The 60,948-nt window shown below is 43.7% G+C and overlaps 2 protein-coding genes across 30 annotated transcripts in view; both read left to right on the forward strand.

Moving 5' to 3' along the window:
• FCRL2 (Fc receptor like 2) overlaps window positions 1-12,998 on the forward strand; it is an 18,286-nt gene extending 5,288 nt beyond the window's left edge. For 3 of the 7 annotated variants that reach the window (XM_082703169.1, XM_082703170.1, XM_082703173.1), the window contains 9 exons: window positions 19-303; window positions 1,557-1,844; window positions 2,218-2,496; window positions 2,788-2,904; window positions 8,411-8,438; window positions 9,168-9,268; window positions 9,524-9,589; window positions 10,786-10,817; window positions 10,906-12,998. In XM_082703169.1, coding sequence (XP_082559295.1) covers window positions 19-303; window positions 1,557-1,844; window positions 2,218-2,496; window positions 2,788-2,904; window positions 8,411-8,438; window positions 9,168-9,268; window positions 9,524-9,589; window positions 10,786-10,817; window positions 10,906-10,944 — 1,235 coding nt within the window. In that variant the 3' untranslated portion in view covers window positions 10,945-12,998. Of the gene's footprint in view, window positions 1-18; window positions 304-1,556; window positions 1,845-2,217; window positions 2,497-2,787; window positions 2,905-8,410; window positions 8,439-9,167; window positions 9,329-9,523; window positions 9,590-10,785; window positions 10,818-10,905 lie in introns of all 7 variants that reach the window. The other 4 variants (XM_082703171.1, XM_082703172.1, XM_082703174.1 and 1 more) reach the window with 2 other exon arrangements.
• Window positions 12,999-36,233: 23,235 nt separating this feature from the next.
• FCRL3 (Fc receptor like 3) lies at window positions 36,234-59,487 on the forward strand. Of its 23 annotated transcripts, none has more exons than XR_014304022.1 (16): window positions 36,234-36,530; window positions 36,819-36,913; window positions 37,848-37,868; window positions 38,869-39,111; window positions 39,583-39,840; window positions 40,068-40,352; window positions 41,137-41,424; window positions 41,605-41,883; window positions 42,004-42,282; window positions 42,586-42,753; window positions 53,971-53,998; window positions 55,101-55,219; window positions 55,423-55,491; window positions 56,890-56,921; window positions 57,008-58,833; window positions 58,873-59,487. XR_014304022.1 is itself a non-coding variant. In XM_082703156.1 (15 exons), the coding sequence occupies exons 1-15, from the start codon at window positions 36,520-36,522 to the stop codon at window positions 57,131-57,133; spliced, it is 2,301 nt and encodes a 766-aa protein (XP_082559282.1). In that variant the 5' UTR covers window positions 36,234-36,519; the 3' UTR covers window positions 57,134-59,487. The 23 variants fall into 23 exon arrangements, 9 of the variants coding, with proteins under 9 accessions (XP_082559282.1, XP_082559277.1, XP_082559278.1 ...); XR_014304023.1 differs by having other exon boundaries at window positions 42,634-42,753; window positions 57,008-58,944; window positions 59,092-59,487; XR_014304024.1 differs by having other exon boundaries at window positions 42,634-42,753.
• The last annotated feature ends 1,461 nt before the right edge of the window (window positions 59,488-60,948 follow it).

Below are 60,948 nucleotides of genomic sequence, written 5' to 3' on the forward strand. Positions count from 1 at the left end.
TGTGATCCTTCCCTCCAGAGCTGTTTCCACGCCCTGTGCTCACTGTCAGCTCCTACCGGCCCGCCGAGGGGAGCCCCGTGACCCTGACCTGTGAGACCCGGCCTTCTCCACAGAGGTCAAACGTTCAGCTCCAATTTTGCTTCTTCAGAGATGGCAAAGCCCTGGGGTCTGGCTGGAGCAGCTCCCCAGAGCTCCGGGTCCCCGCCATGTGGATGGAGGACTCAGGGTCCTACTGGTGCCAGGCAGAGACAGCAGCTCTCACGGTCAGAAAACAGAGCCTCCAATCTCAGGTTCACGTGCAGAGTAAGTACCCCCGTGGGTCTCAGCGTGGGGAGTCAGGCAGCTTCACTCCTGGACCCTCGTCTTTTGGGTTCTCTTGCAATTCCTGTCCTTGTGGAAAGTGGGATGTGAGCTAGAGAATGGGCGTTTCGTAAAAATAACAAATGGGCAAGCTCCTGTTAAAAAACCGAACCCAGTGGAGTGAAAGTGAAGATGGGATTGACTTTATCAGGCATCCGTGAGTCAGCAGGATCCCAGCTAGCAGGCAGAGAGATGCTCAGGGGAGTTGTAGGAAATGGGAGTGTTTATAGGCACGAGTGGGGGAAGGCGTTCTTAGCAAAATAAAAAAGGATTTCCCCAGGCCAGGACAGCTTTGCGGGATGAGGAAACTGCCCAGTTTTTGTTGTTTTTTTTTTTTCCTTTTTCTTGGTTTTTTATTTTTTGTGTATCACACAGATAACCTCTTTAGTGCAGAACAGGAAATTTCAGACTGACTTTTAGGAGGTCGCGTTCCCAGGATGGGCTGAAACTGATTAAGTCTTGGTGTGCTGTCTATGAGCACCGGTACTGCATTTACAGCTTTTTTCCTTCTGTTATAAACACTCCTTATAACCTTCCTCTTCTTTATTGAAGTGATGTGCACCAGCCATAGCTACCCTTCCTGCCAGGCCGGTGTTTCGGAGTGAGCTGGGACTTCACCCAGCAAGGCACGGGCTCCCCAGGGGCTCTGCACACTCCCCCCCCCCCCCGGCTTGCAACACAAGTTGGTTTGTTAGAAGGCACCACAGTGCTCCAGAGTCGGGGGACACATGAGGCCTCGGAGAAAAGCAGAAAAGCCAGAGGAGGCATTGTAATTCGTGTGGACCCCTTGAAACTGAGGATAATGCAGGAATGGTCACCGATGTTGTTAGTGGGAACAGTGCCTTTCCTGAGGTAGGACTGATGCTACCAGAGACCCCTTTACTCTGTGCAGAAGGCCCCACTCGGCACAGCAACTCCTCCCTGCAGAAATGCTCTCCTGTCCTTGGAGCAGGTGACCCATCGCACATTCGTTAGTGATCCCATGGTATTAGGCAGGATGGGGGGTGGGACGTGCAGTATAAACACCCATATTCTTCAAGAGTCATCACTGTGGGTTCCCTTCCTGTGGGCACTTCGAATGGATTGCATGAGCCCTGCCCTTATTCCCACTTCAAGCGTCAGCGTGAAGAAATTCACGGCCTGGCTCCAGAGTCCTCCCTAGTCCAGCTCCTCACCTGCCATCTTCGTCTGTCTAGGAGTGCCCGTCTCTAATGTAAGCTTAGAGATCTGGGCCCCCAGGGGCCCGGTGATCGAAGGAGGGAGCCTGGTCCTCCTCTGCTCTGTGGCCAAAGGCACGGGAAACATCACGTTCTCCTGGCACAGAGAGGCCACAAGAGCCAGTGTGGGAAGGAAGACCCAGCGTTCCCTGTCAGCGGAGCTGGAGGTCCCGGCTGTGCAGGAGGGCGATGCTGGCCGCTATTACTGCAGAGCTGACAACGGCCATGACCCCGTCCAGAGCCGGCTGCTGAGCGTCCATGTGAGAAGTGAGTTGCACTCTGAGTCAGCCCAGACAGAAACCCCAGACCAAGGCCGCGGTACCAGGAGTCACATGCCAGGGGTCAGCGGCAACCGGAGGCTGGGTCACCCCTGCAAGTTAGACAGCAGCATCCTTCTTTCCGTGCGAGAGAACATGAAGGGGCTGGACCGGCTTAGAAAAAGGCTGATAATGACAAGGGACCGTGTCTTTAGACAATAGCCCTGACTCGATAGCCCCCCCAATACTAAAGACATTGTTAAGAATCTTGGAGACACACAATGACCAAGGGGCCAGGCCCTTCACTGACGTCCTAGTCTGGGGGGTCTGTGTGTCTGCTATGGCCTCACGAATCCTCTCCACCGGCCCCTTGTCTCCCTCAGGTCCAGTGTCCCACCCCGTCCTCACCCTCAGGGAGCTGGGACCCCAGGCCATGGTGGGGGACGTGGTGGAGCTTCACTGTGAGGCCCAGAGCGGCTCTCCCCCAATCCTGTACCAGTTTTACCATGAGAATGTCACCCTGGCGAACATTTCGGTCCCCTCTGGAGGAGGAGCGTCCTTCAACCTCTCTCTGACCGCAGAACATTCTGGAAACTACTCCTGTGAGGCCGATAATGGCCTGGGGGCCCAGCGCAGTGAGGTGGTACCACTCAACGTCACAGGTGGGTTGATGGTCCCTGGATACAGGAGTGTTATGAATAATGGTTCTGCTCCAGTAGTCGGCACTGGTACCATATCGGGCTTTTGGAAGGTAGGCAGAGGTCCAAGTGATGTATTGGAGTAGGTGATCTCAGTGCCTGGCTGCTTCTCTTCTCTCCACAGCAACCTGGAAAGTACACATCATACTCAGATAACGTGTGAAATTATATTAACCATTCCTACAGAGTACTGCACAAGGATTCCAGGATGCAAGACTTGACCCTCTAAACCTGATGTACTGTGTCTTCCTGTAGGGACCGTTGGCTGCAGAAGAGACCATGTCACAGCCAGAGTTCTCGGGACGCTGTGTGGTGGCCTCGGTTTTATAGCTGCTGCTCTGCTCTGTTATTACGGGTCCCACAAGATAGCAGGTTGGTTATTTACCATTTGTTTTGATTCCCTTTCATTGTTGTGAACTTTTCTATTACTGAGACAGATTGGATTTGAAAAAAGGAAGAAAGAAAATCTCCCCAAATCTGATGAATTATTTTACACTTCACGATTTTCTAAGGTTTCATGTGGTGGGCAATGCTGCCATATTACTCATTTTAGAATATGTCATGTTCCCCTGTGTGGAGATTAAAACCGTTAATTCAGTCCTTCATGCTTGCCTTTTAAATAAAAATGTCCAATTGTTAAATTCTTTAATAATTAATTATTTAATAATCTTCAATAGACATATTCAGTTTATATGCAGTGGAGTAAAACATAAGTAACTGGATTTAAAGAAAGGAAAACAATTTAGTACACTTTTCTCCTTTATTTATTGATTTTCTTATGTTATGTCACCATATAGTACATCATTAGCTTTTGATGTAGTGTTCCATGATTCGTTGTTTGCATATAACATACAGTGCTCCGTGCCATATGCGCCCTCCTTAATACCCACCACCGGGCTCACCCGTCCCCCACCGTCACCCCTCTAAAACTCTCAGTTCATTTCTCAGAGTCCACAGTCTCTCATGGTTCGTCTCCCCTCCAACTTCCCCCAATTCACTTTTCCTTTCCTTCTCCTACTGTCCTCTGTGTTATTCCGTATGCTCCACAAGTAAGTGAGACCATATGATAATTGACTCTCTCTGCTTGACTTATTTCACTCAGCAGGATCTCCTCCAGGCCCACACATGTTGATGCAAATGTTGGGTATTTATCCTTTCTGACGGCTGATTAATACTGCATTGAGTATATGGACCACATCTTCCTTATCCATTCATTTGTCGAAGGGCATCTTCAACAACTCTTTCCACAAACTCTTTCCACAGTTTGGTTATTATGGCCATTGCTGCTATGAACACTGGGGTACAGATGGACTTTCTTTTCACTATATCTGTATCTTTGGGATAAATACCCAGTAGTGAAATTGATGGGTTGTAGGGTAGCTCTATTTTTATTTTTTTGAGGAACCTCCCTACGGTTTTCCAAAATGGTTTTACCGACCTGCATTCCTACCAATAGTGTAAGAGGGTTCCCTTTTCTCCACAACTTCTCCAACATTCGCTGTTTCTTCCCCTGTCAATTTTTGCCATTCTAACTGATGTAAGGAGATACCACAATGTGGTTTTGATTTGAATTTCCCTAATGGCTAATGATGAGGAACATTTTTTCATATGTTTGTTAGCCATTTGTATGTCTTCTTTGGAGTAGTGTCTGTTCATGTCTTCTGCCATTTCTTGACTTGATTATTTGTTTTTGGGATGTTGAGTTTGAGAAGTTCTTTATAGGTCTCGGATAGATCTTGGATATTTATCGATTTCTTGTTAGTTACTCATGGCAAGAGCAGTGACTCCTCTTTCAATTCTTGGATGTCTCATATGAGTCACATAGGACATCTTCATGCACATGCTGTGACTGGTGATGGCTGGAGGGTGGGGCCTCGACTGGGACTCTCAGCTAGAACACAGACACAACCTCTCAGTGTGGCCTGGACCCTTCACAGCATGATGCTGCAGGGCAGTCAAACATGTTACATGCTGGCTTCCCTTTCAAAAGCAAGTGTAATAGCGAATCTGCAATGTGTTTTTCCACCTAATTTCAGATGACTTGGTTTCACTGGGTCCCTAATAAACTTGCTGGGATGCAAGGAGAGGGATCACAGCTTCTACCTCCAAATGGAGATCTCAGTGTCAAAGAATTTGCAGCCATATTTTTAAAATTTCCAAACCTCTACACATTCCAGTCCATGCCTCCCCACCCCACCAGACACCCTGAAGCTACAGCCCCTGGGCCGCCCTGTCTGGCCTTAATAAATCCCCCACAGGACCAGCGGTTCCAGAGCTAGCCCTCTTTCCCAGAGCCTCATAGTTCTTCTCTATTCTATCGCCTCTTCAACCCTATAAATAGACTTCCACCAGTATTTTGTCAAATATTTCCAGTTCTCAGAAGAAAGGTCTGTTCAATTTCTTCTTCTGTCCTCATTGGAAGCATCAAAGCACCAGCTTCACTAACCAACACTTCCACGAAGCTGCTGTGTTCTCCTCATGACTATGTCTCTGCTTCATTTGTAGGACCAGGAATTTTGAGGACTCCTCTAAAGTGACATCCCATTCTGACCCCTACTAATATTCTGCTAGCCAAGACATGTTACCTATGACCAATTACTGCCTCTGTTGTGTATGGCAAGCTTACACATATTATCTATAACTCTAGGAAATAATTTTTAAGTGTGTTTTATGGTCCAGGTTTAATAATCTTGTGGAAGTTAAGTGGGCAGCCTTGTTCACACAGCCACGAGAAGGCAGAGCTAAGACTGGGTCCACGCTGGCCTGGGCACAAAGCCTCAACCCTGCCGTAGAGCCTCATGAACCTAACGATCCTCCTCTTGCCTGTTTCCTTGATTTCCCCCAGCTCCCCCTCTTCAGTGAGTGTCATTTACTAATCTCTAAGATACAGGACAAGCATGGGGCACAAAAGAAATGCAAGATAAACTTTTAAACTTGCAAAATGCTTCCTTAGACCTATCAGCTACCACAGGATGAAGGAAATTTTGGAAACTCATCAGATAGTACAAATGTAATTCAGTTTTTTCAAGTCCAACGGAAACTATATTTTTTTAAACAGACCATTCAAGACTCAGGAACTGTGATACTGTTTTTTTTTTTTCTTTCATTATAATTTTTAATTGATAAAAATATGAGGCTATGGAGAGGTTGTTTGTTAACAGAAAATGATTTCTCATTCATCCATACTGATGAATTCTCTCACTTTTCATCTACATACCAATATACTATTGATTCTTTCAAATATAGAAACAATCTACAAAACAAAAAAAATTTATCTTCTCCTTTTCAATTTTTATGTAAATTAAATTTTCATGTCTAATTATATGCTCAAGGACCAAGGACCTCTGGTATCTTATGTGGAGAAGCTTGTCAGGTTCCTGTTTTTGAGGGAAATTTTCTAGTATTTTGCTGCTATGTAGTGTAAATACCTCTTTTAATTAAGTTCCAGTTTTTTTAATTAAAATGCCTCTTTTAATTAAGTTCCAGCATTCTTATTTTATTAAGACAATTTCTCAGAAACTACTATAAATTTTTGCTAATACTTCATTGGTATCTGTGATGATCATCATATATTTCTCTTTTTCAGGTATTAAATCAACTAATTATATTATACCAGAATACCTAATATTGACTGATCTTTGCGTTCTTCATAAAAATCCAATTATAGTGATGCAGTTTTAATATAAATTAGCAATCTTTTGAAGGTCTTTTTTTCCCCCCATTAATAGTAATGTTGACACTTGCCAGATTTGTTGTTATTGTGATCTTTTCTGGGTTTTGTCTCACCGTCACAAAGGAAGCTCAACATTTTCCTTCTTTTTGTGTGTCTTACGTGTTCTGGAGTAGTTTACATGTAATATAATGATCTGTTTTCTCAAGATTTTGTGGGGCTTCCTTGTGGAAGCTGTGCCTGGTGGGTTTGGGGGAGCAGGTCTTTGACAGCTATTGCCGTCTCTGCTCTGGTAACTAATCTTGTGAGAGGTGCTGCTAGTGCTTACTGACACCCAGCCCTCCCGTACCTCTGGGCGCATGGACAGCTGCATTTCTCTGTTTTCTCGAAGTGAGATGTGGCCAGAGGATTGCAGGCAGAAGCCGCTTGCACTGTTTCCTGTCAGAAGCATTTACCAGCGAGGTGCTGATGTCCCGTTGTCCTTCCCATGCGCTGGTGCTCATGCAAACGCATGCAAGGTTAACAGTGTCTCTAGATGGTCTGGTCTCCAGCAGCCTAGGTCCCTGAGGGACTCCGTCCCCGAGTGACAGAACCCCCAGCAGATTTCTGACAGGTCTGCAACACGAGTGGGAAATTTACAAACCTTCGCTGCTCTAAACCCTGCAAACCGAGGTTGGTTTGTTCAGGTAGCAGAGCGCACTCCATCCTGACCGACCACCACCCTCTGCTCACATTTTCTTTATCTTCTGGGGAATTTCCCTAGAACATTGTCTGTTTTATCTAGGGTCACCAATTTGCTTCCTTAGCATTGAGTGAAGTGCTGTCCTAGGGTTCTTCTAGGTTCCCCACGGCTGCACTCGCCCTCTGTGTCTTCTCCTTTCACATTCTCGACTGGCCTAGAAAAAGGAATATCCACCCCTTTTGATTAAAAAATGAAGCTGCTAGAATGATTTATTTGATTTGTCCATTTGCTTTCTAATTCTGAAATTGCTGCTTTTATCTTTGTTAAGTGGCTGCATTCTGTTCTTGTTAGTCTCATTCTTTGGAACAAATGAGACATTTAAAAGATTTGCTTTCCCTTGTCTTATATATTTATATATGTATTTAGTAGCTTAAGACTTAATTCCCTAAAATGTATATGTTACAGATATATCCAGATTTCTTCACAGTTCTATTAAGAATTTCCAGTTACACTAAGATCAGAGAAGATCGTTTTATACCATATTCATTTTTTAGAATATTTTTGAAGTTTCCTTTGGGAGCCAAGATATCACCGAGTCCACTTCAAAAATAATTTACTCAGGAAGGAGGTGTTAGAATCACACACATATACCGATTTCATACTGTTTGAAGATGCCATTCCTCGCCTTATGGTGGAATGACTTTTGGCTTGGTAGAAAATCCTGAGATCTTTCTTCCTTTCCTTGAAGAAAATAAGTTAGTTCTTCCTTCTCTAACACTGTATCCAAAAACTCTGATCAAGCTGGAGAGCTGGCTGTATTACTAGGCAACGTTTTCCGTGATTGCTGAGCCGTCTCTAAACTAGAAGGGCTCCGAGTAGGGTGATGCTGGGTGAGAAGCACAAATGAGCACACCCCCAAATGCAGCAGGACTCTTGAGACCGATTATGTCCCTCGTAGTGGCCTCCGCTCCAGCCATGTGCACTTGTCCCCTGAGCTGTTAGTTGAAGGACCAGGAAAGAGTTCCTTGGCCACTGGTGACACAGCTGACACGTCCACGTTGCTCTGCTGTGTTTCTTGTTCTGCATCTCTCTGTAAAGCTAGGTGGTATGAAGGAGATCCCAATGGGTCTTATGAAGGTCAACATCAAGCCCTACCCCAAGACAACGCTTTAGAGTGGGGGTTGCAGTACCAAAACGTTTAGAAAGTGAGAGGGTTCCACCTGAATAAGGAGGCCAGTAAAGTCATCAGCAGTCAACATATATTTTGCAATAATTGAAAGAGCAATAAAAATTCCAGAAAGAGTGACCTATGCCTGTGAGGTTTGCCATTGGGAGTGGCATGTTACACCAGTAGGATTATCCAGCCAACGGTGCTGGAGAAAATAAGGAGTCCTCAGGATGCAATGCAACCGGATCCCTACTCTGAATCTTATACCCACCAAGACCACATGTGGTTAAGTCGGGGAAAAGTTTCAAGAGATAAAGGCGTCTCCCCTAAAACGAATGTTCCTTCATCTGCTTTTCAGGAGGACGCTCTGCCCCACAGGCACCCAGGTGAGAACTTTCCTATTCAAAATGGGAACTCTAGAGAACATCTCCCTTCATGATTTTCCATTGTGAATCATGCCCTTACTACTAGCACAGGTCACACAGTATCTTTCTGTGACACTCAGCCATGTCTGTGTTCATTACATTTGTGGATCAGGGTGCTATCTCGTGGTGGCCCATGTGATGAGGTGCTATCTTGTGTAGGAGTCAAGATTTCTAAATTAGTTTACTAATTGACATTCTCAAGATTATTTATGGAGTACTTACGATGTATGAGTAAGTTCTTGTCAGACTTTGAAAGGTGTGAAAACATGCATAAAATGGAGTTTATTTCCACAGGGGACATATTGTCTTATGAAGAATATATGATACATACAGTATACAAAGGAGAGAGATAAACTGATGAAAAAGAAGCAGATGAAGTTCTAGGAGACCTTGTGAGAGAAGAGATTAAAGCTGAGGCAATATTGTTCTCTTGTTTATTACTTTTGAAAAAGCTAAAGATGAGGAATCGAACATTTTTGCCAGATCAGAGGGGCCATCCTATAAAAAAGTACTCTGTGATTCTGTGGCCTGTCTCTGGCTGCCCACCTAAAAGACCACACCCTGAGAGGCTAGACTAAGAGCCATCAAATCACATGAGCCAAGTGCCAGTCTGCCAGGCTTCTCCCACATTCTCCCCAGCCTGCCTTCTCTGTGTTCTCGCTCTTGCCCTGGAGACTATCATGTAGTTAGTTTGCTTTTTCTCAGAGACGCTTCCAGTGCAAACCCTCAAGAGTCCACCCATGCCAGCTCACTCCCCGACATAGAGGAGCTGCAGCCAGACTATGTCAATGGTGAGTCTCCCTGACTGGAAGGGGCTCCAGGGCTGCAGCATGGAGGGAAGAGGAAAGCAGGTAAGAAAACATGACGAGGTCTGCACGCCCTGGTACCCTGAGTCCCAATCTCAATCAATAAATGACCCTCAATCAATAAATGACCCTCAGGTTGAGGTTGGGAGGACAGTCACAAAGCAGGAGTCTGGGACAGCACATATAAAGTTTGAACCTCATGTCCATGGATGTCTTTGAACCAATGTCTTTTCCCTGCAGTGGGCCCTATAGATGTGGATGTGGTTTATTCCCAGGTCTGGAGCATTCAGCCACCAGTAGACTCAGGTGAGAAACTACAAAATGGTTCTTGTTAGATGCGTCTTCCCAGTAAGGGGCACCATGTGCACAAGTGAGGCTTGCTCACATCATTTGACCTTCATATGCAATCTGTGAATCCAAGAAGGAGCAAGAGGTATTTGCAGGCACGTTCTCAGGGAGGAGCTGAATTACAAAACAAAACAAAACAAACAAACAAACAAAAAAAACAAAAAAACAGATGGTCAGTTGAGAACCGACAATTAGCGAGAATCTGGGATACAAGGCAAAGGAATAAAACAAGTCAGGAAAGAATGAGAATATCTGAAGTATGGTATGTGAAGTCCAGTCTGAAGACGCCATAGAAGGGGTCACTGAACACATCAGCCTAATCTGGAGACTTGCGCTTTGATGTGTAGTCTTCCAAGAGTTGAGTCAGTAGTTCTTTAGAACTGCAGAGTCATGTCCTTCAAGCTACTGCTCCACTGCCCTTAAAGCTGCAACCTTCAGCCGTGTCCTTTGCTCTGTACTCCTGGCTGCTTCTGTTGAAGCCAGAGGCTGCTGGCAGCCTGGCAGGTGTCCCAGGAAAGGGTCAGCCAGCTGTACTCCTCTGAACCACAGGCCCTTGGCCAGCCTTGCTTACAGTTGTACCACAGCAGCCTACAGAGAGCCCATGACCCTGTCATTCTCCTTCCCTGCCTGGGACCAACCCAGCAAACCTGAAAAGGCACAGTCTTGCCCACTGCATGCTTATCCTGCAGGCCCTCCCGGGGCTGATGTGTTGCCAAGGGCAGGAGGGGGATTGGTTTCTATTCTGCCCACCTGAGATGAAGGGAGAAGGAAGCAGGCCCCACACCCTCAAGTGGGAGTGTGATTCAGGCCTCCCATCCTTCATCTCTGTGTCCCATTTCCCTCTGTGTAGCGCATGAACACCTGTGGTTTTATCTGAAGGACATAAAGAGAGAACAGGAGAATGAGCTCTGACAGAATATTGTCAATGATCTACAGAAATTGTATCAAAGAGAGGAAAGGTTTTGTTTAACAAGGGTTGGCAGAAGGCTTAGAGCTTGGGTGGTCTTCAAAGGACTGCAGAGTGGACAATATTAAGGCATGGGTTTTACAGAAGAACAAGAGAAGCTGGAAACCACACAATAAGCATTGCCATCCTGTACCCTGGAGCACTGTCTGAGAATGAAGTCTTAGTAATGTTTTTTTTTTCTCCACAGCAAACACCAGAAGGATGGTTCTGGAGAACAAGGTGAGCCGGCCTTCTGGAGAGTTCCTTCCCCATCTAGTCCCCCACCGGCCAGAGTCCTTTTCTTCCTTCACCTGCGCATCTCTTCTAGGACTCTCATGTCATCTACTCTGATGTGAAGGAGACATAACACTCGGAGACACTGGGGGGCAGAACCCCAACAAAGATGGAACAGCACTAAGGGCTGAAAAAAAGTTTATAAAAGTGCCAAACTTCATGACGTCTCACAGACAGAATGTGCGGCAAGTGCTGAGAAGGCCAGCTGGGTCATCGTTTTGGTTCTCATCACGTTCTCTCCCAATGTCCTCTTCCATTTAGTCAATATTTACCGAACCGCTCCTGAGTCCCAGAAGCTGTGTGGGATGATTATCTTTGTTACGTTCTCTCTTTTTAAAATTTTTAATTTAAATTCAATTTAGTTAACATATAGAGCCTTACTAGTTTCAGAAGTATAGGGATTCATCAGCTGCATAGAACACCCGGCGCTCATTACATCAAGTGGCCTCCCTAATGCCCATCCCCCAGTCACTCCCTCCCCCCGCCACCCTTCCTTCCAGCAGCCCTCCATTTGTTCCTAGAGTTAAGAGTCTCTATGGTTTGTCTCCCTGACTGTTTTTATCTTATTTTATTTTTCCTTCCCTTCCCCATGTTCATCTATTTTGTTTCTTAAATTCCACGTATGAGTGAAATCATACGGTATTTGCTTCAAAGTTCGAAGAGTTGAGGAAGAACAAGGAGCACAAGAGACAAGCCTTCATCTACATCTGCTCTGAGGTGATGTGAACAGAATCTACTTCTGGGGCTTCTCTTCATCTTCCAAGCTGGGAATTCATTGCCTTTTGTCTCCACAGGCAGACATCTCAAGTTTTCAATAAATCCTCTCTTGCTCTTGTGAGAACTTTAGGGTTGAGTTTGTGTGAAGGAACAGCAGCTTGAGCTGGCTTGCCATATTTGTCCATTTTTGAATGCTTGTTTTGTACATTGACTCACATTGATTTAAAAGTAACAACTGTATTTATGTCTTCTTGAAATGCTGAATATTTTACATCCATTGGTACAATCATGCAAGGAGTAAGATCATAACCTCTGGGAACCCCTGTCTAGGGTGGGGTCCCAATCCCATCCCCCACTAATTGTGTAGTCTTCAACAAACTACTTAACCTCCTGTGCCTCAGTTTCTTCACCTTTAAATGGGGGAAAACCATTTGTTAAATATTCGTAATTCACATAGAACAATGTCTGGCATTAAGTAGCACCAAATAAGTTTTCATTAAATAAAATATGCATAATTATCACTTAACCTCAAACTTAGTACAAAAATGTTTAAAAAGTTGGGTAACGAGAATCTCAAACAAAGTGACTATCAAATGCAAATGCAACTATCAGATTTTTAACGCTTTGATTAATATCTTCTATAATCCACTCCCTTGCTAAAGATAGGTCCCCAATGGGAAGGACAGAGGTGACTGGGGCTTGGGTTTGGTCGTTAATCTACAGAGAGATAATCTGGAATATTTTAGAAACTATGCACAACAAATTTGATGTTTATCAGAAAAAAATAATTTAAAATGGTTATAATTCTGATGGCTAAGTAGCCAGTGGCTCCTCTCATCCATAGAGGCGGACCGTCTAAGAGCTGCCACGGAACGCTCCTCCTGTCCACACACTTCACATGCACGAGTATGACCCCACTACTCTGCAGTCTGAGGGCTACCACCTGGACGTGACTGAAGTCACAAAACCCAGGGGTTTTAATCTATAAAATACTGTATCTTCACGGTAGAAAATTTAGAAATACAGACAGTGAAAGAGACTATTAACTCACTCATACTTTCATCACTCTGATAATTGTTATTATTTCAGTAGCCATCAGCCAGAGTAGTATTTTCCATGAATGTGCTCTCGTGCTCATAAATATGTGATTTTAAAGGAATAATAACTGTAACCTGTTTTTATTTCTTAAAAAATTTTGATGTTTTCATGCCTTTAAATGTTCAAAGATCTTTGTAGTTTGCTTGGTATGTTTGGATACATAGTAACTTGTTTTGTAAATTACTTATTGGGGGACCATTATCATATTGACAATTACTCACCATGATGAGCAGTGTTGGAGTGAATATCTTTGCTTCTGAGTCAATATTTTGGGTAGTATTACAGTTTGGAGAGATTAAACGTATTATTTTATTCAGAGTCAGACAATAACTTTGGCAGGATTTCTCCCGAGGCACCTGGGTAGTTGTGGGGAATCCCTCAGTTTACGTTACTGGCACAACTCCGAGGTGAAGGAGAGAGCAACAGTTTCCATTGCTCCTGCCTTCTGCGTGAGCAAACAGACCAAACCCTGGAGGGGATCTCTTGCTTCCTGGCTTTCTTTTCATACAAAACATCGTGGAGAGCAGCTTCCAGCTCCTGCCTCCTGTGACTCTTGCAGGAATCCCCTGGGCCAGCCGCTGGGAGTCTCTTCTCCAAAGGCAGCGTGAAGAGGACTTCGTGCGGATGTAGGGGGCTGGGTGCTGCAGGCATGTGGGGAGCGGGACAAGACGAATGAGACAGGGAAGCAAGAGGATGGAGTCCCAGCAGGAGGGCATCCCTGGGGCTCTCGTGGGGTCCAAACCTCTGGCCAATGCCTAGAAGCCGTCTGAGCCCACAGCCAGTCCAGTATCCGGAGATCATCGGGAAGAGCCTAGTTTCCAAGCGTGCGTAGACATGGTGCCTCTCCATTTCTATCAGGGAAAATGATAGTCCCTCTTTGTCATACATTTCTGTTCTGTTTATTCGGGAAACTTTGTATGTGATGTAATTGGGATTTTTTTTCCAGTACTAGACCCTCCTTTCTTCCTTTGTGGGTGTGGAGAAGGAGATGCCGAGCAGTGGGGAAGGTGCGGTCTGTGGGGAGACGCGGAGAGCAGGAGGTCAGAGAGGACAGGGAGGGGGAAGAGAGGCAGAGCGGATGGGGCAGAGGCCTGGGCGTCACACAGGAGCCGAGCCCGGGCCCCGGGCCCCTGGGCCGCGCACCTGCTGCTCTGGGCCATGAGCTCCCGGGTGGTTTCCCCGCGGCTGCATCTCGTGGGTGCTCAGAAATGCTGTCCTCTGGCCAGTTCAGGAAACACACGGACTCCGCCCCAGACACCGGAGGTTGAGGCCTGCTCCCCGTGCAGGCCCCAGGCCGCTGCTGGCTTATGGCCTCTGTGACGTGGACAGATGCCAATCGGCTATCTGAAGCTCTCCGGTTACTGACCCTTTCTCTTAGGGACTCATCACTGGTGCTCTCTGGCCTGGCTCTAGCTCACACATCTCTTTGTTTCACTAGCATTTGGGGTTTTTTCCCCCATTAAAAACTTTCCATTTGTGGACAAGATGGCTTCAGGCTGTTCCACATATTCTGCACCTTGGAAATTCATGAACAACAGGAAGTTGGGTGTCTATCAAAACCTTACACGAAGTGTCCCCAGCATGGGACACACCGATGCACGGAAGCAGGAGGTGCTCAGAGAGGAAGAGGCAGGTGGAGGACGGAGTGCTCTCTGGATGAGACCTTTGCTCCCCAACATTGTTCGAAAGGGGTTCCCTGCTGGACCCTCCAGGGCCCTTATCCCACCAGCAGCGTCTGGGATCCACAGGGCCCCAGCTATTGTGGGCCCCAAATTTAACAGCAGGTTGAGGTGAGCTTCTGGGCCCCTGAGAATTCCCGTCTCCCACTTCCACCCACGGCGCAAGGGCTGTGGCCATCACTGAGAGGGACAGAGACGTGCTTGGGACAGAACAGTGACCACGGCAGAAGCACAGAGACATGAGCCAGAAGTGGGTGAGCAGGGAAGGACATGGTGGACGTCCTCCCCTCCACGCCACCTGAACACACCAAACCGTGCACAGCTTAAGAATAGCCAAGTCAAGACCTTAAACATGGAACTTACAAAAGTCAGAATAAGTAACTGGCAGGTGGACGTGTTCACACGTGGATTAATACTGAGGAACCAGGGAGTAACCTGGAAGGTCAGAAAATCTCCCCCGGAAATACCAAAATGGGGTAGAGAAACCGAAAGTCAAAGGAAGGCAGTCTGTGCGCTGGCTGTGCGGGCATCCCTGTGTGTTATGTCCGTGCTATCGGCACAAGAAAAAGAGAAGGAGAGTCTAGGGGGAAATCACCCAGGATCTTACATGAGCAGAGAAAAGAAAGCTCTCATGTTGGAAGGGTCCTAATTTGCTGAGCTGAGTAGATCGTGAGAGCCGAACATCACAGTTCAGCAGGTGAGTGTCAGAGACCAAGGGACAATTCCGAAATATCAAGAGAGTAAAACACTGTAAGTCACAGCAATTAGGTGGATTTCCAGCTTCCTACAATAACAGACAACACGAGACGTCAATGGAAAATAGCATTTTCAAAGTGGAAATTATAAAATTTCATACCTAGCAGCCCTTTCCTTTACCTCTGAGGATGAATATGATCTTCTGGGGTATAAAAGGCCTCAGTATTTCATACACACCATACACCATACACACATGCCACACACACACACCACGCAGCACACACCCCACAGACGCGCCACACACTAGACACTCACCACACACACACAAACACAGAGACGCACACAAACACACGCACACCTGAAGACATCCTTAGAGGAAGTGCTCTATGGAGCCGAAAAATGTACTCAGAGGTATGACAGGAGATATGGAAAGTAAGTTTGAGCAATTAAATAGTAAAATTTTGTTGATTATTTATTAAAGTGCATTTATTAAATGCTTACTGTGTGCCAGGCCCTAGGAGTGTAAAGGTTACTAAAACAGTCTCTAGCCTCAGGGGAGTGGAAGACAGAAGTTTTTAAAATAAAACCCATAGGAGAAACAAACATGCCTCTCGTGTGTTTGTCTCCATGACAGGGAAACAGATAGAAGAGATTTTATACTGCATCCCAAACCAGGAATAAGCTTTCTCCTCTGATTCTAAGCACTTTCATTCCTCTCCTAAAAACACTTGTGTCAGGGAAGTTTCACCTGTGACACGGAGGATGGACACAAGACAGTCAGGGATTTGCCAACAGAACAAAGAAAACGCAGGTATTTTAGGCAAAGACAAGTGCAAAGGGACTGGGGCCAGAAAGAACCCTTCCAGTACAAACATTTCCCCCATCACTAGAGAGCTATGTACAAGAGCAGGAGGAACCAAGGGGTGTGAAGGATCTGTTTTTAAGTAGCAGGCTTCAAAGGCAAGGTCCTTACCCTTAAAACACAGCTGTTTAAGACAGAACTCAATTATGAGTACCCAGCTTTCTCTGAGCCTAATACAGCAGATAACCTACTGTTTATTTTTTAAATTATTTTTTTCTTGGTGATCTAGAGGACTATTTTCAAACTTCTTTAAATATTTTATAAGTAATATCTGGCAGTCTCCTAACCAATTGAGTATATTTTGTTGCAAAATCAACCACTTCTCATCTTTCAGCAAGAAAAAAAGAAAATCCCACTACATTTGAATAAAGACATCACCCAATGAGTTAGGACACAACCAAAGTTTGTTTTAACTATTTCTTTGGGGGAGGGGACACCACACTTCTACTCAACTAAGAGGAACAGTTTTATAGTCTTGAGGTTTCATGGGGTTTTTTGTTTTGGGGTTTTTGTTTTTGTTTTTTCACTCATCTTGCCATGAATCCGCAGGGAATGGGTTCCCATGGCTCAGGCTCCTTTGCGTGGTTCTCACAGCCTGCGTCTCTGGGTGGGACAAGCAGTGGGACCTGAGTACCTCTCTCTTTGGCTTCCTTCTCTTTCTGATCACTTTCCTTCATGTGCTTCAGGAAGCCAGCTTGGCTTCCAGTGCTTACTACACTCACTGTGCACATTAATTCTCTTGGCAGGAATCTGGCCCTTGTGTGTTCATAGCAATGCTCACAGCCTTCTGAGTGACATGCAGAGTCTCCCAGAACTGTCCCAGTGTCACCTTTCTCATGGATTCACACGTCCGTGGCCAAAGGGACCACTCCACATGTTCTGAGACGCTTATGGAGGCTTTTGCTGGTGCCTCTCCTTTTTCCCTTTGTGTTGGTCATTTCGGTGAATTACTAGAAGATGGTGGTTCTGGCTGAAATTTTGTTGCTTAAATAAGCAGCTGTTAAATGTTGGAAAGAAAAATAAAATAGATTTTTAATTTCTATTACTTAAACCCTAGACTCTGATAGCACCATGGAAGGGTGGGGAGGAATTGTTTCAAAAAATATAAATGAGTGTTGTTACTCATCTTAGTAGTCACGGGCCCCAGGAAATAGAGTGTGTGACTTTCAGAGCAGCCCGTCCCAGGGCCACGGCCACTGCAGGGAGCATGGCTGTGCCCCCCCATATGTGCTGGACTGGACAAAGCCACCAGGATGTCTTCACCAAAGGCTGTAAGTAAAAGGGCTATTCATAAAATTTGGTTTGGAAACAAAATCTTAGAATGGACTGAAATTTACCAGCCTGGCCTCGGCCAACACTGAGATGGCTGCAGAGAAGGGAAGCCTGCTTGGAAGCAAGCACAGCGTGAGCAGGTGCACTCTGACATTTGGGGAGAAGCGGACACTGCAGCACTCTGGGCACAGAGCCTGTCGGGGAAGGCGAGCCGGCATGTGCAGGGAAGACGACTTCTGATTCATGCTTCTTGGCTCACGCTGAGGCGGTGTGGACAGCTAAACTCAAGTCAGGGAACCAGCAGGAGCACGTCAGCCCGGGGTTGTGATGAGAATCCTGGCTTTGCTGGGTTCCAGGGGGCTCGGTGCTGAGTTAAGCAGGGCTGGTTGGGTGGCTGACAAATGAATTCTGAAATTACAAAATCCAGAGTAACCCAGAGAACCTGTTGGCTTCAAGACTCGTCAAGGCCAGCTTCACACAGAAGTGAAAGTGGGGCAGAGTTTGGCTCCATTTACCAGAAGGTGAACAGAAATGTTGGTCTCCGGGTTAAAGATGTTTCATCTCAGTGTTGTCATCCTTTCAGAGGTACAATTCTAAAATTCCTATTCAAATAAATAAATAAATAAATAAATGAAAGTCCTTTCAACTAGCTATGGGGATCTGGGATAAAGTTCAGAATGCAAACAGCTCTGGAGGCTGTTATGTTCTGTGGCCATATGCGAAGAGGGTGGAACACCCATGTGAAAATGTTGGGAAGGGACTGAGCTGAGACTGAGGTAGCCTTGTAAGGCTGTCAACAAAAACCCAAATCTGATGTCTGTGAAGCTCTGAGAACAACCCTCCTTTTAGGGTTGGGACCTCAAAGGGCTCCACTGCCCATGTAATGGTGAATTGGAAGTAAGCTAGCCCTCCTACAAATGGGTGCCTGGCTTCAGCTCATTTGGTGGCTGGAAGACCACCATGCTTGGATGTGGGTTAAGATGATCTTGTCCTGGAACACCTGGGTGGCTCAGTGGGTTAAACCTCTGCCTTCGGCTCAGGTGGTGATCCTGGGATCCTGGGATTGAGCCCCCAAATTGGGCTCCCAGCTCCCTTTGCCCCTGCCTCCTTTTCCCCTGCTCGTGCTCACTCTCTCTCTCTCTCAAAATAAAACATAAGATCTAGAAAGAAAGAAAGGAAGAAAGAGAAAGAAAGAAAGAAAGTTGATCTTGTACTGCTAGTGCTTCCAGATCCCCGACTTTTCCAAAATGAATTAAATATTCTTGGGAATATTTATTCTTGGGAATATATATTCTTGGGAAAAAAATAATTCAACTTGGGCTTCAAATTAATTGTATAAGTTAATTTCCAAATGCAATGAGCGCATAAAAACAGTCCCACAAGGAAACGAATCACCACGAGTCACCATCAGAAGAAGTAGAGAGACAGGTCACACCCGCAGTTGGCTGATCAAGACAAAAGAAGAGAGAAAGCACCAATAACCAATGTCTGCAATGAAGAACATGCCATGGCCATATATTCTGAACTTATTAAAAATTAAAACAAGACGATAACACTTCATTTTAGTAAAAATGAAAATTCGATGAAACAGAGAGTTCCCAGGAAAATTCATACTTTTTTCCAGGAAGAAATAGTGAAAAATACACTAAAGGGGACACCAGGAGAGAAACACCCAACCAGCGCTGCAGTGATGAAATAAACTGAACCAACGGTTTAAAACTTGCAACAAAGAAAACTCCAGGCCCAGAGAGCATTCCTGGCAATTCTACCAAGTATTCTGAAAGACATGATGCCAATGGACCCAAACGCCCTCAAATATTTGAAAAAGGTAATGTATTTTGTGAGTGATTTTATGAAGCAAGCGCAGTTTTTTATCACACTTGTTGCCCTTTTGTTGTAAAAACTCATGTAATGCTTTGCAGGGTTTAGAGATCCTGTCTCATTTTTCTTTGTGTCTCCAAGAGCAGCTCTGCGATGTCCCTGGAGGTTGGCGGCCATTCTCACAGACGGTTTGCCAGAACCAGCCCTGCTCCCGTGTGTACCCTCCTAGCACCTCCGGGCAGGTCCCAGGCACTCTGGGCAGTGCTGGGCAGTTGCCCCCAAGATGCAGGGGAAAAGTGCTAATTAAATAACACCAATGTCACTTGGCATCCCAGGGTGAAAATTTGCTTCTAATTACGATTTCCATCCGACATCCAGTCCAATAGGCTGTTCAGACATTCTACGATGAGACTGAAGAGTATCCTAAGATCCTCTAATAGTAAAATTACAACCTCCAGGTGCCATCAATTACACTCCAAACTCCTTCTCTTGTCCATGTCCCCTGGAAGAAAGTGAGGTTCAAAGATTCGATTGCCAGGTCAGAAAAATTCCAGACACGTTAAAAATCAAAATAAACCAAACCTTGACATTATATTCTCTTTTGTGAGTCAAAATTCTCAAGAAATGAAAATCACCCTTTACCCTGATTTCTCTTCTGACTCGATCTCCGCTCAGAAGCGGCTCTCAGGGTCTGGCGGAGCTGAGGCCAGTGCAGCAGGGCTGTTCCCGGAGAACCAAGCACTTCCTTCCAGGCCTGCAGAAATTGCATTAACGCAGTGCCAAGGTTCTCGAGAGCCACACCTGGTTTTAATGATTTTAAAGAATTAACAGGATTCAGAGATGACCCCAGCACAAGCCCCCGGCCCCGCGCCCTCTGGATTTTAAGAGGCCAGCCCCAGCCTGGAGCACATACACCGAGCAGACTCACGCCCCCTACCCCCCGGAGCCCGTGGGTAAGGTCTCCAAAGGCCCTAACAGAGCCCCAATCACATGTGAGGAAAGGACGGGAAGTGAGTCCTCTGTTGGCCTCAGGAGGGTGTAAGTTAGTTGGCGTCAGTTCACATACACTCAGCTGTGAGACACCCTTCCAGCAACGGTAAATGCTGGCACCCAACATTTGCTATCTTGGGGATGGGTGGAAACCACCTATTTTGTACCTTCTCTCAGCTTTCACTTCCCCTTGCGTGAGGCACGTGGCGCTGTGGTTCCCGGCGGAGCGGGGGCGAACGGCTCTGGCCTGACAAGCCTGCCAGATTCACCAGGTCCCCACCCTTACTGCCGGCAGAAGAGGTATCTCAGCAGATTCTGGAAATGGAACGGCTCTGTGCCAATCTGAAACTTACACCTCACGCAGTCAGTCCAGGAAGACGCGACTCTTCCCCCAGGTGCACCCCAAGAACCTGACCTTCTCCCCACTTTTAATTTCCTAAATTTGTCAGTCACATTCTTGGAGGGTACAGGCAAGAATTAATGTGGCTATAAGAATGAGAAGTCCAACAAAGAAACCTTTAATATTTGACCATAATTCTCCCCCAAACCAGGCACCTAACAAATTGTTAAAAACAAAGGGAAGGATCTCGTAGACCCTCAACTTGAGTATTTATATTTTTTAGCTGTCCTGTGACAGTTTTATGGTAACCTGGGATGTATACACTGCATTCTGTTTTTAATAATGGCACAAGCACCTCCTGTGTTTCTGTTAGAACGTCTAAAGTCATTCCATTTTGTAGAACTACTTTGCACATCTGTGCAACTTCAATATTGAGTAAGGAGAGGCTTGTTTGTGAATCATTGAGTGCTTTATGGTATATTTATTAAGGGCTTCCCCCATGCCAATTTATGCTTTCTAACCCTACAGATGTAACAAAGATGGGTGTCAGATGGTCATACCAAAGAAAGATAGATCAAGTCCATCTTTCTTTCTTTGAAGTTGGGACGATTAGCCAGGGTGGTGATGGTTTTAGTAATGCACCCACGAATCCAGGCAAAACCTAAGGTGTAGTGATCTATCCACCGTGAAGGAAGCTGGGGGCTATTGATGAGTTCCACATAACCAGAGGGTTCAATTTGGAGCTAGCTGTCTGATTCCAGGCCACCTCGTCTAATCAGCTGCAACTCAGTCAGCAGCCTGGAGCAAGATGGTTTGGGGACATGTCTCTAATGATAGCTACCTTAGATGTTGTTGCTATTTGGCTGTGTATCATAAGTATGACTCCTTTGTTCCCAACATAAAATTGCATTTTGACTGAGCTGCCCAATGATGGTTGTGGGCCATACTCATGTATCCCAAATTTGATATATACCCTTCTCAGTATAATAATAAGTAGGATTTTGTAACTTAGCCACTTGATGGGCATCAATTTGTGGAGTTATAAAGCTAGTTCATGTATTAATAATTTGAGGGTATAAAAGAGTCTGGTTATGTCCTGGTAAATTCCATGTCCTCTTGATCATGGGCCAAGAAGAAACATTCTGGTTAGTGATAGATTTATCATGAAACAGGGTATCATTATATGTTATTCCTTGAAATGTAAGTATATAGCAAATGCCAATCAGTGCCTTGTAAAGGGGAAACCCACCAGAGTAACCCAGAGATCCTTCACTTGGACAAAGTTCCACATATCCAACAAACTGTCCGACTTGGAAGTTCAGCATAATGTTGCATCCATTGTGGAAAGGAACTCTCTGTTGAGACGGGTGAACAGAGAACAAAGAGAAACTATGCAACCTTCATTGTCATCTGAAGAAGACTTGGAGGTCTTCTGCAGGTTTACAGGAGTAAGAAGGCACACTAGCTTGCTCATGGGTTTTCTACGAAGGAGGGACAGGTTTTATTCCAGATATATGTTTTATTCCAGGAAGAATGTCCCTCTAACTTTACTGCAGGGGGAGTACATAATATGACCCAGTATAGACCTTTCCATTTTGGATTTAAGTCCCCAACTGAACTTGATTTCCAGTCTTTTAAACAAACCCTATCTCCCGGGCTGACCTTGGGTGGACTTTCAGTTATACTGAGTCGGTTTCAGGAAGCAGATGATCAGTATAATCACTACGTGGTGTATGAGTTAAACAAGCCTTCAGTGAGTAGTTTAATAGAGTAGGATAATGTCCTTCCAGTAACAGGTCCACTGTAGGAAATGGCTTTCTATATAAGAACTCAAAACGGCTGAGTCCTACAGGTTGTTTTGGAGTAGTTCTCCTCCTGAGAATTCCTATTGGGAAAACAGTAACTCAGTTTTCTGGGTCTCTAGGCTAAGCTTAGGAAAGGGTCCTATTAAAGCATTATTAGCTTTTTCTACGTTTCCACAGGATTGTAGGAAATGTTTAATTTTTAAAGCTGCACTATTTGTTATTTGTGGAGAAAAAAGAACCATGATCACTTGCAGGGACTGTGGAAGGCCAAATTGAGAAACAACTTCTCCCAACAAAACTTGTGTTGCTACAGGGATGCCTGGGTGTCCTCAGTGGGTTACAGGTCTGCCTTCGGCTCAGGTCATGATCCCAGGGTCTTGGGATTGAGCCCCGCATCGGGCTCTCTGCTCTGCAGGGAGCCTGCCTCCCCCTCCCCCTCTGCCTGCAGATCCCCCTTTCTGTGCTCTCTTGCTCTCTTTCTCTCTATCAAATAAAAATAATTTTTTTTTTTTAAAAAGGGCAGCTTTGCTTACTTCCATGGTTCTCTCGGTTTTACAAGGAGAAGACCTTGATCCATCCAGTGGAATTGTCCACAAACACCAGTAGGAGTTTTTAGTCTTTGAAAGGAGACATCTTTGTGAAATCAAGCTGCTGGGCCTCTCCTGGATATGTTCCCTGCCTTTGGACTGGTTTTAAAAGTGGGGGAGGGGCGGACTGTGCCTTCTCAATTACTCGTGCGCAAACGATACAGCATTGACAGACCTGTTTTATTGTAGTTGCTAAATTTACTCCATCAAAGATTATTTTAAAGATTTTATTTATTTATTTGATGGGGAGATCACAAGTAGGCAGAGAGGCGGGCAGAGAGAGAGGAGGAAGCAGGCTCCCCGCTGAGCAGAGAGCCCGATGCGGGGCTTGATCCCAGGACCCTGAGATCGTGACCTGAGCTGAAGGCAGAGGCTTAACCCACTGAGCCACTCAGGCACCCAAAGATATTTTAAATTAAATAGTCTAAAGTATTTTTGCCCAAATGAGTGGTCTGGTGTAAACCCTGTATTACCCTCCATTGGTTATTTTTGGGTATAAAGATTTTCCTTCATCATTAACAAGCCAGTCCTTTGCTTATTATTTTTTTTTAATCCCCAGTCCTGAGCTATGTGAACTTTTTGGTCTAAATACACTGGAGTTATGGACTTTATTCGAGTTAGGACTGGTATAAAATTGAATATCTATTTAATTTTTGCTGTTTGCTGGGCTACACGGTCTGCCAAATTATTTTCTTTCTATTGTGAAGTTACGTCCTTTTGATGTCCTCTTAGGTGAATTACAGCTCCCTCCTCCCGCCCTCTCTCGCCTCCCTGGGCAGGTCTACAGTCTCGAGAAGAGTAATTACTTCAGGCCCATATTTGATTGGGGAGTTCTGGCCTGATAATAATCCCCTTTCTTTCCAAATTGCTCCATGAGCATGTAGTACCAGGAAAGCATGTTTGGAGTCAGTGTAAGTATTAACCCTTAGGCCTGTTGCCAACTGAACAGCAAGGGTAGGTGCTATTAATTCAACCTTTGAGCAGACGTATTTGCTGGAAGGGCTTGTGCCTCAGTGGTCCTAATTAAACTAACTACAGGGTATCCAGCTTTTCTTTCTCCGTTATCCGGGAAACTGCTGCCATCAGGAAATCAACCGTCACCTGCATTTTCAATAGGGGCGTCTTTCAAATCCCTTTTGCTGGAATAAACAAGGTCTATAATTTCTGGGCAGTCATGTTCTACAACAGAGGGACGGTGGTCAGGTCCAGGCGTACAGACAGCTGGGTTTTAAGTCGGTTGGGCTTTAAGTATTATTTCAGGTGTGTCTGAAAGTATAGCCAGCATCTAGAAGGTCAGCCTTCTATCCTCCTTTGGTGGCCTTTGGTCTCTAAGACCCTCTGAACATGATATTACTGGTGAGGACTGTCCCAAGATGAGCTTTAAAGCTGCTTCTACCTGAAGGGCTATGGCAGCTCCAGCTCAAGGACAAGCCGGCCACCCCGCATTGCATAATCAGGTGACTTTGAAAAATAACCCGCCAGACTTGTTTCTTTTCCTAACTTTTAAGTAAGAATTCCCAAAGCTTGTCCCTGTTTTTCTGTTACATATGAAGTAAAAGGTTTTTCTAAATACAGTAAAGCCAAAGCTCGGGTTGACGAAAGCTTAGTTTTTAATGTTTGAAAGGCCATCTCCTGAGCTTTAGTCCAGAGCAAAGATTCTTCTTCATCAGGGCCTTTAATTGCATCATATAAGGGTCTGGCTAAGAGCCCAAATCCAGGAGTCCACTCATGGCAAAAGCTGGCCATGCCTAGGAAAGCAGAGTTGTTTCTTTGTAGCTGAGGGTCCAAGATCTTATATAGCCATTTTTCTGTTGGTAGAGAGGGCATGGTGTTTGTTCAGATATTGTTCTTTTTATCCAGATATTTGTGCCTTTTTAGGGGAGACATGATACCGTTTGTCTGCCAAGAAATTGAAGTTATAGAATTACTATCTGACGTCTCCTCTGTGGGTCTACAGATTAAAATGTCATCGCATACTGACAAATTGCAGTCCATCATATACTGAGTTATAACGCCTTGAGACAAGGAGATATCACAGAGATCTCTGCAACGTGCAGCCCCCAACAAGTGAGGACCGTCTCTCACTCCCTGCGGCAAGACCGTCCAAGTTCATCGAGCAGCCTGTGGGCTTGAAGACGAGTCTCATCCAAAACCGAGTAGTAGCCGCGTTTCCGCACTTAGAGGGATGCAAAAGAAGGCGTCCTTTGAATCAAGTGCTATCAACCAGGTGGCACCTGCAGGGACCTGGGTCAGAATAGTCTATGGACTTGGCACTACTGGATGAAGAGGCACCATCGCCTCATCTAGAGCTCTTTAACCTTGCACTCTCTGCTAGTCCCCACTTGGCTTCTTTACTGGTCAAACTGCCCTGAGGGAATGGACAAGGCTTAAAATACTGTGTTTGGGGCGCCCGGGTGGCTCAGTCTGCCTTCGGCTCAGGTCATGATCTCAGGGTCCTGGGATCGAGCCCCACATGGGGCTCCCTGCAGGTGAGTCTGAAGGGAGTCCGCTTCTCCCTCTCACTCTGCCCCTCCCCACCTTATGTGCTCTCTCTCTCCCTCAAATAAATAAATAAAATCTTTAAAATAAAGTAAAATAAAATACCATGTTTGAGAAACTTATGAATAGTGGCTGTAACCCAGGTTTTGCCTCAAATTTTAAGGGGTATTGTCTTTTATGAGGTATAGTGGCTGGTCCTTTAAGGTTATTTTAACTGGCTGGGCTTAAAAGACCGTCCTGGGACATCGCAATCCCAGACCTGTGGGTTTACTTCCTTCCAGATGTCAGAAGGGATACTGGGGTAAGGTTTTAATTCCCTAGATGCTAAAGAGAACAAGCCATTCTCTTCTTCAGTATGAGCAAATCTGCTACCTAGTTTATACATTAAATCTCATCCAACTACTGCAGTGGGACAACACGGAAAGACTAGGAAGGAATGAGGAACCAACTGGTTTCTACATTTACAGTTAAAGGCATTGTCTGGAGACACATTTTAGTTTCCCTATGCCAACCATTCTATGCTTCGAAAGACAAGTAGGGCTGAATAAAAACAGAGTAAGGGGCTCCTGTATTAGTAAGAAAATTAATAAAATTATGTCCTACATCCAGGGTAACCCAGGGCTCCATCATCTTGCTGTCTCAGGGAGAGAGACCAACCTCAGAGCCTCATAATGCTCAAATGCTCACCCTCCAGTTCTTGTTGGAGATGAGTTCAGTCTCTCTCCCAATGACGTCTTTTTTTAATTTTTTTTCTTTTTGACAGATAGGACATAGCCCTGGGGGAGAGTCTTGGTTTGGACACTCTTTGCTCCAATGTCTGGTCTGGCTACACCCATAGCATGGTGTCTTACCCGATCCTTTGTAGGATACTGGCTCTATCTTGGACCCCTGGTTAGTCTGGTGTTGGGGGAGTCCACATAGGGGTGGCCAATACTTGAGCCTGTTAGCTCTCTGGTGCCTTTCTTGCTCTCAAGTCACATCCCTGTTATTAAAGTCCCCAGTAGCTACCTCTAATAGGCGCTGGGTGGGAGTTGGAGAACCGAAGCCATTTTAGTCAGTATCAGGTGGGTGTCAGGTGCCAACTGATGTATAAAGGTTTAGTATCGTCATTCCCTCAGGTGAAGCTGGGTCCAGGTTTGTATGGTTCCTACTAAATGACCCTGAAGTCGAGCTAGATTTTCAGCAGCTCCTTGAGTAACTTCTTGATTTTTATCAAAATGTACAGGTTTGGAGAATCCTGTTTTCATTTCTTCTATTGAACAAGGGATCAAATAGGATTGTCTTTCCCTGCCTTGTCTATCCTCTTGGTAACTCCAATGTGGCTCAGTATTTAGGACAGCAGGTCTCCTTACCAGATAATGTTCCCTATCTATCCCTGATAGCTCATCAGGAAACTCCTGCCCAGGAGCTCCTGCCCAGAAATAGTTCCTTTCCTCAGGGGTGCAAGTACGAGTTAATATGATGTCTGTATCTTCCCAGGTCAAACAAAACATAATCGATAACTGTTGAAAGTCCTCAATATACTGAGAGGAGGGTTTTTTTTTTTTTTGAATATCATCCTAATTGTTGTTTTATCTGAACCAGCTCTTTCATAGAGAATAGGGCATGGTCTCTAACTCTACCCACTTTTCCACTAGTAACTTCTTCCTTTTAAGGATGCATCCCAAATTTAGGTGGGGCTCCTGGAAGATAGGGAGTTCCTCTTCTGGTATGTCCATTTGGGCTGGGAACAGACAGATCTTGGGATTTATAACAAGGAGGGATAGCAACAGAGCCAGTGTCCTCTCTGTCTGGACTGGCTGGTGATCCCTCCAATGGCCCAGGTTTGTTAGGAGAAATGGGTCTCTTTATACAATCATCATCCTATATGTCCAGAGGGGGCGTTATTAACCCCGCTGCTGGTTAGAAACATTCTGCACGAGGCTCTTGGTTCTGGGTCCTGATTTAGGGCCACGAAGGCCTGGACACAGGGTACCTCAGCCCATTTGCCCTGTTTCTTACATAAGTGATCTAATTTATAGATCATATAAAGTATAATGTCCCATTAATGGGCCATTTTTCTCATCTCCTAAGGAGTACTGAGGCCAGGCAGTGTTGCATAAGAAGATCAGTTTGTTGAACATACGGTGCAATATTGGTTTCTGAAGTAGAACCCAGCGATTCATCTTACATGCAACACCCAGTGCTCATCACAACAAGTGCCCTCCTTAATGTCCATCACCCCTTTAGCTCACCCTCCACCTACCTCCTTCCATCAAACAACAGTTTGTTGTCTATCAGCAAGAGTCTCTGATAGTTTCTTACTCTCTCCTTTTTCTTCTCCCTTCCCCTGAGCTCATCTGTCTTGTTCTTAAATTCCACATACAAATGAGATCATATGGTATTTGCCTTTCTCTGACTGTTGTATTTCACAGAGCATAATACACTCTAGCTGCATCTACATCGTTGCAAATGACAAAACTTTATTCTTTTTGATGATGGGGTACTTTTCCATTATATATACGCCAAACTTCTTTATCCCCTCATCAGTCAATGAACATTTGAGCTTTCTCTGTAGTTTGCCTATTGATGGTAATGCTGCTGTAAGCATTGGGGTACATGTTCCCCTTCAAGTCTGTATTTTTTATTGTTTGGGTAAATACCTAGCATTGCAATTGCTGGGTCATGGGGTAGTTCTATTTTTAACATTTTGAGGAACCTCCAAACTGTTTTCTAGAGTTGTTGCACCAGTTCCCATTTCTACCAACAGTGCATAGGAGTTCCCCTTCCTCTACATCCCTCCCATCCCCTGTAAAGTTTCCTGTGTCGTTAATTTTAGCCATTCTGGCATGTGTGAGGTGGTATCTAATTATGGTTTTGATTTGTATTTCCTTGATGATAAGGGATATTGAGCATCTTTTCATGTGTCTTTTGGCCATCTGGATATTTTCTTTGGAAAAGTGTCTATTCATGTCTTCTGCCCAAGTCTTAAATGGATAATATGTCTTTTGGGTGTTGAGTTTGATTAGTTCTTTATAGATCTTGGATACTAGCCCTTTTTCAGATATGTCATTTGCCAATATCTTCTCTCATTCCACAGACTGCCTTTTAGTTTTGCGATGGTTACCTTTGCTGTTCAGAAGCCTTTTATCTTGATGAAGTCCCAATAGTTCACTTTTGCTTTTGTTTCCCTTGCCTCAGGCAATGTGTCTATGGATGAGGTCAAAGAGATTTCTGCCTGTGCTCTCCTCTAGGATTTTGATGGTTTCCTTTCTCACATTAAGGCCTTTCATCCATTTTGAATTTATTTTTGTGTATGATGTAAGAAAATGATCGAGTTTCATTCTCCTACATGTGGCTGTCCAATTTTCCCAACATCATTTGTTGAAGAGACTGCCTTTTTTCCATTGGATAGCCTTTCCTGCTTTGTCAAAGATTAGTTGACCTAGAGTTGAGGATCCATATCTGGGCTCTCTACTTAGTTACATTGATCTATGTGTCTATTTTTGTGCCAATACCATACTGTCTTTTGTTTTTTTAGCTTTTCAAATTGTTTAAATTTTATTTTATTTTTCACCGTTCCAAGACTCAATGGTTATGCACCACACCCAGTGCTCCATGCAATCCGTGCCCTCCATGATAACCACCACCAGGATCACTCAACCCCTCACCCCACTCCCCTCCAAAACCCTTTATTTCTCAGAGCCCACAGTCTCTCATGGTTCATCTCCTCCTCCGATTTCCCCCAACTCTCTTCTCCTCTCCATCTCCCCATTTCCTCCATGTTATTCCTTATGCTCCACAAGTAAGTGAAACCATATGATAATTGACTCTTTCTGCTTGACTTATTTCACTCAGCATAATCTTCTCCAGTCCTGTCCATGTTGATACTTAAGTTGGGTATTCATCCTTTCTGATGGAGGCATAATATTCCATTGTATATATGGACCATATCTTCTTTATCCATTCGTCTCTTGAAGGGCATCTTGGCTCTTTCCACAGTTTGGCAACTGTGGCCATTGCTGCTATGAACATTGGGGTACAGGTGCCCTTCTTTTCATTACATCTGTATCTTTGGTATAAATATGCAGTAGTGCAATTGCAGGGTCTTGTGGTAGCTCTATGATGCTTACAGATTTGTAATATAGCTTGAAATCCAGAACTGTGATGCTTCCAGTCTTGTTTTTCTTTGTCAGGATTGCTTTGGCTATTTGGGGTCATTTGTGTTTCCATACAAATTTTAGGATTGATTTTTTCAGCTCTGTGAAAAATGCTGGTGGTATTTTGATAGGAATTACATTAAATGTGTAGATTGCTTTGGGTAATATAGAATTTTACTAATGTTTGTTCCTCCGATTCATGAGCATGAAATGCTTTCCCATTTCTTTGTGTCCTCTTCAACTTCTTTCATAAATGTTCTGTAGTTTGCAGACTACAGATATTTTACCTCTTTAGTTAGGTTTATTCCTAGGTATTAGAATTCCTAGGTATCTTATTGTTTCTGGTGCAACTGCAAATGGGATTGAGTCCTTGATTTCTTTTGCTGCTGCTTCATTATTAGTGTATAGAAATGCAATATATTTCTGCACATTGATTTTATATCCTGCAACTTTGCTAAATTCACATATTCTAGTAATTTTTTGGTGAAGTCTTTTAGGTTTTCTATATAGAGTACCATGCCATCTGCATATAGTGGGTTTGATTTCTTTCTTGTTGATTTGAGTGCCTTTTATTTATTTTTGTTGTGTGATTGCTGAGGTTAATACTTTCAGTACTATGTTTAATAGTAATGTTGAGAGTGAACATCTGTCTTATTCTTGACCACAGAGGAAAAGCTCTCATCTTTGAAGATGATATTAGCTGTGAGTCTTTCATATATGGCCTTTATGACATTGAGGTATGTTCCAAATAGCCCTACTTTGTTGAGGGTTTTTATGAAGAATTGATGCTGTGTTTTGTTAAATGATTTTTCTGCATCTATTGAGATGATCTATGGTTTTTATCCTTTCATGTAGTGTATCACGTTGATTTATGAATATTGAACTACACCTTGGGTTCAAGAACAAACCCCATTTGATTGTGGTGAATAATTCTTTTCATGTACTGTTCAATTTGATTTTCTAGTATTTTATTGAGAATTTTTGCATCCATATTCATCATGGATATTGGCATATAATTCTCCTTTTTAGTGGGGTCTTTGTCTGCTTTTGGAATCAAGATAATACTGACTTTGTAGAATGAGTTTGGAAATTTTCTTCCCATTTCTATTTTTTGAAAGAGTTTGAGAAGACTGGGTATTAACTCTTCCTTAAATGTTTGGCAGAACTCCCCTGGGAAGCCATCTGGCCCAGGACTTTTGTTTATGATTGCTGGTTGTGATATCTCTTTTTTCTTTTTTTTTTTTTTAATTTATTTTCAGCATAACAGAATTCATTGTTTTTGCACCACACCCAGTGCTCCATGCAATATGTTCCCTCCCTAATACCCACCACCTGGCTCCCCCAACCTCCCATCCCCCGCCTCTTCAAAACCCTCAGGTTGTTTTTCAGAGTCCATAGTCTCTCATGGTTCAACTCCCCTTCCAATTTCCCTCAACTCCCTTCTGCTCTCCATCTACCCATGTCCTCCGAGTTATTTGTTATACTCCTCAAATAAGTGAAACCATATGATAATTGACTCTCTCTGCTTGACTTATTTCACTCAGCATAATCTCTTCCAGTCCCATCCATGTTGCTACAAAAGTTGGGTATTCATCCTTTCTTTTTTTTTTTTAAATTAATTTATTTATTTTCAGAAAAACAGTATTCGTTATTTTTTCACCACACCTAGTGCTCCATGCAATCCGTGCCCTCTATAATACCCACCACCTGGTATCCCAACCTATTTATTTGGGTCCTTTCTTTTTTCTTTTTGATAAGTCAGGCTAGGGAGGTAATCAATTTTATGAATTCCTTTGAGGATGCAACTCTTAGTTTCATTGATCTGTTCTACTGGGGTTTTTTGTTTCTATATCATTTATTTCTGTTCTAATCTTTATTATTTCCCTTCTGTTGGCTTTAGGCTTTATTTGCTGTTCCTTTTCTAGCTCCTTTAGGAGGAAGATTAACTTGTGTATTTGAGACTTTCCTTGCTTCTTGAGGTAGGCCTGTATTCCATCATATTTCCCTCTTAGGACTGCCTTTGATGCATTGCAAAGGTTTTGGACTGTCATGTTTTCATTTGCATTTGCTTCCATGACTTTTTAAAAATTATTTATTCTTTAATTTCCTGGTTAACCTATTCATTCTTTAATAGGATTTTCTTTAATTTCCATGTATTTGACGTCTTTCCAATTTTTTTTTTCCTTTTTTGTGGTTGACCTAAATCTTCATAGACGAGTGGTCTGAAAATATGCATGGCATGATCTCAATCTTTTTGTACTTGTTGAGGGCTGATTTGTGACCCCCATATGTTCCTTGCAAATGCTCCATGAATACTCAAAAAGAATATGTATTTTGCTGCTTTACAATGAAAGGTTCTGAATAATATGTTAAGTCCATTTGGTCTGGTGTGTCATTCAAAGCCATTGTTCCTTGTTGATTTTCTGCTTAGATGATCTGTCCATTGCTGTAAGTGGGGTATTAAAGTCCCCTATTATTGTATTATTATAAATGGGTTTGTTTATTTTTAACTGACTTACACATTTGGGTGCTCCCAAGTTGGGAGCATAAATATTTATAATTATTAGATCTTCTTGATGGATAGACCCCTTAATTATGACATAATGCCCTTCACATTTATTACAGTCTTTGTTTTATAATCTAGCTAGTCTGATATAAGTATGGCTACTCCAGCTTTCTTTTGACATCCATTAGCATGATAGATGGTTCTCCATCCCCTCACTTCGAGTCTGTAGGTGTCTGTATGTCTCAAATGAGCCTCTTGTAGGCTGAAGATAGAGGGATCTTGTTTTTTCATCTATTCTGACACCCTAGGTCTTTTGATTGGAACATCTAGTCCATTTACATTCACAGTGATTATTGAAAGATATTAATTTAGTGTCATTGTGTTATCTGCAGAGTTGGTTTTCTGGTGATATCCTCTGTTCCTTTCTAATCTTTGTTGCTTTTGATTTTTCTTTTCCCCACTCAAAAAGTTCCCCTTAAAATTTCTTGCAGGGCTCGTTTAGTGGTCACAAACTCCTTTAGTTTTTCTTTTTCCTGGGAATCTTTTAATCTCTCCTTCTATTCTGAATGACAACCTCACTAGACAAAATATTCTTGGCTGCATATTTTTCCCATTCAGCAAATTGTATATACCCTGTCCTTCTATTCTGGCCTGTTAAGTTTCTGTGGACAGATCTGCTATGAACCTCATTGGTCTTTCCTTGTAGGTTAAGGGCCTTTTTTCTTCTTCCTGCTTTTAGGACTTTTTTCTTTGTGTATTTTGCAAATTTGACTATGACATGCCTTGAAAATGGTCAGCTTTTGTTGACTTCAATGGGGGTTCTCTGTGCTTCTTGGATTTTGATGTCAGTGGCCTTTCCTGATGAGTTGATTCTCATACTGACCTCTTTCAGTGGAGATATATTTCTAGAGCACAGGTGTACCACAAAGCGGTAGTACTCAATGTAAGTGGCCCTGGACTCCACTAGGTGGCCCTGCCTTGCTCCCTGATGTTTTTCAGGGCTGATGGGTGGGATGTGCTCAGCTTTCTAGTCCAGGAGTTGTAAGTTTGCATCCCCCACTCTTCAGTGAACCCTTACAGAAGTGCGATCAATCACCCTTCTTGTGTCCCTGGTTTCCGTGTGAATCCTGCTTTCGCCCTGCCTGTGTCTGAGCTGCTTTATCTCAGGCATGCAATCAAGTTTCAGAACTCCAAATTTTAGGAATACCTGTGGTGCAGACCCACATTGTTCCTCTGGGGGAGGGTCTTACTGTGCTTTTGTTGTTTGCTGGCCATCCGAGGAAAGCAGTTGTACAAACACAGTTGTTTGCAGTTTACGGCAGGGTGGATCAGAAATCCAACACCAAGACTCGCTGCTCTGAGCGAGCTTCCCCACACCTATGCCTGGGAACAGCGTGCATGCTGACACCACATATTCTTCTTGGAACCCAGGAGATCTTCACCCAACTGTATTGTGACTCCTGACACTCTGCCCCACTTCGCCCCCAGAGCACCTGTCAGTCTGGCATGCCCCTCATAGTAGCGGATGTCTACAAGTTCAGATTGTGCTCTCTGCTCCTTATAACACTTTGCAGTAGCTTCCAAAAGCAGGATGACTCCGTGCTGCCACAGCTCAGCTGTATCCCCCCCAAGTCAACTCTCCACACCTCCTACCTTCCAGAAGGAAGTCAGTTTTCTACTTGTAGACTTGCAGTGTTTGTTCTCTCAGAACTCTGATTGACTTCTCTGATGTTCAGAATGATTTGATGACTATCTAGCTATGTTGGGGAGAGACAAGCTTAGGGTACCCCTACTCCTCCAGCATCTTAACTCTCCAGCTTTTGTCTTTTTTAGATCTTGCCATCTGAATTGATCCCAGTGGGTTAAAATTATTCCAAAGGGAAGTCTTGGGTACTGAAGAAGAAGACCCATGTTCTTAGAAAAGTAGAGAAAGTCTATTACCAAAAAATCCCCCCAACCAACTCCCGGATGGTGTCACACCAGGATGTCAGAGGTTCCAGGTATCAAAAGCAACTGTAGGAGCCCTCCAGAGGAATTGATATTGATCACCATAAGGTGATCCCATAAGGGCCCCACAGGAAGGCTGCCAAGAGCCCCTCATTCCCCATTGCATTCTAGACTACAAATGGGTACCAGAGAAGGGACTGAAATGTGGTGCTGTGCCATGAGAAACCTGCCATTTCTAAACCACGGAAAACATCAGAAAAGCTTTACTAGGGAACATTACCCAGTTTTGTCAGTAGAGGACACTAATGAAAAACCGTAAAGATAAAAATCCATCATGATGTAAGTGACATCCCAATACATGTAAACTTTATAGCCAGTTTCTCTAGGAAACATCCTTGGTTGGGTTTTAATTCTAACTGGTTTGGGGCTGTTCTTAGTGGAGGTTCCTTGGCTAGAAGGGGCTAGGCCAGGGGTATGGAGGGGATCACATTAGACCAAAGAAGAGGAAACCTCATATGGGAGTCTTACGATCAGCAGCTTTGCTAGTCACTTAGGTAGCTTTCCTATGCCCAAACCAGACAAATTTGTATAAGGACAGAAATAAAGAGAGGTCCTCAAGTTTCTGGGTCTTATTATCATTCTGGCCAGGGTACTAACTTCTAGCCAAAAGACAGGATTTCTCCTCTTCCTAGAGTGGCCACAGGCTATAGGATTAGAGCCTGAGCAATAGACAGGAAAGTATTCAATAAGACCCTACTCCTTGAAAAGCTCCTGGAGTGAAAGTAAAGGGACAGGAGAGGAAATACCAAATTTGCATTAAGGATCAGAGTCCAGATGAGTGGATTCAAAGCCCCAGATTGGACACCGAATGATGTAAATGATATGATTTGAAGTTTTGGGCTTCTGAGTGAATGACCAAGGAAGAATTCTTGAAATATTTCTGGTGCAAAAAGTGATTTTATTATAACACAGGGACAGGACCTGTGGGCAGAAAGAGCTGCACTGGCATTGTGAGGGGTGACATTCTGTACTTTTAGGTTTGTGGAGAGAGGTGGGGTAGAGATAAAGTAAGTTTCAAAGGAATTTTGAAGCAAGCCTTTTGAGATGTTGAGGGTCTAGCTGCCATTAAGATAAGATTACTCTTATTCTCCAGCAAAACAACATTAATGCCACCATGAGTTCCTCGAGAAAGGTCACTCTCTACATGTCTCAAGGATCTATCAGTGGGATGCAAGCTGTAAGGAGTTTTAATTTAAACTAGATTTCTCTTGCCTTTGTTTTCCTCAATAGAGACCTAACAGAAGAAAGGACCAGAGAGCTGAAAACAGGTCACCAGAAATACTTCAGTTAGGGGAGCAAAAAGGAGAAAAGCCCATGAGGCAGATCAATATCCACATTCTAAGGATTCAGAAGAAGGAAGGGAGGACCAGAAAGATAAGGAGATAATGGCCAAGAACCCTCCAGAACTGGGGAGGGAAATTGACAAACTATGAGAAGTGTTTGTGGGGCTGAAACAGGAAATAATTAGAAAAGACACGTGGACTGTGAGGCTGCAAAAGGCCCCTCTGGGGACGGTCCACATTGGACACAGGGTTTCTGTGTGAGAGGATGGGGGTTTCCTTTTATAGGGCAAGGGCCTGCCTGAAGCTTGTGGTGCCCGGAGCACCCACTGCATGGTGGCAGCTCCTCACCTCTGGGACCCAGCCAGCTTCCTCCACCCTACCCTCCTTTGTTTCAGAGATCTTGGCTGATCTCACTAACTGACCATTTGGATCTCTTGTTGTTGTTTTTCATCACAAACTTAAATTTCTGCTCTTGTGTTAAATTCTTCAATAAAGAGAAAGCCCATGAAACCCTAAGTGCCCTCCACCTTGATCCCAATAAAAGCAGAAGAACCCCAGTCTTGTGGCCTCGCTGTGTGGTCCCAGGTGTGTCATGTACTTCCCAAGACATGTGAGTAACAATCTCCCCCGCCCCACCGCTGCCGTGTTTCCTGATGGTTTTTGCCGGGGGAAATGGTGAGAACCACGGGGGCTGGTCCAGGCACAATGTGGCTGTTGACAGGCTGAGACCCTCACAACATAGGTTCACATTTGTCTGCTTGTTCACTTACCCCCCAATCTGTGCAGGTCCCAGGGGCACTTAGGGAAGCTTATTCTGCTAAACTGCAGAGGGATGTGTTTTTGTTTTTGTTTTTGTTTTTTGGTTTTTTTTTGGTTTTTTTTTTTGTTTTTTTTAATTTTTTATAAACATATATTTTTATCCCCAGGGGTACAGGTCTGTGAATCACCAGGTTTACACACTTCACAGCACTCACCAAAGCACATACCCTCCCCAATGTCCATAATCCCACCCCCTTCTCCCAAACCCCCTCCCCCCAGCAACCCTCAGTTTGTTTTGTGAGATTTGTTTTTGTTTTTGTTTTTGTTTTTTAAGTAGCCTCAGCACCAAACGTGGAGCTGCAACTCATGTCCCTGAGATTGAGAGTCGCATGCTCTACCAGCTGAGTCATTCTGCAAACTTCTCTTACCTTCCTCTTCAGCAACTTCAGCCCAGCTTATATAAAGCTCAAAAGGTTTTACATCTGCTTTAACCCTTTGACTTTGTGGAGCTCCCATCATAAAACACACTTTGACACCAGACTGACCAAGTGTGTCTGTACTAGGACCTCATGTGACACCGAAGCTTGTATGAATTTAAGGTAAGGAAGCGGTTTCCATTTGAGAAATGAAGAAAATGTTATTTGCATACTAGCAAATGCACAGCTTGGCATTTTCTGAGAACCCAGGCACGTCCTGGCAGACGTGGACCACCAGAAGGTGGCCACCAACATCGGAAATGGCACAGCTACCAGCCCGAAAGACAAGGGCCATGTAGGAAAGTAGCCACATTCACGTTTTGAGAACACCAGCAAGACCTGATTATTTTACTTCCTTTTTCTAATTCTGTGGGCCTTATCTGAGTACTACTCTCTGGCCGTCCTTCACAGACGGGAGAGAAGCCTGGCTTCTGGTAAGATGGGCTTTCCCTGCCATCGGCCGGACCAGGTCCCTGTGCTTCTGTGGCTGCTGCTGCTGATCCTGGGTGAGTAGGGGTCAGACTGGGACAGGGGCCCGAGTCTTAATGTCAGCAGGTGGAGGGAAAGCCAGGGGGCTTCTATCTCCGCTTCCCCTTGGGCTTCAGACACGTAGCAAGAGGTGGAAAATGAACAGAGCTGGGTTTCCAGGAAACCGAAAGACTCCGGAGACCTGGCCATCCTTTGTGGCACCTTGGCTTCCTGCCCGTTTCCTTTCTCACCTCATAGGAAGCTTGGATTTTTCTCTCTGCGAAACCACACCTCTAAACGCCCCGAGAAACAGTTACTGCCCACACGGGTGAGGGGAGGAAGGTCTGCGGAGCAACATGGCTCCTTCCTAACATTTTAAGCCAATATTTAACCAGAGAGTGAAAAAGTAGGGGGAGGGATGCCCAGGTGGCTCAGTCGTTAAGCTTCTGCCTTTGGCTCAGGTCTTGATCCCGAGGTCCTGGGGTCAAGCCCACATCCGGCTTTCTGCTCAGCGGGGAATCTGCTTCTCTCCCCCTCTGTCTTTCCCCCTGCTTGTGCTCTCTCTTGTTCTCACGCTCAAATAAACAAAATCTTAAAAAAATAAATAAATAAAAGAAAGGAAAAGTAGGCGGAACAGTGCCCAAGAAGTGAGGAGGAAGGGGGAGATAAAGCATTTCTCCAAGCCCTTCTCTGCCTCTGCTCTGCCCAGTTCAGGCCAGAGAAGAGAGCATGAGCTACTGCGAGCAGAGCAAGGAGGCCAGGGGTGTGGATACGAGCCATTCACGCTCATCACAGAAATCAGAGGCTGCATTTTTGTTTGGGGGCCATGGGAGGTACGGAATATGCAGAAATAAATGGGAGGGAAAGCCCAAGAAGGGGCTGTGGCTGGGTCGCTGGGAGTTTCTCAGAGTCTAACCAAGGGTTGGAACCGTGTCACCTCATGCTAACCTTTAACCTTTGGCTCTCTCACAGCTCCCGGACGAGAGCAATCAGGTCAGTCTTCCTTTCCCTCTCCCTCCTGCTCTCTGGGCATTGGTTCTTCCAGCCAGCATGCCTGTCCCTGTAAATGGGGGCTGAGGTTGTGCCAGAATGAGTGGTGCTGCCACTCTGGGGTCACACCTGTCACCATGGCCAGTGAGCAGAGCCTCCTGTGATCTCTGCAGCCTTCAGTCCTTTCCCCATCAGTGCAGGGCAAGGAAGCATTTGCAGAGGCAGGAGGCTAATGTCCAGAACCTTCCATCTGTCTCCTTTTTTCCCCTGAGGACCATCCTCCACACCCGTATGTTCAAGCTAGAGCCACCATCAAAGGACAGAAAAGCAGCTCCTATTCACAGAGGAAGTGCTGCACCCGAATCTTCATACACTCCGAAGGGAGCTCATGCTGCTGTCCTGCTTCCATTTCGGGTCCCATTTGTCATTTGCAATTTTGTGTACAAAGGGGATTTCTCAAGCAGCCCATGCCTCTCCATTCAAATTCTTTATGTCCCTTCATCTTTTATTGTGTCTGACTTAGAGTGTAGACAAAAGATGCCTTCTCCATAGAATCTCAAGTCAAACAAAGTTTAAAAATATTGAAAGCAGGAAAAAATATGTTGTCCATTACCTATGAGCAACCAAGTAGGAAGTGATTGTTCAGAGTCTAGAGACTACATCCCAGGCCCACCTGTACCTTGACAGGAATGCACAGGACAAGAACATTTTAGAATCAGCCACCTTCAGAGGCCCTCATAGTGCGTGCCCAGCTACACATTCCATCTCCCAAGCTTTTCAGAACCCACCTCAGGGACCTGAGACCTCTCCCTTATGGCACCCACCGGCCCACTTTTGGCCTATGAAAAGGGTGAGGAAGAGCAGGTTCTGCCCAGGCATGTCCCCCATTTGTATCTGCTCCTTCCCCCATGGGAATCGGCCACCAGCAGTTTGGGACCTCCCCTGGGTTCAGCCTACCTCCCATTCACCTTCACCTGCCTGCACCTTTCTCTTTTCTGTTTAGGAACACTTCCAAAAGCTTTTCTTCTCCTTGAACCTCCATGGTCCAGAACCTTCAAGGGAGAAAAAGTGAAACTCACCTGCAAGGATGACGATTCTTGGGTCCAGGGATATGTATCTTGGTATAACAATGGGATTTCCTTGGGAAGTAGACCTGGAACAATCCAAATAGACAAGTCTGGATATTACACATGCAAGACCCCAAGATCTTCCTTAAGTGACCCTGTGCGTGTGGAATTTTTATCTGGTGAGGAAAGAAAGGGGCGAGTCTCTGAAATCAAGCTGCTGGGCACATGTCTGAAGGCTGGGTGAACCCAGGGAACACAGACAGTGTTGTAAGCAGACATGAGGCTATTTGATGAATTTGATCCTAGTTGGGAGAATGAGGAGATAGGGCTGTGGAGGACAGCACACTGTCCATCTCCTCCACCCAGAGACATGTCAGGAACCCAGAAGCCACCAGGCAAGAAGGGACTTGGGTCTAAAGGAAGATATGGTAGAAAATTGCTCTTTTAATGATACATATGAGGATCTCTTAAGTACATTTTCTGAAAAGCAGTTCACTATCTAGGGCAAGAGAGCATTAGTAGTGGGGCCACATGGAAATGGTGGTGGAGGACATTCACCAATGTGTGCAGGGCCATAGCTCTTCCCTCAAGGGCAGAAGAGAGAGTTTGAAGAAAGAAACAGATGGAGTATGTTTGTTCACTCTTTGCAGACTGGCTGATCCTCCAGGCCTCACACCCTGTCTTTGAAGGAGATGATGTAACTCTGAGATGCCTGGGGAAGAAAGAAAAAAAAACTTATGAAGAGACTTTCTACAAAAATAAAGAAGAAATGAGACGTCAATCTCAGTCAGAGGTCACAATACATTCAGTCTCCATGGACAATAACGAATATCATTGTACTGCTTCTAGGGAATCTTATTGGGGCTCATGGACAGAAACTTCAAAAGCTTTAAAGATCCAAGTTCAAGGTAATGGCTATACTCCTGTGGGTAATAGGTCTTGACAGAGAAACTGTGTGGGGATCAAAGAGGGGCCTTCATGAGAGGCCTCTTCTGAGCATCCATGGGAAGGAGGTGAGAGGTGGTTCCATCTCCATGGGTCCCCACCTTCTGACATTGTGCTGAGAACACAGGTGTCCCTCTCTAGGAGCTCGGAGTCTCACTGCCCTGGGAACTGTTTTTGTGCTTCTCTATAGAGCTGTTTCCACAACCTGTGTTGAGAGCCAGACCTTCCCAGCCCACTGAGGGAAACCCAGTGAACCTGAAATGTGAGACCTGGCTCCCTCCACCAAGGTCATACATTTGGCTTCGGTTCTGTTTCTTCAAAGAAGATAAGGTCCTGGAACCTGGTTGGAGCAACTCCTCAGAGCTCCAGATCCCCACCATGTGGAGTGAAGACTCAGAGTCCTACTGGTGCCAGGCAAAGACAGCGACTCCCCATATCATTAAACAAAGCCTGCGATCCCAGATACATGTACAGCGTGAGTGTCTGTGGGGCAGAGGGGAGGGGGCAGAGAGCAGAGAATTACCTCTCTTGCTCCCTGAGATAGTGAACATGGCAGAGAGGAGCTACCAGCCATCCCACTATCCCTTTCTCTTAGGTTCAACATTGGCCTAACTTCCCTATAACATTCTCTTCCATCTAAGTTAGGTAATAATCATTATTGATCACTTGCTGGGTGTCTAACCTGTGAGGGCCACAAAGACATACAGGGTACATTCTATAGTGGGTGAACAGTTAACAAGAAGCACCAAAGACCACATGCAGTCTGTCTGTAGAGGCCCTTTGGGGTGTCCATGTGTCAATCAAAAGTTGTTCCAAAATAATCAGAAAAGAGAAAGATAAACACAAACTGAAATAAAGAAGAAGGTGGGGAGGTGGTGCTGAGACTGGAGGAGGCTTGGAGGATGGAGAGGGGTTTGGGTTCTGAATCAAGTCACTTCAGGATACAAAGAACCTTCCCTGTTCTCTTTCTTTATGGTCCATTGATGCAACAGAGGTGCCTTAGAGATAAAGGTCCGTAAAATTTGACTGTGGTCAATGTTAGGTTTAAAAGAAGATAGACATTACCCGAGGACAGAAATTGTTGTGTGTGGGGACAGGTAATGTTCCCTTCATAATAATGTACAATTCCCTATCTCCCACTTTGGACCCCTGCCTACTGTACCTGTTGCTATTGGCTTATACGTGGCAACACCAGCCTTCTCCTTGGCCCTGTAGCACCTGCCTTTGAGACCTTCTCAAATTCTCCTCTGTCCTCCTAGGGATCCCTGTGTCTGATGTGAATCTAGAGATCCAGCCCCCTGGGGACCAGCTGATTGAAGGAGGAGATATGGTCCTTATCTGCTCAGTAGCCAAGGGTACAGGGACTATCGCATTTTCCTGGCACCGGGAGGGCACGGAGAGAAGTTTGGGCAGGAAGATGGTGCGTGCCCTGTCAGCAGAGTTGCGGATAGCCGCAGTGAGGGAGCAGGACGCTGGGAGGTACTACTGCTCAGCCGACAATATTCAAGGCCCCATCCTCAGTAAACGGATCAGAGTCACACCAAGAAGTAAGTTCCTCGCTTTTTCACTCAACCTTGTTCCCAAGCCAAGGTTTAGTTTCTTTGTCAGCCAGAAGGATCTTCTGAAGAAGGCAAGGAAAAGAGGTGTGAAGATTTAAATGCCAACCAAGGAATGGCAAAGATGGAAGGTAAGGTGAGACCCTCTCTGACAGCTCCTGTCTCACTCAGTTCCAGCGTCCCACCCCATCCTCACTGTCAAGACACCCAGAGCCCTGGCCGTGGTGGGGGACGTGGTGGAGCTTCGCTGTGAGGCCCAGAGGGGCTCTCCCCCGATCCTGTACCGGTATTACCATGAGGACGTCATCCTGGGGACCAATTCGGCCCCCTCTGGAGGAGGAGCCTCCTTCAACCTCTCTCTGACAGCAGAACATTCTGGAAACTATGCCTGTGAAGCTGACAACAGCCTGAGGGCCCAGCGCAGCGAGGCAGTGACGCTCAGTGTCACAGGTAGGGCTTGTCTTGATCCCAGGTCTATATTCCTACTACTAAATTATGCTGGATGTTTCCTTTATTATCTGGTATACATTCTCAATTAAAACTGCCAATGAACTATGTTTCCTCCTTCAGTTCCAGTGTCTCGCCCTGTCCTCACCTTCAACCCTGCCGGGCCCCAGGCTGTGGTGGGAGATTTGTTAGAACTTCGCTGTGAGGTCCAGAGAGGCTCTCCCCCAATCTTATACTGGTTTTATCATGAAGATGTCATCCTGGGGAACACATCGGCGCCCTCTGGAGGAGGAGCATCTTTTAATCTCTCTCTGACCACAGAACATTCTGGAAACTACTCCTGTGGGGCTGACAATGGCCTGGGGGTCCAGAGAAGTTACATGGTGACACTCAACTTCACAGGTATGTTGGAGGTACCTGAGTTTCAGATTACAGTTAAGATCAATAAAATATTTTTCCTACAGACTGTGCAAATTCTACCATCAAAGAGTTTTTGAACATGCACACAAAGGCTTGGGGCTTCCAGAGATTGTGTTGATTTCATGGGGGAAAGAAAGGGAATAGATTTCAATCTTAGATGCTAACAACCATGGGCCATTATTTTGAAAATTACCAATTATAGTGGAGATAATTCAAATGGAGGAATTAGAACCTGGAAGAAAACTGTCCTGATAGATCTCTATTCCCCACCTACATGTTGTCTAGGTCAAAAAGACTTGCCACCAGAACTCAAATACAGGTCTTCCCATTTAGGGCTTTCCACAAGCAAAGTAATCCATATCACTGTGGGCTTCATTGGGTGCCTGCTAAGTGTGTCCGGCCTTGCTGCTACTGCTTATTTGGTGAGTTACTTCAGGACCCAAAGGAAATCAGGTGCGTGTCTATGTGTTACCCTCTGATGTGACTTTTGCCATTGCTATCATAATTTGAACTTGTGTAGTGCATTCTCTTAAGATGATTATTCTCTTCCAAATAGTAAACCCTCAGTTCTACTCACTGGCACCTGTAGGCAACAGTGACAAAAAGGCAAGTTGTCACTCCATGTGTTTAATTTGAGATTTAAACTAGGTAGCAGAGTTTTGCTTCTAATTAAAAATTAGAAAGGTGTTTCTTTGCCAATCCACCCCCAGTTCAAAGCTTACTGAGAACAAAAGGAATAATATTAAAAAGTCTTTCATTTGTAACAACAAAAGATGGGTAATAGCCATGGTGCAAACCATACATTCTGAAATATATTTGGGTGCCAGTCAAATATTGTGAAATTTGGAAAATTAATATGGATGCTGAGAATGAAATGAAATGGACTCTGAAAAGCAATCTGAGGGTTTTGAAGGGGAGGGGTGGGAGGTTGGGGGAGCCAAGTGGTGGGCATTATGGAGGGCACGTATTGCATGGAGCACTGGGTGTGGTGCATAAACAATGAATTCTGTTACGCTGAAAAGAAATTTTAAAAAAAGAAATTAAAATTTCAGTTTTTTATCATTTCAAGTACATAGAAATACAATTTATTTTTTATGCTTATCTTATATCTTGCACCCTTGCTATATACATATTTATTAGTTCCAGTCTCTCTTATAGATTCCATCAGATTTTTTACGTAGGTGATTCTGTCATCTGAAAAAAAAGATAGCCCCGCTCCTTCCTTTCCCATCTGAGTTACTTTTATTTCTTTTTCTTGCCTTATTGCCCTGGCTAGAACCTCCTGTACAATGTTGAATACAAGTGGTGAGAGCACATATAGCATATCAGCATAGCAGGTCTTGTTGCTCATATTAGGGGAAAGTATTTGTCTCTCGTCATTTAATATGGTAATGTTAGCTTTGGATTTTTTGGTAGATGCTCTCTATTAGGCCAAGGAAGTCCCTACTATTTGTAATTTGCTGAGGATTTTTATAAGGAAAATCTTTGTCAAATGTTTTTTCTACATTGATTGAGATGATCATATGATTCTCTTTTCTAGTCGATTGATACGGATTTTGAATATTGAATGTCAAAACAACCTTGCATTTTTGAGGTCAACGTCACTTGATCATGACTGTTGAATTTGATGTGGTAAAATTTTGTTAAGAATGTTTACAACTACATTCATGAGGGATACTGCTTGGTAGACTTATTTTCTTATTATATCTTTATCAGACTTGATGTCAAGGTAACACCCATTTAATTACCACTTCTAGTATTTGTCATTCCTTTTTGTGTCTCCATATTTCCATATGGTATCATTTTCTTTCTGCCTGAAGTACATTTCACATTTCTCAGAATATAGGTCTTCTGGTGAGCTTGACTGGTCGTGTTGCTAAAGTCTATTATATCTGTAATGATTTTCTACTTGATCTATCAACTATTGAAAGAGGGGTATCGAAATCGCCAACGCTAACTATGGATTTAGCCATCTCTTCTTACAATTCCATCAAGTTTTGCCTTTGGTATTTTGAAGCTCTTTTATTAGGTGCATAAATGTTTGTAATGGTTTGTGTTTTTGGTAAAATGATCAGCTTATCCTCGTGAAATGATATTTTTATCCCTGTTAGTGTCATTTACTCTGAAGTACTCTTTGATATTAATGTATTAATAAAGTACTGTTAACATGTATTCTTTTTTAAAAAATATTTTATTTATTTATTTGAGAAAGAGGGTGAGAGAGATAGCAGGAGAGGCGGGAGGGTCAGAGGGAGAAGCAGACTCCCCACTGGGTGAGGAGACTGATGAGGACTCGATTCTGGGACTCCAGGATTGTGATCAGAGCTGAAGGCAGATGCTTAACCAATGGAGCAACCCAGGTTCCCCTAACATGGTATTTCTTTATCCATCTTTTCACTTGTAACCTATATAGGCCCTTATATTTAAGGCATCTTTTTTATAAATGCATAGCATATAATTAATTGTTGCTTGTTATCCAATATGACAGTCTCTATCTTTTAACTAAGGTATTTAGATCGTTTATATTAATGTGATGATAAGATTAGATTTAAAGTCTATTATTTTGCTATTTATTTTCTATTTGTTCCATCTGTTCTTTGTTTACCTTTTCCTTTTTTCCTACCTTCTTTTAGACCAACTGAGTATTTTTTATGATTCCATTTTTCCCTCTGTTGGCATACTAGGTATATAATTCTTTGTTTTGTTTACTTCTCTGGTTGTTTTAGCATTTCTAATATAGATAGTTAAATTACCACAGTCTATCTTCAGGTGCATTCAGTTACTTCATATATAGTGTAAGAATACTACTGGGGCACCTGGGTGGCTCAGTGGATTAAAGACTCTGCCTTCGGCTCAGGTCATGGTCTCAGGGTCCTGGGATTGAGCCCTGCATTGGGCTCTCTGCTCAGCGGGGAGCCTGCTTCCCCCTCTCTCTCTGCCTGCCTCTCTGCCTACTTGTGATATCTCTCTATATATATATCAAATAAATAAATAAAATCTTTTTTTAAAAAAGAATATTACTATTATAGGGCGTCTGGGTGGCTTGGTCAGTTAAGCATCCAGCTCTTGATTTTGGCTCAAGCCATGATCTCAGGGTCATGGGATCAAGCCTCCCATTGGGCTCCACACTGAGCTGCAGAGTCTTCATTAGATTCTTTCTCCCTCTCCCTCTGACTCTCCTCCCACTTGCTTTCTCTCTAAATGAGTAAATAAATAAAGAAATAAGTGAAATTTTTTAAAAAAAGGATATTCCACTCTGCACTCCATTTCTTCCCTCCTAGCTACAGTGATATTACTTTTGTATACAGTCACTTACCTGTTAGTTATTAAGTATAATTTAAGAGACTTACGTATAATTTAAGAATTTTGCATACTTACTTAAGTAGTTACCACTTCTGATTTCCTTTATTTCTTTTTGTATCTTCAAATTCCATCTGGTATTACCTTCTTTCTGCCCCAAAGATTTCTTTTAACATTTCTAATAGATGGGTCTGCTGCTGATGAATTATTTCAGGTTTTATATAGTCTGTAAAAGTCTCTGTTTTGCATTCATTGTGAAAGATGCCTTTGCTGTTATAGGATTATAGGTAGAAATTTTTTCTTCTTTACATATTTTAAAGATACTGCTTTACTATCTTCTTGTGTGCATTGTTTCTGACAAGAAATACACTATCATCCTTTGTTCTTCTGTGACTGCATTTTTTTTCCTCTCTAACTGTTTTTCATGGATCAGGGATTCTTGAAATAATGGACTTTTTAATTCAGTGTCTTGGGTGCCTGTAAGGTTTCACTACTTTATATTTTGGAATTACTAAAGCTTTTCTTTCTGTCTATCTCTCACTTGGCATAACATGACACTTCCTTTTCTGTCAGGCCAAATGCTTTTGTTCTCCCTTTCTTAGGCCTTATACTGAAAATCAAGCAAGCAAACAAAGAAATAAAAAGAATATTTGGATCTCAATGTAATGAAAAAACTTACATATATTTTTCTTAGTGATGCTGATCAAGCATTTTCTCCTTACTCTTTTGTCTTCAGGTCAATCAATGAGCCTCTGTCCTATTTCTTTGCATGAAAAATGGCACCAACGTTTTATAACTGATTTTTTTTATTAGTTCATTGTTTTATTAACTTTTTTAATTTTTTATTTTTTATAAATGTATAATATATTTTTATCCCCAGGGGTACAGGTCTGTGAATCGCCAGGTTCACACTCTTCACAGCACTCACCATAGCACATACCCTCCCCAATGTCCAAAACCCTACCTCCTCTCCCAACCCTGCTCCCCAGAGCAACCCTCAGTTTGTTTTGTGAGATGAAGATTCACTTATGATTTGTCTCCCTCCCAATCCCATCTTGTTTTCATTTATTCTTCTCCTACCCCCTTAACTCCCCATGTTGCATATCCACTTCCTCATATCAGGGAGATCATATGATAGTTGTCTTTCTCTGATTGACTTATTTCACTAAGCATGATACCCTCTAGTTCCATCCACATCATCACAAATGGCAAGATTTCATTTCTTTTGATGGCTGCATAGTATTCCATTGTGTATATATACCACATCTTCTTTATCCATTCATCTGTTGATGTACATCTAGGTTCTTTCCATAGTTTGGCTATTGTAGACATTGCTGCTATAAACATTCGGGTGCACATGACCCTTCGGATCCCTACGTTTGTATCTTTATGGTAAATACGCAGTAGTGCAATTGCTGGATCATAGGGCAGTTCTATCTTCAACATCTTGAGGAACTTCCATGCTGTTTTCCAGAGTGGTCGCACCAGCTTGCATTCCCACCAACAGTGTAGGAGAGTTCCCCTTTCTCTGCATCCTCGCCAGCATCTGTCATTTCCTGACTTGTTAATTTTAGCTATTCTGACTGGTGTGAGGTGATACCTCATTGTGGTTTTGATTTGTATTTCCCGGATGCCGAGTGATATGGAGCACTTTTTCATGTGTCTGTTGCCTACCTGGATGTCTTCTTTGCAGAAATGTCTGTTCATGTCCTCTTCCCATTTCTTGATTGGATTATTTGTTCTTTGGGTGTTGAGTTTGATAACTTCTTTATAGATTTTGGACACTAGCCCTTTATCTGATAGGTCGTTTGCAAATATCTTCTCCCATTCTGTTGGTTGTCTTTTGGTTTTGTTAACTGTTTCCTTTGCTGTGAAAAAGATTTTGATCTTGATGAAATCCCAATAGTTCATTTTGGCCCTGGCTTCCCTTACCTTTGGCAATGTTCCTAGAAAGATGTTGCTGCGACTGAGGTTGAAGATGTTGCTGCCTGTGTTCTCCTCAAGGATTTTGATGGATTCCTTTCTCACGTTGAGGTCCTTCATCCATTTTGAGTCTATTTTCATGTGTGGTGTAAGGAAATGATCCAATTTCATATTTCTGCATGTGGCTGTCCAATTTTCCCAACACCATTTATTGAAGAGGCTGTCTTTTTTCCATTGGACATTCTTTCCTGCTTTCTCAAAGATTAGTTGACCATAGAGTTGAGGGTCTATTTCTGTGCTCTCTATTCTGTTCCATTGATCTCTGTGTCTGTTTTTGTGCCAGTACCATGCTGTCTTGATGATGACAGCTTTGTAATAGAGCTTGAAGTCCGGAATTGTGATTCCACCAACTTTGGCTTTCTTTTCCAATATTCCTTTGGCTATTTGAGTTCTTTTGTGGTTCCATATAAATTTTAGGATTATTTGTTCCATTTCTTTGAAAAAAGTGGATGGTATTTTGATAGGAATTGCATTAAATGTGTAGATTGCTTTAGGTAGCATAGACATTTTCAAAATATTTGTTCTTCCAGTCCAGGAGCATGGAACATTTTTCCATTTCTTTGTGTCTTCCTCAATTTCTTTCATGAGTACTTTATAGTTTTCTGAGTATAGATTCTTAGCCTCTTTGGTTAGGTTTATTCCTAGGTATCTTATAGTTTTGGGTTCAATTATAAATGAGATTGACTCCTTAATTTCTCTTTCTTCTGTCTTGTTTTTGGTGTAGAGAAATGCAACTGATTTCTGTGCATTGATATTATATCCTGACACTTTACTGAATTCCTGTACAAGTCCTAGCAGTTTTGGAGTGGAGTCTTTTGGGTTTTCCACATATAGTATCATATCTGTGAAGAGTGATAGTTTGGCTTCTTCTTTGCCGATTTGGATGCCTTTAATTTCCTTTTGTTGTCTGATTGCTGAGGCTAGGGCTTCTAGTACTATGTTGAATAGCAGTGGTGATAATGGACATCCCTGCCATGTTCCTGACCTTAGTGGAAAAGCTTTCAGTTTTTCTCCATTGAGGATGATATTTGTGGTGGGTTTTCCATAGATGGCTTTGATAATATTGAGGTATGCGCCCTTTATCCCTATACTTTGAAGAGTTTTGATCAGGAAGGGATGCTGTACTTTGTCAAATGCTTTTTCAGCATCTAATGAGAGTATCATATGGTTCTTGTTCTTTCTTTTATTAGTGTATTGAATCACATTGATTGATTTGCAGATGTTGAACCAACCTTGCAGCCCTGGAATAAATCCCACTTGGTCATGGTGAATAATCCTTTTAATATACTGTTGAATCCTATTGGCTAGTATTTTGGTGAGAATTTTCACATCTGTGTTCATCAAGGATATTGGTCTGTAGTTCTCGTTTTTGATGGGATCCTTGTCTGGTTTGGGGATCAAGGTGATGCTGGCCTCATAAAATGAGTTTGGAAGTTTTCCTTCCATTTCTATTTTTTGGAACAGTTTCAGGAGAATAGGAATTAGTTCTTCTTTAAATGTTTGGTAGAATTCCCCTGGGAGGCCGTCTGGCCCTGGGCTTTTGTTTGTTTGGAGATTTTTGATGACTGTTTCAATCTCCTTACTGGTTATAGGTCTGTTCAGGTTTTCTATTTCTTCCTGGCTCAGTTGTGGTAGTTTATATGTCTCTAGGAATGCATCCATTTCTTCCAGATTGTCAAATTTGTTTGCATAGAGTTGCTCATAGTATGTTCTTATAATTGTTTGTATTTGTTTGGTGTTAGTTGTGATATCTCTTATTTCATTCATGATTTTATTTATTTGGGTCCTGGTCCTTTGTCTTTTCTTTTTGATAAGTCTGGCCAGGGGTTTATCAATCTTATTTATTCTTTCAAAGAACCAGCTCCTAGTTTCATTGATTTGCTCTATTGGTTTTTTGGTTTTGTTTTGTTGTTGTTGTTGTTGTTGTTGTTTGTTTGGTTTCTATATCATTGATTTCTGCTCTGATCTTTATGATTTCTCTTCTCCTGCTGGGTTTAGGGTTTCTTTCTTGTTCTTTCTCCAGCCCCTTTAAGTGTAGGGTTAGGTTATGTACTTGAGACCTTTCTTGTTTCTTGAGAAAGGCTTGTACCACTATATATTTTCCTCTCAGGACTGCCTTTGCTGTGTCCCACAGATTTTGAACCGTTGTGTTTTCATTATCATTTGTTTCCATGAATTTTTTCAATTCTTCTTTAATTTCCTGGTTGACCCATTCATTCTTTAAAAGGATTCTGTTTAGTCTCCATGTATTTGGGGTCTTTCCAAATTTCCTCTTGTGATTGAGTTCTAGCTTCAGAGCATTATGGTCTGAAAGTATGCAGGGAGTGATACCAATCTTTTGATACTGGTTGAGACCTGATTTAGGAGCAGGAAGTTCCATGTGCACTGGAGAAGAATATGTATTCTGTTGCTTTGGGATGAAATGTTCTGAATATATCTGTGATGTCCATCTGGTCCAGGGTGTCATTTAAGGCCTTTATTTCCGTTGATCTTTTGCTTGGATAATCTGTCCATTTCAGTGAGGGAAGTGTTAAAGTCCCCTACTATTATTGTATTAAGGTGATGTATCTCTTTGATTTTGTTATTAATTGGTTTATGCAGTTGGCTGCTCCCACGTTAGGGGCATAGATATTTAAAATTGTTAGATCTTCTTGTTGGACAGATCCTTTGAGTATGACATAGTGTCCTTCCTCATCTCTTATTATAGTCTTTGGCTTAAAATCTAATTGATCTGATATAAGGATTGCCACTCCTGCTTTCTTCTGATGTCCATTAGCATGATAAATTGTTTTCCACCCCCTCACTTTAAATCTGGAGGTGTCTTCGGGTCTAAAATGAGTTTCTTGTAGGCAACATATGGATGGGTTTTGTTTTTTTATTCATTCTGATACCCTGTGTGTTTTGATTGGGGCATTTAGCCCATTAACATTTAGGATAACTATCAAGAGATATGAATTGAGTGCCATTGTATTGCCTGTAAGGTGACTTTTACTGTATATTGTCTCAGTTCCTTTCTGATCTACTACTTTTAGGGTCTCTCTTTGCTTAGAGGACCCCTTTCAATATTTCCAGTAGAACTAGTTTGGTGTTTCCAAATTCTTTCAGTTTTTGTTTGTCCTGGAAGCTTTTTATCTCTCCTTCTATTTTCAATGATAGCCTAGCTGGATATAGTATTCTTGGCTGCATGTTTTTCTCATTTAGTGCTCTGAATATATCATGCCAGCTCTTTCTGACCTGCCAGGTCTCTGTGGATAAGTCTGCTGCCAATCTAATATTCTTACCATTGTATGTTACAGACTTCGTTTCTCGGGCTCCTTTCAGGATTTTCTCTTTGTCACTAAGACTTGTAAATTTTACTATTAGGTGACGGGGTGTGGACCTATTCTTGTTGATTTTGAGGGGGGTTCTCTGCACCTCCTGAATTTTGATGCCTGTTCCCTTTGCCATATTAGGGAAATTCTCTCCAATAATTCTCTCCAATATACCTTGTGCTCCCCTCTCTCTTTCTTCTTCTTCTGGAATCCCAATTATTCTAATGTTGCTTTGTCTTATGGTGTCACTTATCTCTGGAATTCTCCCCTTGTAGTCCAGTAGCTGTTTGTCCCTCTTTTGCTCGGCTTCTTTTTTCTCTGACTTTTGGTCTTCTATATTCCTAATTCTTTCTTCTGCCTCATTTATCCTAGCAGTGAGAGCCTCCATTTTTTATTGCACCTCATTAATAGCTTTTTTAATTTCAACTTGGTTATATTTTAGTACTTTTATTTCTCCAGAAAGGGCTTTTATATCTCCCAAGAGGGTTTCTCTAATATCTTCCATGCCTTTTTCATGCCTGGCTAGAACCTTGAGAATCGTATGACTGATATTTTAAAGCTATTTAGTATTTTCTTAAATAACATTACATGTAAATTAAGTCCACATATCATTTTTTAAAATATATATGAAAGGAATAAGATCACTAAGCTTTATGGTACTCATCATAAAATGTATCACTCATTTAAAGCCTATTATATGCGATTTTGTAGTTTGTCTATTCCCAGTTATTCAATAACTACATCTCAGTTCAATTCAGTCAATATTATTATCGCCATATTAGAGATGAAAAAATGGAGATATTTCATAAGTTATCTTTCCAAACTCGTGTATCTATTAAGAGTCAGAGTTGGGGCTTACTTGGGGTTCTTCCTAACCTTTGACTCCATACTCTCTCCACTGTACCTTTGTGACTTAAGGAAGACTGGTCACATCCCCTACTTTCAAAACTACTTTTCTGTTTTATCACCTGTATTTGAGTCACTTACTAATTAAAAACATACTGGAAGTGCAGACATTAAGACCTTGCCAATGAAGTTAATAATGGTCAAAAAATAGATTGTTCAGCCATACAGCAACCGGCACAGGGAAGTCAAGATAAGCAACAGTCATTTTATGTGATCCATGAGAACAGAAACCCAGGTGGTTCTGACCTCTCAATCTAGAGGAAGTCTTGTTTTAAACAGCAAACTCAGTAAGAAACTCCGACAGTCTACCAGTCAGAGGGTATCGACTTCCTCATCTCACAATCTTCCCAACTTCCTTCTCATTGTCCATCAGCCTGCTCAGGGAGGAGCTCAGCCCTTTCCACTATTTCTGTCTTTCTTTTTTTTTTTTTTAATTATGTTATGTTAGTGACCATATAGTACATCATTAGTTTTTGATGTAATGTTCCATGATTCACTGTTTCTGTAGAACACGCAATACTGCAAGCAACACGTGCCCTCTTTTATACCCATCATGGGACTAACAACCCCACCACCTTCCCCTCTAAAACCCTGTTTTGTTGCTACCCTGTGACCCATCAATTGTACTGCTAAGTATTTACTCCATTTTTTTTGAAAAGAGAATTCTGTCTGCTCCTTCAGGCTGAGTGTATCCAACCCATTACCAAAGAGAGTGGTAACTGTATTAACTCTGTGACTGAACTGCCAAGATGAAAATTCCAGTAATGTAATTTGCCAGATACTTGATATCTGGCAGGCAAATTAAACTCTCCAAGCACTGAGCCCAGAGTGAAGTACTAAGTTTCTTTGTGGTCATAACAATACTACTTACCAATTTGGTGGTATCCATGTAAACTGCTCAGTGCCAGACCAACCCATACCTCTTCAGTGATATTAACCTATGTCATGTAAATAACCACCTTCTGGGTCTATTCTGTCTTTTGCAAATGAAGAGATAAACGGACTTGCAGACACATCCTGGAACTTAGCTCACCCACCCACAAGGGAGGACAGTGGCTGTTGACTGATACGAATCGCAATTTCTCTAAGGAGCTGTCACACAACTCTAGTTTAATTCATGGTTTGCAGACATCAATAATTTTTGATGAGAATGTTTACTTGGGGTAATACTTCATGGTGTCTAAGCCCAGTGAGACAGATGCAGAGCCACAGTTAAACAGGCAGTGGTCAGTAGTGGGCTCTAGGAGGAGTCCTGCATTGGGGCAGGCCAAAAGGATTTCAGTGTCTCACTGATGATAGAAAACTGCCATATTTTCAAGGCTGGTGAAGGAGCCTTCCAGATTAGGTTTACCTGTAATCACCTATTATACAATTGTTAACGTGCCCCCCCCTTTTTTTGGTCCTCAAAGTATATACTTTAATGCGTTCAGTTGCTGAACCAAACTTTACTGAATATTGTCAACATTCTAGCCACTGGGCAAATAAAAATAATTGAGACGAGGTTGCAGCCTCAAGTAACACCCTTTTTCATGATGGAGAGAGTTGGAGGGAAACCTACAAATAGGTAATTGCCATCCAGTATGGTGATTGTAATACTGCAGATTTCCATGTATGTGTAGATAGGTCACTTTAGAGCTCGCTGGCCCCAGGGAAAGCCCTGGAGGAGGAAAGATCAGTTGGAATCAGACAGATGAAAGAGAAGAGGAGAAGGGGTGTTGAGAAAACAGTATGTACCCAGCTGATTGGGTTCGCAAGGACCACAGGTACAGATACATCCGAGCTGGTTATGGGAGCCATATTTATTCACATGGTGTAGGAACTCTGTCTCTGGTCTCCATCTCCTGGGACTGTGGCCAGGGCAGAGAAGAGGAAGAGGGGAAGCACTGGGCCCAGAGTGAAGTACTAAGTTGTCCCTCTTGTGCTACTCAGCCACACCTCCTTAGAGTGCATGCTGCTTTTACTGACTGAATAAGTATGATTCTGGGCAACCATCTTTCCAGACCCCACCCTCCTCATCAGTAATATGCCATTGGCGGGGTAGAGCCTGATGTTCTCTAAGATATGCCATGGCTGAGACCTAAAATGAATCTGATTTCCCAGAAAGGGCATTCTGATGTGGAGCCCACTACCTACACAGCTCACTCATGATCACTGATCTTCTGTTTTTCAGGAAGACTTCCTGCCACTGGAACACCCAGGTGAGGTCTCGTTTCGTATGCTGAGAATATTGTCATGATCTATTCATACCCACAAGACAGGGCCACAGGGTTATATGTACATTAAAAAATACTTGACTGGATTTCCTATTAACATTTTAAATTCTTACAAAATCCAAACATGTGATTCAGAAAGCCACTTCCAGCCATATCTTTGAATAATACTCACTCAGACCTCAGCATACCCAGCATACCCAGCATACCCATGTCACTTGCTCTCCTTGTCACTCTACTTCTTCAGATGTGCCCTGGTGGAGAGCTGACCACGCCCACCCTAGTGGCGTCCTCTGTCACAGGGCTCCACCTCAGACCTCATTCCTCCACCACACACTCATTCGGGACATAATTATTAAATGCTGGCAATGTTCAATTCACAGTATTGACTGCAGAAGAAAACAGAAGTGGGGGTTAAAAAACACTCTTTTCCCAGAGATCTGTCAGGGAATCTTACAGGAAAGGTAAATGATTGTGATAAAAGCTGGAATATTGAAAGGGACCTTTTAAAAAAGATGAAGGTCACGTTCCAGGGGGGGTGCGAAAGTCTTTGTGCATCAGTGTTTAAACATTTAAGTGTTTGAGAACAATAAGAAGTTGGGCAGATCTAACTGTTTACCGAAAAGACCTTGAGACTCTGCACTTTGACCCACTGACTTTGTGTCAGTCGTCCCTCACTGTCACGCTGTCTTGGGCCGCACGTCGCGTTGCACACACCTTCTGAGTTCTCTTGAGAGAGTCATGCAGACTCAGGGTAGGCAGTCATGATATTTTAAAGAATATTTTATTTACTTATTATTTGAGAAAGAGCTTGAGTGAGCACGAGCAGGGAGAGGGCAGAGGGAGAAGGAGGGAATGATCAGAGAGAGAATCCCAAGCAGGTTCCACACTGAGCGTCGAGCCTGACACAAGGCTCAATTTCAAGACCCTAAGATTATGACTGATACCAAAATCAAGAGTCTGACTCTTAACCAACAGAACCAGCCTCTTTACAGGGACCACGCTGGGCTCCTCATGGACACTGGTCTTCCTGAGACTCGGTGTGATCCACAAATCCTTCTCGCCCTGTGTCTCCCCCTGTATGTCCCAGTTACAGTCCCAATGAGCATCAGGAGCCTTCCTGGTCTGGACCCTGCTCCACAGACCCGCACACGCCCCCCCACTCTGAGCCACCAGCCGTGATGGAGCCGCAGCCAGTGTACAGCAATGGTGAGACTTCCTAAGTAGCCCAGGGCCCCAGGGATGAACCAAGGTGGGAGGGGAGATTGAGCAACTGCCCAAGACTGAGTCACACTCAACTTGAAAATGACACTCCTGGCACCGTGTCTGAGACAGAAGATGAACTTAGTAGCTTAGAAGAGTCTAGAACGTGGGCTCTTGGCTGGAGCGAGCTATCATCTCCTCTCCCACAGTAAATCCTGGAGATGACAACCTGGTGTATTCCCAGATCTGGAGCAGCCAGCAAACAAAGGGGAGTCCAGGTAAGAGGCCTTCCAGATGTATGTATAGATGCATGTAGTGGGGAGATGAGGCAGCCATGTGTGAGGGGATCCACGAGGGGCCTCTGACCAGGCCTCGCAAGTATGAGTGGGCCACGGAAGGAAGGCATCATCTGCTCCCACACTGCCACCCTATGTCTGTGTCCCTTCCCTTGGACCCTTGTGCACTGCCACTGGACCCCACAGACTCTCTGAGGACAGACACTAGTGTTTCCACGAACTTACCAGTAGCACCCAGTGTGGTACTTAGGAAACTATGGGTCTCTTCAAATACGTTTTAAAAGAATGCATGACTGCTAATTGCTAGTGTCAGCCTCGCATAACCTAATGAGTAGACGATCATAATTCTCCCAGACGGTCTGATTTCTAATCTCATCCTCCTCTGGCCCCCAGACACGGTTTCCAGCACGATCCCTCTGAGAGGCCCTGCCTATCACACCCAGGCTTGGATTCACGGCCTTCGTGACCCTTCCTTCCAAAGCTGGACCCTCGCTTCCCCCTGCTCTTCGGCCCCTCCCAGAGCTCTGGCCTCACTCCAGCCAAGCTGACCCTCCCCATCTTCCTGCTCACACTGGGCTGTTGCATGCTCTGGCGATCATATGTCTCATCGGCCTGAAATGCCCTTCCCCCACCTGGTTTACCCAGTGACCCCTGCTCACATGTCAAGACACAGTTCAGGTGCCTCCATGAAACGTCCCCCCAGCCCTCCCTGTGTCCAAGCCTGGGAGGATGGGTTAGCTTCTGGCAACAACAGCTCATTCCGTATTTCCATCTGGCGCCCATCCTACTTGTTGCATACATCTACACATCCATTGTTCCTCTTAAAAATTATAGGCTCCTTGGGTACACGGGCTGAGTTTGTTTGTTGCTCCTCTGTCCTTGTAGCTTAATAGAAGGTCATTGTTTACTGAATACTTACTAATAAATGAATGAAAGAGATCCAGAGGACCCTTGGAAAGAGAAGAAACACACACACTGCTTCACCGCAGATCTTCGTTGGGAATTTGTTCTGTAGTCTTAGAATGCCAACCCCCTCTCCAGCCTCCACCACTTTCCCCGTGTGAAGCAAAGCCTGTGTTCCACTTTCTCCCAATCAGTGCACACACAGAGGTCCTGAACGGGGGCGGGATGGAAGCAGGGGGACCGCTTGGCTGGGGCGATGAGCAGGGGAGAGACAAGGAAATCATCAGGAGAGTCACTCTGGGCATTTGGTGGGCAGGGGAAAGGCTTTATCAGTGTGTGGGGGTGGAAAAACCCCACAGAGCAAACCATCAAGAGCCCAGTTGCGGAAGGGAGATTTCGAAATGCGTTGTGAGTGGGTTGTAAGTTGGAATATGTCACCCACAGACTAATGCTGTCTTCCCTCTTCCCATCCAACAGCACGTTCACCAAGGACACATCGGAGGAATGAGGTGGGTCACGCTTTCCGCCTCCCTCTCGCAGAGCTCTCCTCCCTCACCTGTGCTTAGGTGCTCACTGTTTGTGGGATTTCCACCAGGAACCTGCAGTCATCTATTCGGAGTTGAAGAAGGCACAACCAGAAGACACTGCAGGGCAGGCCCATGAAGATCCTGCAGAAAACTATGAGAATCTCCCATGTGCACCATCAGCTCTGGACCACTAGCCCCCTACCCAGAGGGGCCCTCGAAGACCCTGGGAGCATCTGATACCTTCCCCCTGTTCTCCACAAGCATGCTTCTCCTTCCATCCAGCAGACTGGGTGAAGGTCCCTGTCCCCGCGCCCCCCGCGCCTGAGTCTGCGTGTTCTCTGGGAACAGAATGGGCAGCATTTCGGTAAACACCGCATTTCTACACAGTAGAGACACATGAAAGCTGGCAGGTGGGCCTTCCCCTCCCATGTCCATGGAACAAGGAGGAAGGGCGAGTGGTCTAGCCAGGATCACAAGAGTGCTATCACTACCATGTGCTCCGAGTGCCGAAAGCTTTGACCGCATCATTTCTGCATGAACAATTGAAACACTTTGTTTCCTCTTCTAGATGGACAGGTGGTAAGTGACTGGTGATGATGATACTAATGAAGAGGATGACTACAGATACAGGACACACACCAATCTGCTCAGAATTGGGGGCCATCACCAGTCTTCCTCTCCCCCAGATCAAACTCTCCCATACCTAGGGCAGTCAAGCTCCACGGTTTGGTTGTTCAGCACCCACTATTTGGAGGCTCCAGGGATCAGCACCAACCCTGGAGGCCCAGGAGAGCCGGTGACTCTCAGGACTCAGATGGCAAAGCCTCGTGTCTCTAGGAGCCCACGTGGCCTGAGCCAGCAGAGGAGGGAGCAACGCAGGCAGTCAGTGGGCCCACGGGACAGACCCCTCCCATTGCCCACCGATTCCCAAATAATTCAAGAACTAAGCGTCCACCACGGGAGAAAGCATTTAAAAAGCAGGCCATCTGTTCCTAGGTCTCCAGAAAAGCGGCAGAGTTGCTTGGAGTGGCTTTTATTTACGTGAATAAGGGATTTGTCACCTGGGGTGAGACTGAACTTTCAATCGCTGTAAAAACGATAGGCCGTCGCCAGCTGGTGCGTTCACTGAGGACTGGTGTGCTTCGGCTGATACACGCCATGGACAACGTTGATTTTACACCTACCTGCCCTGTTTAGGACTTCAAGTAAATAACACAGCAAGGCTTTGCAAACCTTTGGAATAGCAAGATAAAAAGAACAAAGTGTGTTTCAAAGATTATTCCTTTCCCTGTGAATGTCAGAATCCTGGGTAAGGGGAAGTGCAACATACAGCAAAGCTTAATCCAATTTGAGGTGTTAATCTTAGCCTCATGAGCTTGGCTGGCAAGCTAATTGGCTGAGGGGGTGGGGGAGTGTTGTCCTTCCTAAAGAGGGAATATTTATTTTTGTTATGAAAGAGTGACTTCTATGTCCTGTTTCCATATTAACAGGTACAAAATGTTCTCCAGAATGTACACCTGGCCTTTAGAGACGGCAAAAAATCCAGGTGTAATCTGTGTTTATGCTTAAATTTGGCCCCAAATGCCTCCCAACTTTGGGTTCCAGGAAGAATAGAGCCATATAGGGGGAGAGGGACATGCCACAAGGTCCCAGCTGTGGGAAACCCATCTAAAAGAGTGGTGACAAAAGGCAAAGTCCCCAAGGGAGAGAAGCAGCATCAAGGCAGCATCCCAGGGCCAGTAAGAGCCATTCTGCAGGAGGGCATGTCAGACACCAGGATGGCAGCCTCTCACGTGGGCAAGGTCCATGATGCCAGTGAAAGATGGGGACAGCATGGGGCTCTCTGGTTCTCAGAACAGTTCTGATGGGGTGCAGACCCTCTTCCCAGAACTCTGTATCCACGTCCTCAAACAGGGCAAACAGCACCCGTCAGCAGCAAAGGAGAGGCTAAGGAAGAATTGGGAAAATATCCAAGAGGACGTCATGTTTCCAGCTGGTCAGGAAGGTAACATTTAAGACCTCAAGATTTAAGACATGACTATAATTTCTTTCTTTACATTATATTTATTTATATATTTACAAATGTCTGGAAGGACAATTTAAACACAATAAATCACATATATCTGAAGTATACCATTTCATGTTTTGGCAGATAAGAAACCAAGAAAATAAGAAACCACCACAATCAAGATCCCAAACATCTCCTTCATTCCCCAGTGTTCTCCTGTCCTGAGGAACACATTTTTCCCTCCACACCATCTCCTGCCATCACCAGATGTTTTCTGTCACTATAGATTAGGGTGTATTTTCTAAAGTTTTATGTAAATAGCACCATACAGCATATACTCTTTTGTGCTTGGCGCCACTCACTAAGCAGAAGAATTTGAGACTCATTCACATTGTTTCAAATAGCCACAACATAGTCCTTTCTATTGCTAAATAATATTCCATTGGATGTGCTATATTTTTATTATCCATCTATCTGTAAATGGATATTTAAAATTGTTTCATTTATCATTAATTGAAATAAAATTACTATGAAAATTCACATACAAGTGTTTGTGTGGACATGTTTTCATGGCTCCTTTGTAAATACCTGGGAGTAGAATTGCTGACTCACATGTAGATTTATGTTTAAGGTTTGAAGAGGCTTGATACTCTTTTCCAAAACATCTGCACCATGTCACATGCCCACGAGCACTGACTGATAGCTACAGTAGTTCCACACCCTTGTCAACACTTAGCATTGGCAATCTTGAACTTTAGCCACTGCAAAGAGTATGTATTGTAGTGTAGTGTGATCTCACTATGGCTTTAATATCTCTGCTGATCCATGATGCTGATTCTCTTCTCATGTCCTTATTGGCTCTCTGCATATCTTCTGTGAAGGGTCTGTTCACACCTTCCACTTCTGCAAGAGTTTGGCATCTTTAGTTTTTTATTCTGGTCTGATTTACAAGTTGTAAATATCTTCTCTATGTCTGTAGCTTGCTGTTCATTTTCTTAATGATATTTTTTGAAGAGCACAAGATTTTAGTTTTGAAAAAGTACAATTTATCAACTTTTTAATTTTATGAGCCTACTTGTGTTTCCTATCTAAGAAAGTATACAATGAGGTCAAAAATATTCTCTTCTACTTTTTGCTAGAATTTTTACAGTTTTCACATGTACATTCAGGTCTATGCACCATTCAAAGTGCCTTTTTTTGATATATGTATAGGGAAAGTATTCTTTTTTTTCCTGTGAATATCCACTTGTTCCAGCACCATTTGCTGAATAAGCATTCTTTTGCTTCTTTTTTAATTTGAATTGTTCATCTCTTACCCAATTATTGGAGTTATTTATGTATTTAGGATATATATCCCTGTGTCAGATATATGTTTGGCAAATATTTCCACCTGATTTGTGACCTGTGTTTATATTCTTTTAACTGTGTCTTTCAAACAGAAAAGATTTTTTTTTAAAGATTTTATTTATTTATTTGAAAGACGGAGATCACAAGTAGGCAGAGAGGCAGGCAGAGAGAGAGAGAGAGGGAAGCAGGCTTCCTGCGGAGCAGGGAGCCCGATGCGGGGCTCGATCCCAGGACCCTGAGATCATGACCCGAGCCAAAGGCAGCAGCCCAAACCACTGAGCCACCCAGGCGCCCCCAGAAAAGATTTTTAATTTAATAGAAATTATTTACCATTTTTTCTCTTATAGTTCATGTTTTGTATAGCCTGTTTCAAAACTATTTGCCTAACTTAATATTATAAATATCTTTTTCACATTTTCCTCTAGAAATTTAACAGTTTTTAACTTATCTTATATTTAGATATGTGGTACATAGCAAGTTAATTTTTGTATACAGCATGAGGTAAGAGTTGATGTTGATTTTTCCCCATACAGACATCCAGGTATTTTGCCACCATTTCCTTAAGAAACAAAACAAAAACAAAAACCCTACCTCTTTCCCATAGAATTACTTTATAACCTTGTCAGCAATCAATGGGCCATATCAATGTTAGCC

The sequence above is a fragment of the Mustela nivalis genome, assembly GCF_964662115.1.
Source record: "Mustela nivalis genome assembly, chromosome: 16".
Classification (NCBI taxonomy): Eukaryota; Metazoa; Chordata; class Mammalia; order Carnivora; family Mustelidae; genus Mustela; species Mustela nivalis.

Excerpts from the sequence above, each read along its gene's own strand:
- FCRL3 (XM_082703156.1), top strand. Across the intron at positions 36,914-37,847 it reads GCTGCTGCTGCTGATCCTGG|CTCCCGGACGAGAGCAATCA; the intron begins GTGAGTAGGGGT and ends GCTCTCTCACAG. Across the intron at positions 42,283-42,585 it reads GGTGACACTCAACTTCACAG|GTCAAAAAGACTTGCCACCA; the intron begins GTATGTTGGAGG and ends CATGTTGTCTAG.